A 72,089-nucleotide genomic window follows, 5' to 3' on the forward strand; every position below is an offset into this window, starting at 1 on the left:
CTCAGAAGATGTCTGAGTACTGAACTCACCCTCAGAATATATCTCCTCCTTACCTACCCCCCCTCCCTTGGAATATGTCTGTCTACCTACCCATTTCCCATAAGAAGATGACTGTCTACCTTATTCCCCTCAGAAGGTGTATGTCTACATGCCACACCTCGGAACATGTCTGCCTACCTAAAACCCTCGGAAGAGGTACATCTACCTCGCATCTTGGAAGATATTTATTTACACCCCTCTTGGAAGATATCTACCCCTGTGTTGGAGGATGACTACATCCCTCTCGGATGATGTCTACCCTCTCTCTGAAATGTCTGTCTACATACCCTCCTCTCAAAAGATATTTCTCCTCCCTCAGATGATGTAAGTCTATCAACCCTCAAATGGAAAATGTCTGTCCTCCTAATCCCCCTCGGAAGATGTCTGTATACCTACCCACCTGTCTGTCTACGTACCCCCACTCCCATGATGTCTGTCTACCTCCCCCTTAGGTATATGTCTGTATACCTACACCCGTTCGGAAGATGTCTGTATACCAAACACTCCTCCGAAGATGACTATCTACCTACCCTGCCTCAGAAGGTGTCAGTCTACCTAACCCCTCGTTGGAAGATGTCTGTCTACAAAACTTCACTGGGAAAATGTCTGCCTACCTACAAATCCCACAACAGAAGAGGTCTGTCTACCTACTTACACCCCTTGGAAGATGTCTCTCTACATCCCTCCAGTCATAAAGTATTGTCTACCAACCCATACTTCTGAATATGTCTGTCAGCCTACCCCAGAAGATGATTGTCTAATTACCCCCTCATCTGAAGGTGTCTGTCTACCTAGACCCCACGTGGAAAATGTATGTCTATGTACACCCCTCAGAAAATGTCTGTCTCCCTACACCCCCTCAGAAGATGTGTGTCTACCTACATGAACTTTTGTATGATATCTGTCTACGACGCCCGCACTTGGAAGATGTTTGTCTACCTACCGCACCCATTGGAATATGTCTGTCTATGTACCCACCAACCATCGGAAGATGTATGTCCACCTACACATCCCCCTCGGAAGATGTCTGTCTACCTACACTCATCAGAAGATGTTGTCTACTTTCCACCATCGGAAAATGTCTCTCTACCTACCCCTCTTGGCAAATGTCATTCTACGCCACCCCTCTGAAGAGGTCAGTTTACCTACAACCCCCCAGAAGAAGTCTGTCTAACTACCCCCCCTCTCGAAAAATGTCTATAGTCACCCTGCCTCGGACAATGTCTCTCTGCCTACGCCCCATCATGGAAGATGTCAGTCTACCCACCCACCCATCAGAAGAAGGCTGTCTAAACCATCCCCTCACATGATATGTCTGCCTACCAACCCCCTATTGGAAGATGTCTGGCTACCTACCCCACCCCACATCTGAAGATGTCTGTCTACCAACCCTCCACTTGGAAGATATCTGTCCTCCTACAACCCCTCAGAAGATGCCAGTCTACATAAACCCTCTCAGACATTATCTGCCTAAATACCCCTCCTCGGATGGTTTCTGTCTACCTACACCCACAACCCATCATAATATGAATGTTTACCTAAACCCCTCAGAATATGTATATTTATCTACCACACCTTGAATGATTTGTCTCTATCTTATCCCTATCTCGGAAGATGTCTGTCTCCCAACCCACCCCCTCTGAGGATGTCTGTATACCTACCCCCCTTCTCGAAAGTTGTCTGTGTACATTCACCACACATTTAAACATGTCTATCTATGTACCTCCTCTCGGAAGATATCTATCTATTGCCGCCATGGAAGAAAAGTATCTCCCCCCTCTCGGAAGATGTCAATCTACCACTCCTCTCAGAAGATATACACTCCCCATCTGAGAATGTCTACATCCTCTCTCGTAGGATGTCTGTCTACCAAACTGCATCCTTTAGAAGGAGCTTCCCACCCCTTGGAAGATGTCTGTCTTCCAACACCCCCCTCCACCCCTTGGAAGATGTCTTTCTACCGCACCCAGGCTCAGAAGGTGTCTCCATACCTAACACTCCTCGGAAGATGTCTTTCTACCTACCCCTCCCCCCCCCCCCAATCAGAAGATGACTGTCGACGTTATCCCCCTCACAGAATGTCTAGACCCCTCTCGGAGGATACTGCTTACCAAACTGCATCCTTTAGAAGATGTTTCCCACCCCTTGAAAAATATCTGTCTTCCAACACCCCCCCTTGGAAGTTGCCTGTCTACCGAATCCAGCCTCAGAAGATGTCTCCATACCTACCACCACTCGGAAGATGTCTGTCTACCCACCCACCCCGATCAGAAGATGACTGTCGACGTTATCCCCCTCAGAAGATGTCTGTCTACATACCCTCCCTCAGAAGATGTCTGCCTAGCTAAGACCAGTGGAAGATGTACAACTGCCTCCCATCTCGGAAGACATCTACTCCCCCTCTCGGAGGATGACTATCTCCCTCTCCGAGGATGACTACCTCCTCTCTGAAGATGTCCGTCTATGTACCCTCCCCTCAAAAGATGTCTCTCCCCCCTCAGATGATTTATGTCTACCAACCCCCACATGGAAAATGTCTGTCCTTCTAACCTCCTTGGATGATGTCTGTGTACCTACCCAACTGGAAGATGGCTGTCTACCTACCACCACTCGGGACATGTCTGTCTACCTTCCCCCTAGGTATATGTCTGTATACCTACACCCCTTCGGAAAATGTCTGTCTACCTACCCCATCACTTCAGAAGATGTAATTCTACTTACCACACATCGGAAAGTGTCAGTCTACCTGTGCCCCACCCTCAGAAACTATATGTCTACCTTGCCCCTTTGGAAGATGTCAGTTTACCAACCCCACTCAAAAGATGTCTGCTTACCTACTCTCCCATCGAAAGATGTCTTTCTACCTACCCCCTCTCGGAAGATTTTGTCTACCCCCTCTCTGAGATGTCATTCTACACCCACTTGGAAGATGCCTATCTAAACCCCTGGGAAGAAATCCCTCCCTCTAAAAATGCCTACCTAAACCCTTCCACATCGGAAGATGCCAATCTAGCCCCCTTCAGCTGATGCCTACCAACACCCACCTCATAAGATTATCTATCCATACCTTCCTCGGAAGAGGTGTATCTACCCCCTCAGAAGATGTGTATCTGCCCCCATCCTTGGAAAATGTCTATCTACCCCCCTCAGAAGCTGTCTCTCTACCCCCCCTTGGAAGACGTCTACCCCCCTTCAGAAGATTATCTACCCAGCCCAGGCGGAAAATATCTGTATCCCTCCACTAGGAAGGTGACTATCAACCAACACCTCAGAAGATGTCTATCTACCCCACCCACAGATATCTACACCCACTGGAAGATACCTATCCCCACCTCAGAAGATGTCTATCCCCCAGGCGGATGTCTATAACTCACCTCATGAAAGATGCCTGTCTATCAACCCCCTCCTCTCAGAATATGTCTGACTACCTACCCCACCCCTGTTAAGATTTCCATCTAGCCCCTCCTCTCAGAGAACATTTATCCTAGACTCAGAAGATTTCTACAGCCTCCCTTCATTTGGAATGTGTCTACTGCCCATTCTGAATATGTTTGTCTACCTCCAGATTCTAGGAAGATGTCTGTATGTCTGTCTACCTCACAAACTCGGGACAAGTCTATCTATCCCCGCTATGGAAGAAATCTATCTAACCCCCTCTCGGAATATGTCTATCTACCCTCCTTGCCAAAGACATCTACACCCCATCTTCGAGGAGCTCTATCCCCCCATCATGAAAGATGCCTGTTTATCTACCCGAACCCATCAGAAGATGTAAGTGTACATACCATCACTTCCCACAGAAGATGTCTGTCTACTTACTGACATTTCTTGGAAGATGTCTGTCTACCGACCCCCCCCCCCCCCCAACCTTTGAAGATGTCTGACAACTCACCTCCCCCCATGGAAGAATACTATCTCCCCCCTCCCAGAAGATGTCAATCTACTCTCCCCCTCGAAAATATCTCCCCCCCCCCTGGAAAATGTCTACCTCCCTCTCAAAGGATATCTGTTTACCTATTTGGCCCCAATCGAAAAATGTCTCCCCCCTTGGAAACTGTCGGTCTACCAATCCTCCCCCTTGAAGACGTCTGACTAAGGAACAACCACTCAGAAGATGACTGTCTAACTACCCCTCCTTGGAATTGTTTGTCTACCATTATCACCACAGAAAATGTCTCCCCCCCCTCTTGGAGGATGTCTGTCTACCTACCACCCTTCAGAAGATGTCTGACCATGTACCCTGCTTTGGAATATGTCTGTCTACCTACCCCTCGCGGAAGATGTGTGTCTTCCTACCTCCCCACAGAAGATGTAGGTAAACAGATATCTTTCAAGAGGGAGTAGGTACACAGACATCTTGCAAGGGAGTGGTATGTAGACAGAAATTACCAAGGGGTGGGGAATAATTAGACAGACTTCTTCCGAGGGGGGGGGTAGGTATACATACATTTACTGAGTGTTCGTAGGTAGACAATCTTCTGAGGGGGTAGGCACAAAGGCACCTTTCGAGGGGGTTGGTAGACAGACATCTCCCATTGGTGGATTGGTAGACAGCCATCTTCTGAGGGGCGTACGTAGACAGACATCATCTAGAGGGGTAAGTAGACCAACATCTTCCAAGGGGGGTAGGTAGACAGACATCTTCTGAGGGTGTAGGAAGACAGACATCCTCGGAGGATGGGGGCAGGGGGTAGGTAGATAGACATCATCTGTGGAGGTGTGGATAAACAGACATCTTCTGAGGGGTAGGTAGACAGACATTTACCGAGTTGTGTTGTAGGTAGACACATATCTCCCAAAGGGGGGGGGGGGGAGGGATAGGTAGACAGAGACTTTCCTGGTGGGTGGTTTGAGAATCTCCTGAAGGGGGGTTGGTAAACAGACTTCTTCTTAAGGGGGTAGGTACACAGACATCTACTGTTGGTGCGGGACAAATAGACATAATTCTTCTGAGGCTGGGGATGATAGACATCTTCCGAAGGAGGGCACGTAGACAGACATTTTCCAAGTTGGGCAGACTGACAGACATCTTCCGGGGAGTAGAAAGACATAGATGTTCCAAGGGTGGTAGGTAGACAGACATCTTCTGTGGGGGAGTAGATTGCCAGACATCATCTTAGTTTGGGTATGTAGACAGACATCTTCCAAGGGGAGGGAGTATATAGGAAGATACCTTCTGAGGGGGATGATAGACATCTTATGGGAGTAGGTAAACAGACATAGTTGATAGACATATACATTCAGAGGGGGTAGTTAGACAGACATCTTCTGAGTGGTGGAAAATAGACCACTTCCAAGGGGGAGGTAGACATCTTCCTAAGTGAGCGGGCAGGTTGCCTGACATCTTCCATGGGGTAGGTAGCCAATCATCTTCCAAAGATGGGTTGGGTAGGCAGATATATTCAATGGGGGGTAGGTAGACAGACATCTTCTGAGATGGTAGTAGATAGACATTTCTGAGTTGGGGTAGAAAGGCATTGTCCAAAGTGGGTAGATAGGAATCTTCCGTGTGTGGATGGGGTAGGTAGACAGACATTTTCTGAAAGGGGTGCATCTTCTGTACGGGGGTAGGTAGACAATCATCTTCTGAGGGGAAGATGGGTACAGAGACATTTTACTGGGGGTAGGTAGACAGACATCTTCAAGGGGGTAGGTAGACAGACAACTGGGGGGGGGGGTGTTGTTAGACAGACATATTCTGAGGGTTTTTTAAGTAGACAGACATCTTCTGAGCAGGGGTAGTAGACATACAGCTTCAGAGGATGAGGGATATGTAGACAGATATCTTCTAAGGTAGCTTAGGTAGAGAGACAATTAGTGAGGGGGTAGGTAGACAGACATTATCCGAGGCTGGGTTGTAGGTAGACAGAAACAATCTGAGGGGTGTAGTTAGACAAGTATTTTCTGAGGCTAGGGGTATGTAGACAGACATTGTCCATGGGGATAGTTAGACACACCTTCTGAGGTATGGGGAGTAGGAAGACTGACATTTCCTGAGGATGGTAGGTAGGGTGTCACTTTCGAAGGGGGGGGGGGGGTAGTGAGAGAGACTTCATAAGAGGTGGGGGATGTTGGTAGATAGACATGTTCTGAGGGAGGTAGGTAGATAGACATGTTCAGAGGGAGGGGTGGTAGAAAGCAATATTCCGAATGAGTGTAGGTAGACATACATATTCTGAGGGGTGGTTGGTAGGCAGACATCTTTTGAGGTGGGGTAGGTAGGCAGTCGTTTTCTGAATTTGGGTCCGTTGACAGACATCTTCCAAGAGAAGTGGGTATGAAGGCAGATATCTTCGTGGGGGGGGAGCTAGGTAGCCAGACGTCTTCCGAGGGTGTTGGGTATGTAGGCATACATCTTCAAGGGCAGTTGGTAGACCGATATTTTCCAATGGGGGTAGGTAGACACACATACTACGAGTGGTGGTAGGTAAACACATCTTCCATGGGGTAGGTAGACAAACATCTTCCGAGGTGGGGTTGGTAGACATTCATTATCTGGGGTGTAGGTAGACTAACATTTTCGAGAGGGGTAGGACAGATATCTTCTGAGGGTGGTGTATTGGACAGACATCTTCCGAGGGGGTGTAGATAGATAACTTATGTAGGTGGTGGACAGACAACTGCTGACTGGGAGGGGGGGGGTAGGTAGACATGTTCCAAGGGTACGGTAGATAGATATACTACTTCTGAGGGGGTGGTAGGTAGACAGACATCTTCTGAGAGGGGGCTGGTAGACAGATATTTTCCGTGAGGTGTTATAGGTAGACAGAAATCTTCCAAGGGGGGGTAGGTCGACTGACATTTTCTGAGGGGGCAGGTAGACAGACAACTTCTGGGGGGTAGATAGACATACATGTTCAGTTTGTGTGCATAAACAGAGACCTTCTGAGGTGGGTTAGGTTGGCAGCTATCTTATTAGTTTTGGCATGTAGAGGGAAGAGTATTGGTAGACAGGTATCTTCCGAGGGGGGTATGTAGACTGACATTGTCTAAGGGAGTTAGGTAGACATACACATTCCACAGGCAGATAGATAGACAGACATCTTCTGAGGGGGGTTAGGTAGCCATACATCTTCCGACAGGAGAGTTGGTGGACAGACACCTTCCAAGGATGGGGGGTAGGTAGACAGATATTTTCCAAGCGAGATTTAGGTAGACAGGCATTTTCCAAGGAGGGGTAGGTAGACAAACATCTTCCGAGGATGGTTGGGGTAGGAAGACAGACAGTGGGGGGTATGTAGACAGACATCTTATTAGAGGGTGTATGTAGACAGACAGTATCCAAGGGCAGGTTGTAGGTAGACAGATATCTTACAGGGGGTGGGGTAGGTAGGCACGTATTTTCCAAGGCTGAGAGTATGTAGATAGACATAGTCCCGGTGGGCAATTAGACCGATATCTCCTGAGGGAGGGTAGGTACACAGACATCTTCAGAGTGGGAGGACAGGTAGACAGACACCTTCTAAGAGTGGGATGATAGACATCTTTCCAACTGGGAAAGATAGACATTTTACGAGGGGGGGGGGAGTAGACATACATCCTCCATGAGGTGGTAGACACACATATTATGAGGGGGGGGTAGGTAGAAAGATTTCTTATAAGGTGGGGTAGGTTGGTAGACATCTTCTGAGGTTGAGTATGTAGGCACCAAGGGTAGAGGATATGAAGACATATATCTTCCGAGGGGGGGGGGGGGCAAGGTAGACAGAAATTCTCTAACAGAGGGATGATAGACTTCTTCCGAGGGGGGTAGGTATGCAGACATCGTATGAGGGGGTGTAGGAAGACATACATATACCAAGGCAGGGTAGGTAGACAAAAATCTTCTGAGGGGGGTTGGAAGATAGACCTCTTCTGAGGGGCGAATGGAATACATACATCTTCCGAGGGGGTAGGAAGACAAAGTCCTCCAAGGGGGGGGGGAGATGAACAGACATCCACCAAGGGGGTTAGATGGATGGTCATCTTCTGTTGTAGTGGAAGGGGGCAGGTAGGCTTCCATCTTCTGGGTGGTCAGTAGACAATCATCTTCTGAGTTGTGGTTCAGTAGGCAATCATGTTCAGAGGGGGGTAGGTAGACAGACATCTTCCGAGGTGGGATGATAGACATCTTCCAAAGGGGTGGAAAGTAGACAGGCATTTTACAAAGTGGGGTGCAGGTGGACTGACATCTCCCATGCATTAGGTGGAAAATCATATTCCGAGGTCGGGTTCGATATACAGACATATTCCGAGGGAGGTGGTAGGTAGACTGCCATCTTCCGAGTGGGGATAGGTAGACATACTTTTCCCGAGAGGGGGTTGGGTAGACAGGCATTTACCGAGGGGATGGGGGGTAGGTAGATAGACATCTTCTGAAGGGGGGTAGGTAGACAGACATCTCCCGAGGAGGGGTGGTAGACATACAACTTTCGAGGGGCGGTAGGTAGACAGACATTTTCTGTTGGAGGGGTTGATTGACAGGCATCTTTCAGAAGTGAGGGGGTGCAGGTAGACTGAAATCTTCCGGGGGTAGGTAGACAATCATCTTCTGAGGGGGTGTTGGGTAGACAGACATCCTCCGGGTTTTGGTAGACATAAATATTCCAAGGTGGGCAGGTAGACAGACATTTTCTGAGGGAGGGCCAGGTTGACAGACATCTTCAAATGGCGGGTTGGTAGACACACAACTTATGAGTGGGGGCGTAGGTAGAGAGACATGTCCGGAGGTGGGGTAGGTAGACATACATGTTCCGAGGGGAGTGGTGGCTAGTCATACATATTCCGAGTGTGTGTTTATGTGGGCAGACATCTTCCAAGAGGGGCTAGGTAGACAAACATCTTCCAAGGGGGGGGGGGGTAAGTAGACAGACATCTTCCATGTGGGGTATGTAGACAGATATATTCTGACAGGGTGAGGCAGGCATATACCGTGGTTCGGTAGATAGACAGGCATCTTCGAGGGGGTGCTAGGTAGACATACACCTTCCGAGGGTAGTGGTAGGAAGTCATACATCTTCCAAAGCGGTTTTTTCGGTTGTCAAATGTCTTCCAAGAGGGGGGTCTGCACACATACATCCTCCAGGGATGGGAGGAGGGTTTGACAGAGATCTTCGGAGGTGGGGTAGTCAGTTACACATCTTTTGAAGTGGGTGTAGGTAGGCAGACACCTTCTAAATGGCGGTACCTAGGAAGATATGCAGACATCTTCGGGGGGGGGGGAGGTAGGTAGACAGACAGTTTCTGATTGTGAGAATGGTGGTGGTGGTGGTTAGTGTTTAATGTCTCGTCAACAACGAGGTCATTAGAGACGGAGCGCAAGCTCGGGTTAGGGAAGGATTGGGAAAGAAATTGGCCGTGCCCTTTCAGAGGAACCATCCCGGCATTTGCCTGAAACGATTTAGGGTAATCACGAAAAACCTAAATCAGGATGGCCGGAGACGGGATTGAACCGTCGTCCTCCCGAATGCGAGTCCAGTGTGCTAACCACTGTACCACCTCTCTCGATGTGTGAGAATGGTAGACAGACAGATAGGGTGGGAGATCAGAGACAGTCATATTCTGAGGGTGGGGTATGTAGACAGCCATCTTCTGAGGGGGTAGATAAGAGTCTTCTGAAGGTGATGGAGAGATAGTCATCTTCCAAGTGCAGGTAGATAGGAATCTTCTGAGTTGGGGTAGCTTCCGAGCTAGGCGATAGATAGGCATCTTCACAGGGGGGGATGTTAGATTGGCATGTTATGGGGTGGGGGGGGGCGAGTAGACAAACATCACCCGATAGGTGGTATGTATAGAGACATCTTCCATGGAGTAGAAGGTAGGCAGACATCTTCTGAAGGGTGGGGTAGGTGGTGGTGGTGGTGGTTAGTGTTTAACGTCCCGTCGACAACGAGGTCATTAGAGACGGAGCACAAGCTCGGGTTAGGGAAGGATTGGGAAGGAAATCGGCCGTGCCCTTTCAAAGGAACCATCCCGGCATTTGCCTTAAACGATTTAGGGAAATCACGGAAAACCTAAATCAGGATGGCCGGAGACGGGATTGAACCGTCGTCCTCCCGAATGCGAGTCCAGTTTGCTAACCACTGCGCCACCTCGCTCGGTGGTGGGGTAGGGACACAGACATTATCAGAGCAGTAGTAGGTAGACAGACATTTTCCGAAGGGGGTGTATGTAGACAAATATTTTCTTAGATGGAGGGTAGCTGGGCAGACATCTTCCAAGGGGTGGGGAGGGGGTAGGTAGACAGGCCTCTTCCAAAGGTGTGTAGGTAGACAGACATCTTCCAAGAAGGGGTATGTAGGCAAACATCTTCTGAAGGGTGGGTTAGGGAGACAGGCATCATCCACGTGCGGAGTAGGTAGAGAGTGATCTTCTGAGGGGGGTGGGGGATGTAGATAGAAAGACATATTTTGAGAGGCTGGTAGGTAGGCAGACATGCTCCAAACGAGGGGGGGGGGGGGGGTTAAGTAGACAGGTATCTTCCGAGGGTGTGTAGGTAGACAGTCATCTTCTGAGGGGGGAGGGGGTGGGAAAACTGACGTTTTCCGGTTGGGGGGATAAGTAGAGAGTCATCTTCTGAGGGGGAAGTGGGTAAACACACATTTTCAGAAGGCGTGAGTAGGTAGGCAGACATATTACGAGGGGGGGGGGGGGGTGGCGGGTGTACGTAGACAGTCATCTTACGAGGGGGGAGGGGGGTAAAAAGACAGGCATGTTCCAAGGTCCTCTATCAACTGCAAGACACCAGAACCGGCCTACAGTTGAATTTTCGATACCTAAAACTTGAGTAGTACTACTTCTTACCAGCCGATTGCATCAAATGAGAAGCTCCTATTTTGTTGTTTGTGGTGCGACCGCATACCTCAGCACATGACGTAAGTTTCCAGATGTATATGTAAACAGTTCCGTGAGCAAAGCTGCCACTGCGACGATCTGGCATTACGATTAGGCGCGTGAGTGCGTGTGAAATCGCTCTGTAAGTTTTCATACATTTATAGGTTTCAGATACATATTTTAACGGTTTTTGTGATAATATTTACTATATAAGATACTTATTAATGGTTTCTTGATTCACCTCCGCCTTTCTTGGGTTGTGACCTGATATTTGCGAGTGTTTCGTATCGAGCAACTTAACTTCTTACCTGTGTTTACATTCCGCGCTGACCAGTTGCAGCTGTAGCGGCGAATCCAAAGCTAAGTACTAATTAGTTGTTTGTGTATAGTGGTTTATTTTGGAACTTTAGTAGTCTTCAATCGGTGTTCTTGTTGTTTCCTGGTGAAATAATTTCAGAAGAAATTGTCGCGAACTGTTTTCAGTTTCGTTACTGTGCCACTAGACGTTTGATAATCTTTCTGTTTTACCTTTTGATTTATTTGCTGTTGATAAATACTGTTAATAATAGTAGCTACTTCCCTTGTACAGCAAGATTATGATTATTGTAGTCAGTTTTTTAACAGATTCTTATTGTACTAAAGGAACTTAAATAAATGCGAAAGGTTTTCTTAGGTTTTTAATATATATTAACACGTTTCACATTTCCCCGTGCAACGTGACGTTCAGACCTCGTTTGATGCAAAAGCTTGAGGTCCTCGATCATGTCCAAGGCACCAAAGCCGGCTAATAAGTCAGTAGTCTATAACTAAAACTTGAATTGTACTGCTTCTTACTGGCCGAATACATCTTCTTAACACCTTCTTCTGTCTTCTACTGTGGTGCTTTTAGTGTCTCCGCAAACCGCAGCAGGCGACATAAGTTTGCAGACTATAGATTTAACCGTCTCAGAGCGTAAAGCGGCCGATGTGACGATCTTCCAATATGTCGATTCGACAGCAAATGAAGAAAACGGTCGGATTTGTCAGGTTTTTACTACAAATGGACACTTTTCACATCATCCCGTGCAACGTGGCGTCCAGACCGCGTTTCATGCAAAATCTTAAGGCCCTAGCTCATGTCCAAGGTACCAAAGCAGGCTAATAAGTCAATAAATGATAACTAAAATTTGAATTGTACAACTTATTACTGGTTCTTTCTCGCTGATTACACCAACAGAGAAGCTTCATCTGTGTTCTACTGTGATGCTTTGACTGTCTCCGCATAACGCAGCACGCGACATAAGCTTGCAGATCTGGCAATTAGTCGATTAAATAGAAAATGACGAAAACGGGAGGATTTCTCAGGTTTTTACTACATATGAACACTTTTCACATTCTCCCGCGCAACGTGGCAGACAGACCTCGTTTCATGAACAATCTCAAGGTCATAGCTCATGTACAAAAAACCAAAGCCGGTTAATAAGTCAATAATAGATAAGTAAAATGTGAATTGTAATGCTTCGTACTGGCCGATTACATCTTCTGAGAGTCTTCTTCTGTGTTCTACTATGGTTCTTTTAGTGTCTAAGCATAGCGAAGGACACGATATAGTTTTGCAGAAGATAAATATAACCATTGCAGAGAGAAAAGCGGCCAATATGACGATCTGGCATTAAGTCGATTCGATATCAAATGACGAAAACGGCCGAATTTGTCAGGTTTTCACTACATATGAACACATTTCACATTCCCCCGTGCAACACGGCTGCTCGACCTCCCTTCATGGCAAATCTTAAGGTCCTAGCTCATGTCAAAGGCACCAAAGGCTAAAAACACAATAATCGATATCTAAAACTTGTATTGTATTACTTCTTACTGGCTATTACATCAACTTAGAAGCTTCTTCAGTGTTCTACTATGGTGCATTTAGTGTCTCCGCGTACCGCAGCACGCGACATAGCTTTACAGACGATAAATGTAACCGTTTTAGAGAGAAGAGCGGCCAATGTGACGATTAGACTTTAACTCGAATCGATAACAAATGACGATAACGGACGGATTGCTCAGGTTTTTACTACATATGAACACTTTTCACATTCTCCCGTGCAATGCGGCTGCTAGGCCTCCTTTCATGCAAAATCTTGAGGTCCTAGCTCATGTCTAAGGCACCAAAGATGGGTAAAAAGTCAATAATCGATAGCTAAAACTTGAGTTGTACTGGTTCTTACTGGCTATTATATCATTTTAGAAGCTTCATCTGTGTTCTACTATGGTGCTTTTAGTATCTCCGCATACGCAGCACGCGCCATAGCTTTGCAGACGATAAATTTAACCGTATCAGAGAGAAGAGCGTCTAATCTGACGATCTGGCATAAGTCGATTCGATAGCAAATGACGAAAACGGGCGGGTTTCTCAGGTTTTCGCTACATATGAACACTTTTGCACATTCCCCCGAGCAACGCGGCTACTAGAGCTCCCTTCATGCAAAATCTGAAGGTCCTAGTTCATGCCCAACGCAACAAAGCCGTCTATAAAATCAATAATCGATAACTAAATTTGAATTGTACTGCTTCGTACTAGCTATCACATGAACTTAGAAGCTTCTTCTGTATTCTATTATGGTGCTTTTAGTGTCTCCGCATACCGCAGCACGCGACATATCTTTGCACACGATAAATGTAACGGTTTCAGAGAGAAAAGCGGGCTATATGACGATCTTGCATTAACCTGATTCGATAGCAAATGACGCAAACGGGCGGATTTCTCATTTTTTCACTACATATGAACACTTTTCACATTCCCCAGTGCAACACAGCTCCTAGACCTCCCTTCATGCAATATCTTAAGATCCTAGCTCATGTCAAAGGCACCAAAGCCGTGTAAAAGGTCAATAATCGATAACTAAAACAAAAATTGTAATGCTTAGTACAGGCTATCACATCATCTTGGAAAGCTTCTTCTGTGTCCTATTATGGCGCTTTTATTGTCTCCGCATACCTCAGCACGCGACATAGCTTTGCACACGATAATTGTAACCGTTTCATTGAGAAGAGCGGCCAATATGACGATCTGGCAAAAGTCGAATCGATAGCAAATGACGAAAACGAGCGGATTTCTCCGGTTTTCACTACATATGAACACTTTTCACATTCCCCCGAGGAACGCGGCTGCTAGAACTCCCTCATGCAAAATCTTAAGGTCCTAGCTCATGTCCTAGACACCAAAGCCGTCTAAAAAGTCATAGCAAAAACTTGAATTGTACTGCTTCGTACTGGTTATCACATTAACTTAGAAGCTTCATCTGTTTTATACTATGGTGCTTTTGGTGTCTGCGCATACCGCAGCACGCGACATAGCTTTGCACACGATAAATGTAACGGTTCCAGAGAGAACAGCGGGCAATATTATGGTCTGGCATCAAGTCGATTCGATAGCATATGACGAAAACGGGCGGAATTCTCATGTTTCCACTACATATGAACACTTTTCACATTCCCCCGTGCAACGCGGCTGCTAGACCTTACTTCATGCAAGGTCGTAAAGTCCTAGCTCATGTTCAAGGCACCAAAATCGTCTAAAAGTTAAATAATCGATAACTAAATCTTGAATAGTACTGCTTCGTACTGGCTATCACATCAACTTAGAAGCTTTTTCTGTTTTATATTATTGTGCTTCTAGTGTCTCTGCATACCGCAGCACGCGACATAGCTTTGCACACGATGAATGTAACCGTTTCAGAGACAAGTGTGGCCAGTATGACGATCTGGCATTAAGCTGATACGATAGCATATGACGAAAACGGGCGGATTTCTCAGGTTTTCACTACATATGAACACTTTTCAGATTCCCAGTGCAACGCGGTTGCTAGACCTCGCTTCATGCAAAATCTTAAGGTCCTTGATCATGTCTAGGGCACCGAAGCCGTCTAACAAGTTATTAATCGATAACTAAAACTTGAATTGTACTGCTACGTAATGACTTTCACAGCAACTTAGAAGCTTCATCTATGTTCTATTATGGAGCTTTTAGTGACTCCGCATACCGCAGCACGCGACATAGCTTTGCAAACCATAAATGTAACCGTTTCAGTGAGAAGAGCCGCCAATATGACGATCTGGCAAATGTCGATTCGATAGCAATGAGGAGAACGGGCGGATTTTCCAGGTTTCCACTGCATATGAACACTTCCCACATTCCCCTGTCAAACGCGGATGCTAGACCTCCCTCATGCAAAATCTTAAGGAACTACCTAATGTCCAAGCCACGAAAGCCGTGTAAAAAGTCAATGATCGATAGTTAAAACTTGAATTATACTGCTTCGTACTGGCTATCACATCAACTTAGAAGCTTCTTCTGTGATCCTTTATGGTGCTTTTAGTGTCTCCACATACCGCAGCACGCGACATATCTTTGCACACGATAAATGTAACGGTTTCTGAGAGAATAGCGGGCAATATGACGATCTGAAATTAAGTCGATTCGATAGCAAATGACGAAAACGCTCGGATATCTCAGGTTTTCTCTACATATGAACACTTTTCACATTCCCCCGTGCAACGCTTCTCTTAGACATCCCTTTATGCAATATCTTAAGGTCCTAGCTCATCTCAAAGGAACCAAAGCCATTTAAAAAGTCAATAATCGATAACTAAAACTTGAATTGTACTGCTTCGTACAGGTTATCACATCAACTTAGAAGCTTCTTCTGTGTTCTATTATGGTGATTTTAGTGTCTACGCATACCGCAGCATACGACATAACTTTGCACACGATAAATGTAACGGTTTCAGAGAGAAAAGCGGGCTATATGACGATCTGGCATTAAGCTGATTCGATAGCAAATGACGAAAACGGGCGGATTTCTCAGGTTTTCACTACATATGAACACTTTTCACATTCCCCAGTGCAACACAGCTCCTAGACCTCACTTCATGCAATACCTTAAGGTCCTAGCTCATGTCAAAGGCACCAAAGACGTGTAAAAAGTCATTAATCGATAACTAAAACAAAAATTGTAATGCATAGTACAGGCAATCACATCATCTTTGAAGCTACTTCTCTGACCTATTATGGTGCTTTTATTATCTCTGCATACCTCAGCACGCGACATAGCTTTGCACACGATAATTGTAACCGTTTCATTGAGAAGAGCGGCCAATATGACACTCTGGCAAAAGTCGAATCGATAGCAAATGAAGAAAACGGGCGGATTTCTCCGGTTTTCACTACATATGAACACTTTTCACATTCCCCCGTACAACGCGGCTGCTACACCTCCATTCATGCAAAATCTTAAGGTCCTAGCTCATGTCCAAGTCACCAAAGCCGTCTAAAAAATCAGTAATCGATAACTTAAACTAGAATTGTACTGCTTCCTTTAGGGTATCACACCAACTTAGAAGCTTCTTCTGTGTCCTATTATGGTGCTTTTAGTGTCTCCGCATACTGCAGCACGCGACATAGCTTTGCACACGATAAATGTAACCGTTTCGAAGAGAAGAGCGGCCAATATGGCGATCTGGCAAAAATCGATTCGATAGCAAATGACGTAATCGGCGGATTTATCAGGTTTTTACTACATATGAACACTTTGCACATTCCCATGTGCAACGCGGCTGCTAGAACTCCCTCATGCAAAATCTTAAGGTCCTAGCTCATGTCCAGGGCACCAAAGACGTCTAAAAAGTCAGTAATCGATAACTAAAACTTGAATTTTACTGCTCCTTACTGGCTATCACATCAACTTAGAAACTTCTTCTGTGTTCTATTATGGTGCTTTTAGTGTCTACGAATACCGCAGCACGCAACATAGCTTTGCACACGATAAATATAACGGTTCCAGAGAGAACAGCGGGCAATATTATGATCTGGCATCAAGTCGATTCGATAGCATATGACGAAAACGGGCGAATTTCTCAGGTTTTCAATACATATGAACACTTTTCACATTCCCCCGTGCAACGCGGCTGCTAGACCTCCCTTCATGAAAAATCTTAAGGTCCGAGCTCATGTCGAAGGCACCAAAGCCGTATAAAAAGTCAATAATCAATAACAAAAACTTGAATTGTACTGCTACGTACTGGCTATCGCATCAATTTAGAAGCTTCTTCTGTGTTCTATTATGGTGCTTTGAGGGTCTCCGCGTACCGCAGCACGCGATATAGCTTTGCACACGATAAATGTAACCGTTTCAGAGAGAAGAGCGGCCAATATGACGATCTGGCATTAATTCGATTCGATAGCAAAGGACGAAAACGGGCGGATTTCTCAGTTTTTCACTACATATGAACACTTCTCACATTAGCCCGTCAAACGCGGCTGCTAGACCTCCCTCATACAAAATCGTTCGGAACTACCTCATGTCCAAGCCACGAAAGCCGTCTAAAAAGTCAATAATCGATAGTTAAAACTTGATTTGGACTGCTACGTACTGTCTATCACATCAACTTAGAAGCTTCTTCTGTGATCCTTTATGGTGCTTTTAGTGTCTCCGCATACCGCAGCACGCGACAAAGCTTTGCACACGATACATGTCACCGTTTCAGAGAAAAGAGCGGCCAATATGACGATCTGGCAAAAGTCGATTCGATAGCAAATGACGAAAACGGGCGGATATCTCAGGTTTTCACTGTATATGAACAGGTTTCACATTCCCCCGTGCAACGCGGCTGCTAGACCTCCCTTCATGCAAAATCTTAAGGTCCTAGCTCATGTCCAAGGCACAAAAGCCGTCTAAAAAGTCAATAATCTAAAACTAAAACTTGAAATTTACTGCTTCGTACTATCTATCACATCAACTTAGAAGCTTTTTCTGTGTTCTACTATGGTGCTTTTAGTGTCTCCGCATACCGCAGCACGCGACATAGCTTTGTACACGATAAATGTAGCGGTTTCAGAGAGGATAGCGTGCAATATGACGATCTGAAATTAAGTTGATTCGATAGCAAATGATGAAAACGCTCGGATATCTCAGGATTTCTCTACATATGAACACATTTCACATTCCCCCGTGCAACGCGTCACTTAGACATACCTTTATGCAATATCTGCAGGTCCTAGGTCATCTCATAGGAACCAAAGCCGTCTAAAAAGAAAATAATCGATAGATAAAACTTGAATTGTACTGCTTCGTACTGGCTATCACATCAACTTAGAAGCTTCTTCTGTGTTCTATTATGGTGATTTTAGTGTCTCCGCATACCTTAGCACGCGATATAGCTTTGCACACGATAAATCTAACGGTTTCAGAGAGAAAAGCGGGCAATATGACGATCTGGCATTAAGCTGATACGATAGCAAATGACGAAAATGGGCGGATTTCTCAGGTTTTCACTACATATGTTCAATTTTCACATTCCCCCGTGCAACGCGGCTGCTAGACCTTACTTCACGCAAAGTCGTAAAGTCCTAGCTCAAGTTCAAGGCACCAAAATCGTCTAAAAATTCAATAATCCATAACTAAACCTTGAATAGTACTGCTTCGTACTGGCTATCACATCAACTTAGAAGCTTTTTCTGTTTTCTATTATGGTGCTTCTAGTGTCTCCGCATACCGCAGCACGCGACATAGCTTTGCACACGATAAATGTAACCGTTTCAGAGACAAGTGCGGCCAGTATGACGATCTGGCATTAAATCGATTCGATAGCAAATGACGAAAACGGGCTTATTTCTCAGGTTTTCACTACATATGAACACTTTTCACATTCCGCCGTGCAACGCGGCTGCTAGACCTCACTTCATGAAAAATCTTAAGGCCCGAGCTCATGTCGAAGGCACCAAAGCCGTATTAAAAGTCAATAATCGATAACAAAAACTTGAATAGTCCTGCTACGTACTGGCTGTCACATCAACTTAGAAGCTTCTTCTGTGTTCTATGATGGTGCTTTGAGGGTCCCCGCGTACCGCAGCACGCTACATAGCTTTGCACACGATAAATGTAACCGTTTCAGAGAGAAGACCAGTTATAAGACGAACTGGCAAAAGTCGATTCGATAGCAAATGACGAAATGGCGGATTTCTAAGGTTTTCACTACATATGAACACTTTTCACATTACCCCGTGCAACGCGGCTGCTAGACGTCCCTTCTTGGAAACTCTTAAGGTCCTAGCTCATGTCCAAGGCACCAAAGCCGTCTAAGAAGTCAATATCGATAACTAAAACTTGATTTGTACTGCTTCTTACTGGCTATCACTTCAACTTAGAAGCTTCTTCTGTGATCCATTATGGTGCTTTTAGTGTCTCCGCATAACGCAGCACGCGACATGGCTTTGCACACGAATAATGTAACCGTTTCAGAGAGAGGAGCGCGAAATATGACGATCTGGTATTAGGTCGATTCGATGGCAAATGACGAAAACGGGCGGATTCCTCAGGTTTTCACTACATATGAACACTTTTCACATTCCCCAGTGCATGACGGCTGCTAGACCTCCCTTCATGCAAAATCTTATGGTCCTACCTCGCGTCAGAGGCAACAAAGCCGTCTAAAAAGTCAATACTCAAAAATTAAAACTTGAATTGTACTGCCTCGTAGTGGCTATCACATCAACTTAGAAGCTTCTTCTGTGTTCTATTATGGAGGTTTTAGTGTCTCCGCATACCGCAGCACGCGACATAGCTTTGCACACGATAAATGTAACCGTTTCAGTGAGAAGAGCCGCCAATACGACGATCTTTCAAACGTCGATTCGATAGCAAATGAGGAGAACGGGCGGATTTCCCAGGTTTTCACTACATATGAACACTTCTCACATTCCCCCGTCAAACGCGGCCGCTAGACCTCCCTAATGCAAAATCTTAAGGACCTACCTCATGTCCAAGCCACGAAAGCCGTCTAAAAAGTCAATAATCGATAGTTAAAACTTGAATTGGACTGCTTCGAACTGGATATCACATCAACTTAGAAGCTTCTTCCTTGATCTATTATGGTGCTTTTAGTGACCCCGCATACCGCAGCACGTGACATAGCTTTGCAGACGATAAGTACAACCGTTTCAGAGAGAAGAGCGGCCAAGTGACGATCTGGCTTTAAGTCGATTCGATAACAAATGACGAAAACGGACGGATTTCTCAGGTTTTTACTACATATGAACACTTTTCACATTCTCCCGTGCAACGCGGCTGCTAGTCCTCCTTTCATGCAGAATCTTAAGGTCCTAGCTCATGTCCAGGGCACCAAAGCCAGCTAAGAAGTCAATAATCGATACCTAAAACTTGAATTGTACTACTTCTTACTGGCTATTACATCAACTTAGAAGCTTCATCTGTGTTCTACTATAGTGCTTTTAGTGTCTCTGCATACCGCAGCACGCGACATAGCTTTGAAGACGATAAGTACAACCGTTTCAGAGAGAAGAGCGGCCAATGTGACGATCTGGCTTTAGGTCGATTCGATAACAAATGACGAAAACGGACGGATTTCTCAGGTTTTTACTACAAATGAACACTTTTCACATTCTCCCGTGCAACGCGGCTGCTAGTCCTCCTTTCATGCAGAATCTTAAGGTCCTAGGTCATGTCCAAAGCACCAAAGCCAGCTAAAAAGTCAATAATCGATACCTAAAACTTGAGTTGTACTACTTCTTACTGGCTATTACATCAACTTAGAAGCTTCATCTGTGTTCTACTATGGTGCTTTTAGTGTCTCCGCATACCGCAGCACGCGACATAGCTTTGAAGACGATAAGAACAACCGTTTCAGAGAGAAGAGCGGCCAATGTGACGATCTGGCTTTAAGTCGATTCGATAACAAATGACGAAAACGGACGGATTTCTCAGGTTTTTACTACATATGAACACTTTTCACATTCTCCCATCCAACGCGGCTGCTAGTCCTCCCTTCATGCAGAATCTTAAGGTCCTAGCTCATGTACAAGGCACCAAAGCCAGCTAAAAAGTCAATAATCGATACCTAAAACTTGAATTGTACTACTTCTTACTGGCTATTACATCATCATAGAAGCTTCATCTGTGTTCTACTATGGTGTTTTTAGTGTCTCCACATACCGCAGCACGCGACATAGCTTTGCAGAGGATAAGTACAACCGTTTCAGAGAGAAGAGCGGCCAATGTGACGATCGGGCTTTAAGTCGATTCGATACCAAATGACGGAAACAGACGGATTTCTCAAGTTATTACTACATATGAACACATTTCACATTCTCCCGTGCAACGCGGCTGCTAGTCCTCCTTTCATGCAGAATCTTAAGGTAAAAGCTCATGTACAAGGCACCAAAGCCAGCTAAAAAGTAAATAATCAGTACCTAAAACTTGAATTGTACTACTTCTTACAGGCTATTACATCAACTTAGAAGCTTCATCTGTTTTCTACTATGGTGCTTTTAGTGTCTCCGCATACCGCAGCACGCGACATAGCTTTGAAGACGATAAGTATAACCGTTTCAGAGAGAAGAGCGGATAATGTGACGATCTGGCTTTAGGTCGATTCGATAACAAATGACGAAAACGGACGGATTTCTCAGGTTTTTACTACATATGAACACTTTTCACATTCTCCCGTGCAACTCGGCTGCTAGTCCTCCTTTCATGCAGAATCTTAAGGTCCTAGCTCATGTTCAAGGCACCAAAGCCAGCTAAAAAGTCAATAATCGATACCTAAAACTTGAATTGTACTACTTCTTACTGGCTATTACATCAACTTAGAAGCTTCATCTGTGTTCTACTATGGTGCTTTTAGTGTCTCCGCATACCGCATCACGCGACATAGCTTTGCAGGCGATAAGTACAACCGTTTCAGAGAGAAGAGCGGCCAATGTGACGATCTGGCTTTAAGTCGATTCGATAACAAATGACGAAAACAGACGGATTTCTCAGGTTTTTACTACATATGAACACTTTTCACATTCTCCCATCCAACGCGGCTGCTAGTCCTCCTTTCATGCAGAATCTTAAGGTCCTAGCTCATGTCCAAGGCACCAAAGCCAGCTAAAAAGTCAATAATCGATACCTAAAACTTTAATTGTACTACTTCTTACTGGCTATTACATCATCATAGAAGCTTCATCTGTGTTCTACTACGGTGCTTTTAGTGTCTCCGCATACCGCATCACGCGACATAGCTTTGCAGGCGATAAGTACAACCGTTTCAGAGAGAAGAGCGGCCAATGTGACGATCTGGCTTTAAGTCGATTCGATAACAAATGACGACAACGGACGGATTTCTCAGATTTTTACTACATATGAACACTTTTCACATTCTCCCATCCAACGCGGCTGCTAGTCCTCCTTTCATGCAGAATCTTAAGGTCCTAGCTCATGTCCAAGGCACCAAAGCCAGCTAAAAAGTCAATAATCGATACCTAAAACTTGAATTGTACTACTTCTTACTGGCTATTACATCAACTTAGAAGCTTCATCTGTGTTCTACTATGGGGCTTTTAGTGTCTCCGCATTCCGCAGCACGTGACATAGCTTTGCACACGATAAATGTAACCGTTTCATGGAGAAGAGGAGCCAATGTGACGATCTGACATTAAGAAAACGGGCGTATTTCTTAGGTTTTTACTACATATGAACAATTTTCACATTCTCCCGTGCAACGTTGCTGCTGGTCCTCCCTTCATGCATAATATTAAGGCCCTAGCTCATGTCCAAGGCACCAAAGCCGCCTTAAAAGTAAAAAATCGTTAACTAAAACTTGAATTGTACTGCTTCATATTGGCTATTACATCAACGTAGAAGCTTCTTCTGCGGTCTACTATGGTGCTTTTAGTGTCTCCGCATTCCGCAGCACGCGACATAGCTTTTCACACCTTAAATGTAACCGTTTTAGAGAGAATAGCGGCCAATGTGACCATCTGCCATTAAGTCGATTCGATAGCAAATGACGAAAACGGGCGGATTTCACAAGTTTTCACTACATATTAACACTTTTCACATTCTCCCAAGCAACGCGGCTGCTAGACCTCCCTTCATGAAAAATCGTAAGGTCCTAGCTCATGTCCAAGGCACCAAAGCCGGCTAAAAAGTCAAAAATCGTTCACTAAAACTTGAATTGTACTGATACTTATTGGCTATTACATCAACTTAGAAGCTTCTTCTGTGGTCTAGTATGGTGCTTTTAGCGTCTCCGCATTCCGTAGCACGCGACATAGCTTTGCACACGTTAAATGTAACCGTTTCAGAGATAAGAGCGGCCAACGTGGCCATCTGACATTAAGTCGATTCGATAGGAAATGACGAATACAGGCAGATTTATTAGGTTGTTACTACATATGAACACTTTTCACATTTTCCCGTGCAACGTGGCAGCTAGGTGTCCCTTCATGCAAAATCTTAAGGTCCTAGCTCATGTCCAAGGCACCAAAGCCAGCTCAAAAGTCAAAAATCGATAACTAAACTTGAATTGTACTGCTTCTTACTGGCATTTACATCAAATCAGAAACTTCATCTGTGTTCTTTTATGGGGATTTTAGTGTCTCCGCAACCGCAGCAGGCGACATAGCTTTGCACATGATTAATGTCACTGTTTCACAGGGAAGAGCGGCCAATGTGACGACCTGACATTAAGTCAATTCAATAGCAAATGACGAAAACGGACGAATTTCTCAGGTTTTTACTACATATGAACACTTTTCAGATTCTCCCGTGCAACGTGGCTGCTAGTCCTCCCTTCATGTAAAATCGTAAGGACCTAGCTCACGTCCAAGGCACCAAAGCCTGCTTAAAAGTCAAAAATCGATAAATAAAACTTGAATTGTACCGTTTCTTACTGGTTATTACATCAACTTAGGAGATCCTTGTGTGTTCTACTATGGTGCTTTCAGTGTCTCCGAATTCCGCATCACGCCACATAGTTTTGCACACGATAAATGTAACCGTATCAGAGAGAAGAGCGGCCAATGTGACCATCTGACATTAAGACGATTCGATAGCAAATGACGAAAACGGGTGGATTTCCTAGGTTTTTACTACATATGAACACTCTCCACATTCTCCCGTGCAACGTGGCTGCTAGTCCTCCCTTCATGCAAAATCTTAAGGTCCTAGCTAATGTCCAAGGCACCAAAGCTGGCTAAAAAGTCAAAAATCGTTAACTAAAACTTGAATTGTACTACTTCTTATTGGCTATTACATAAACTTAGAAGCTTCTTCTGTGTTCTACTATGGTTCTTGTAGTGTCTCCGCATTCCGCAGCACGCGACATAGCTTTGCAGTCGTTAAATTTAACCGTTTCAGAGAGAAGAGTGGCCAGTGTGACGATCTGACATTAAGTCGATTCGATAGCAAATGACGAAAACGAGCGGATTTCTTAGGTTTTTACTACATGCGATCTCTTTTCACATTGTCCAGTGCAACGTGGCTGTTAGTCCTCCCTTCATGCGAAATATTAAGATCCTACCTCATGTCCAAGGCACCAAAGCCGGCTAAAAATTCAAAAATCGATAACTAAATTTGAGTTCTACTGCTTCTTAATGTCTATTACATCAACTTAGAAGCTTTTTTGTGTTCTACTATGGTGCTTTTAGAGTCTTCGCATATCGCAGCACGCAACATAGCTTTGCACACGATATATGTAACCGTTTCGGAGAGAAGAGCGGCCAATGTGACGATCTGACATTAAGTCGAGTCGATTGCAAATGACGAAAACGGGCGGATTTCTTAGTTTCTTACTACATACGGACACGTTTCACATTCTCCCGTGCAACGTGGTTGCGAGTCCTCCCTTCATGCAAAATCTCAAGGTACTAGTACATGTCCAAGGCACCAAAGCCGGCTAAAAATTTAAAAATCGATCGCTAAAACTTAAATTGTACTGCTCCTTGCTGGCTATTACATCAACTTAGAAGCTTCTTCTGTGTTCTACTATGGGGATTTTGGTGTCTCCGCATTCCGCAGCACGCGACATAGCTTTGCACCCGATAAATGTAACCGTTTCGGAGAGAAGAGAGGCCAATGTGACGATCTGACATTAAGTCGAGTCGATAGCAAGTGACGAAAACGGACGAATTTCTCAGGTTTTTACTACATATGAACACTTTTCACATTCTCCCGTGCGAGATGGCTGCTAGTCCTACCTTCATGCAAAATCGTAAGGTCCTAGCTCATGTCCAAGGCACCAAATCCGGCTGTAAAGTCAACAATCGATAATTAAAACTTGTATTGTACTGCTTCTTACTGGTTATTACATCAACTTAGAAGCTCCTTCTGTATTCTACTATTGTGCTTTAATGTCTCCGAGTTTCGCAGCACGCAACAAAGCTTTGCGCACGATAAATGTAACCGTTTCAGAGAGAAGAGCGCACAATGTGACGATCTTATATAAAATCGAATCGATAGTAAACGACGAAAACGGGCGGATGTCTTAGGTTTTTACTACATATAAACACTTTACACATACTCCCGTGCAACGTGGCTGCTAGTCCTCCCATAATACAAATTCTTAATTTCCTAGCTCATGTCCAAGGCACCAAAGACGACTAAAAAGTCAATAATCGATAGCTGAAACAATTATTTTACGGCTTCTTACTGTCTATTACGTCCACTTAGAAGCTTGTTCTGTGTTCTACTATGGTGCTTGTAGTGTCTCCGCATTCCGCAGCACGCGACATAGCTTTGCACACGATAAATGTAACTGTTTCAGAGAGAAGAGCGACCAGTGTGACGATCTGACATTAAGTCGATTCGATAGCAAATGACGACAACGGGCGGATTCCGTAGGTTTTTACTACATATGAACACTTTTCACATTCTCCCGTGCAACGTGGCTGCTAGTCCTCCCTTCATGCAAAATCGTAAGGTCCTAGCTCATTTCCAAGGCACCAAAGCTGTCTAAAATGTCAAAAATCGATAACTAAACTTGAATTGTACTGCTTCTTACTCGCTGTTACATCAACTTAGAAGCTTCTTCTGTGTTCTGCTATGGTGCTTTTAGTGTCTCCGCATATCGCAGCACGCAACATAGCTTTGCACACGATAAATGTAACCGTTTCAGAGAAAAGAGCGGCCAATATGACGATCTGACATTAAGACAAATCGACAGCAAATGACGAAGACGGGGGGATTTCTTAAGTTTTTTCTACATATGAACACTTTTCACATTCTCACGTGCAACGTGGCTGCTAGTCCTCCTTTTATACAAATTCTTAAGGTCCTAGCTCATGCCCAAGGCACCAAAGCCGGCTAAAAAGTTAATAATCGATAGCTAAAACTACATTCCTGGAAATGGAAAAAAGAACACATTGACACCGGTGTGTCAGACCCACCATACGTGCTCCTGACATTGCGAGACGGCTGTACAAGCAATGATCACACGCACGGCACAGCGGACACACCAGGAATTGCGGTGTTGGCCGTCGAATGGCGCTAGCTGCGCAGCATTTGTGCACCGCCGCCGTCAGTGTCAGCCAGTTTGCCGTGGCATACGGAGCTCCATCGCAGTCTTTAACACTGGTAGCATGCCGCGACAGCGTGGACGTGAACCGTATGTGCAGTTGACGGACTTTGAGCGAGGGCGTATAGTGGGGATGAGGGAGGCCGGGTGGCCGTACCGCCAAATTGCTCAACACGTGGGGCGTGAGGTCTCCACAGTACATCGATGTTGTCGCCAGTGGTCGGCGGAAGGTGCACGTGCCCGTCGACCTGGGACCGGACCGCAGCGACGCACGGATGCACGCCAAGACCGTAGGATCCTACGCAGTGCCGTAGGGGACCGCACCGCCACTTCCCAGCAAATTAGGGACACTGTTGCTCCTGGGGTATCGGCGAGCACCATTCGCAACCGTCTCCATGAAGCTGGGCTACGGTCCCGCACACCGTTAGGCCGTCTTCCGCTCACGCCCCAACATCGTGCAGCCCGCCTCCAGTGGTGTCGCGACAGGCGTGAATAGAGGGACGAATGGAGACGTGTCGTCTTCAGCTATGAGAGTCGCTTCTGCCTTGGTGCCAATGATGGTCGTATACGTGTTTGGCGCCGTGCAGGTGAGCGCCACAATCAGGACTGCATATGACCGAGGCACACAGGGCCAACACCCGGCAACATGGTGTGGGGAGCGATCTCCTACACTGGCCGTACACCTCTGTGATCGTCGAGGGGACACTGAATAGTGCACGCTACATCCAAACCGTCATGGAACCCATCGTTCTACCACTCCTAGACCGGCAAGGGAACTAGCTGTTCCAACAGGACAATGCACGTCCGCATGAATCCCGTACCACCCTACGTGCTCTAGAAGGTGTAAGTCAACTACCCTGGCCAGCAAGATCTCCGGATCTGTCCCCCATTGAGCATTTTTGAGACTGGATGAAGCGTCGTCTCACGCGGTCTGCACGTCCAGCACGAACGCTGGTCCAACTGAGGCGCCAGGTGGAAATGGCATGGCAAGCCGTTCCAAAGGACTACATCCAGCATCTCTACGATCGTCTCCATGGGAGAATAGCAGCCTGCATTGCTGCGAAAGGTGGATATACAATGTACTAGTGCCGATATTGTGCATGATCTGTTGCCTGTGTCTATGTGCCTGTGGTTCTGTCAGTGTGATCATGTGATGTACCTGACCCCCAGTAATGTGTCAATAAAGTTTCCCCTTCCTGGGACAATGAATTCACGGTGTTCTTATTTCAATTTCCAGGAGTGTATTATTTTACCGCTTCTTACTGGCTATTACTTCAACTTAGAAGCTTCTTCTCTGTTCTACTATGGTGCTTGTAGTGTTTCCGCATATCGCAGCACGCGACATAGCTTTGCACACGATAAATGTAACCGTTTCAGAGAGAAGAGAATCCAATGTGACGATCTGACATTAAGTCGATTCGATAGCAACTGACGAAAACGGGCGGATTTCTTATGTTTTTACTACATTTGAACACATTTCACCTTCTCCCGAGCAACGAGGCTGCTAGTCCACCCTTCATACAAATTCTTAAGGTCCTACCTCATGTCGAAGGCACCAAAGCCGCCTAAAAATTCAAAAATCGATATCTAAATTTGAGTTCTACTGCGACTTACTGGCTATTACATCAACTTAGAAGCTTTACTGTGTTCTACTATGGTGCTTTTTGTGTCTCTGCATATTGCAGCTCGCAACATAGCTTTGCACACGATAAATGCAACCGTTTCAGAGACAAGAGCGGTCAATTTGACGATCTGATATAAAGTCGAATCGATAGCAAATGACGAAAACGGGCGGATTTCTTAGGTTTTTACTACATATGAACACTTTTCACATTCTCCCGTGCAACGTGGCGGCTAGTCCGCCCTTCATGCAAAATCTTAAAGTCGTAGCTCATGTCCAAGGCACCAAAGCCGGCTAAAAAGTCAAAAATCGATAGCTAAAACTTCAATGGTACTGCTTCTTACTGGTTATTACATCAACTTAGAAGCTACTTCTGTGTTCTACTATGGTGCTTTTAGTGTCTCCGCATATCGCAGCTCGCAACATAGCTTTGCACACGATAAATGTATCCGTTCCAGAGTGAAGAGCGGCCAGTGTGACGATCTGACATTAAGTCGATTCGATAGCAAATGACGAAAACGTGCGGATTTCTTAGGTTTTTACTACATATGAACACTTTTCACATTCTCCTGTGCCACGTGGCTGCTAGTGCTCCCTTCATGCAAAATCTTAAAGTCCTAGCTCAGTCCAGATCACCAAAGCCGGCTAAAAAGTCAAAAATCGATAACTGAACTTGAATTGCTATGCTGCTTACTGGCTATTACATCAACTTAAAAGTTTCTTCTGTGTTCTACTGTGGTGCTTTTAGTGTCCCCGCATATGGCATCACGCGACATAGCTTTGCACACGATAAATGTAGCCGTTTCAAAGAGAAGAGCGGCCAATGTGACGATCTGACATTAAGTCAATTCGATAGCAAATGTTGAGAACGGACGAATTTCTTAGGTTTTTACTACATATGAACACGTTTCACATTCTCCCGTGCAACGTGGCTGCTAGTCCTCCCTTCATGCAAAATCGTAAGGTCCTAGCTCATGTCCAAGGCACCAAAGCCGGCTAAAAAGTCATAGCAAAAACTTGAATTGTACTGCTTCGTACTGGTTATCACATTAACTTAGAAGCTTCATCTGTTTTATACTATGGTGCTTTTGGTGTCTGCGCATACCGCAGCACGCGACATAGCTTTGCACACGATAAATGTAACGGTTCCAGAGAGAACAGCGGGCAATATTATGGTCTGGCATCAAGTCGATTCGATAGCATATGACGAAAACGGGCGGAATTCTCATGTTTCCACTACATATGAACACTTTTCACATTCCCCCGTGCAACGCGGCTGCTAGACCTTACTTCATGCAAGGTCGTAAAGTCCTAGCTCATGTTCAAGGCACCAAAATCGTCTAAAAGTTAAATAATCGATAACTAAATCTTGAATAGTACTGCTTCGTACTGGCTATCACATCAACTTAGAAGCTTTTTCTGTTTTATATTATTGTGCTTCTAGTGTCTCTGCATACCGCAGCACGCGACATAGCTTTGCACACGATGAATGTAACCGTTTCAGAGACAAGTGCGGCCAGTATGACGATCTGGCATTAAGCTGATACGATAGCATATGACGAAAACGGGCGGATTTCTCAGGTTTTCACTACATATGAACACTTTTCAGATTCCCAGTGCAACGCGGTTGCTAGACCTCGCTTCATGCAAAATCTTAAGGTCCTTGATCATGTCTAGGGCACCGAAGCCGTCTAACAAGTTATTAATCGATAACTAAAACTTGAATTGTACTGCTACGTAATGACTTTCACAGCAACTTAGAAGCTTCATCTATGTTCTATTATGGAGCTTTTAGTGACTCCGCATACCGCAGCACGCGACATAGCTTTGCAAACCATAAATGTAACCGTTTCAGTGAGAAGAGCCGCCAATATGACGATCTGGCAAATGTCGATTCGATAGCAATGAGGAGAACGGGCGGATTTTCCAGGTTTCCACTGCATATGAACACTTCCCACATTCCCCTGTCAAACGCGGATGCTAGACCTCCCTCATGCAAAATCTTAAGGAACTACCTAATGTCCAAGCCACGAAAGCCGTGTAAAAAGTCAATGATCGATAGTTAAAACTTGAATTATACTGCTTCGTACTGGCTATCACATCAACTTAGAAGCTTCTTCTGTGATCCTTTATGGTGCTTTTAGTGTCTCCACATACCGCAGCACGCGACATATCTTTGCACACGATAAATGTAACGGTTTCTGAGAGAATAGCGGGCAATATGACGATCTGAAATTAAGTCGATTCGATAGCAAATGACGAAAACGCTCGGATATCTCAGGTTTTCTCTACATATGAACACTTTTCACATTCCCCCGTGCAACGCTTCTCTTAGACATCCCTTTATGCAATATCTTAAGGTCCTAGCTCATCTCAAAGGAACCAAAGCCATTTAAAAAGTCAATAATCGATAACTAAAACTTGAATTGTACTGCTTCGTACAGGTTATCACATCAACTTAGAAGCTTCTTCTGTGTTCTATTATGGTGATTTTAGTGTCTACGCATACCGCAGCATACGACATAACTTTGCACACGATAAATGTAACGGTTTCAGAGAGAAAAGCGGGCTATATGACGATCTGGCATTAAGCTGATTCGATAGCAAATGACGAAAACGGGCGGATTTCTCAGGTTTTCACTACATATGAACACTTTTCACATTCCCCAGTGCAACACAGCTCCTAGACCTCACTTCATGCAATACCTTAAGGTCCTAGCTCATGTCAAAGGCACCAAAGACGTGTAAAAAGTCATTAATCGATAACTAAAACAAAAATTGTAATGCATAGTACAGGCAATCACATCATCTTTGAAGCTACTTCTCTGACCTATTATGGTGCTTTTATTATCTCTGCATACCTCAGCACGCGACATAGCTTTGCACACGATAATTGTAACCGTTTCATTGAGAAGAGCGGCCAATATGACACTCTGGCAAAAGTCGAATCGATAGCAAATGAAGAAAACGGGCGGATTTCTCCGGTTTTCACTACATATGAACACTTTTCACATTCCCCCGTACAACGCGGCTGCTACACCTCCATTCATGCAAAATCTTAAGGTCCTAGCTCATGTCCAAGTCACCAAAGCCGTCTAAAAAATCAGTAATCGATAACTTAAACTAGAATTGTACTGCTTCCTTTAGGGTATCACACCAACTTAGAAGCTTCTTCTGTGTCCTATTATGGTGCTTTTAGTGTCTCCGCATACTGCAGCACGCGACATAGCTTTGCACACGATAAATGTAACCGTTTCGAAGAGAAGAGCGGCCAATATGGCGATCTGGCAAAAATCGATTCGATAGCAAATGACGTAATCGGCGGATTTATCAGGTTTTTACTACATATGAACACTTTGCACATTCCCATGTGCAACGCGGCTGCTAGAACTCCCTCATGCAAAATCTTAAGGTCCTAGCTCATGTCCAGGGCACCAAAGACGTCTAAAAAGTCAGTAATCGATAACTAAAACTTGAATTTTACTGCTCCTTACTGGCTATCACATCAACTTAGAAACTTCTTCTGTGTTCTATTATGGTGCTTTTAGTGTCTACGAATACCGCAGCACGCAACATAGCTTTGCACACGATAAATATAACGGTTCCAGAGAGAACAGCGGGCAATATTATGATCTGGCATCAAGTCGATTCGATAGCATATGACGAAAACGGGCGAATTTCTCAGGTTTTCAATACATATGAACACTTTTCACATTCCCCCGTGCAACGCGGCTGCTAGACCTCCCTTCATGAAAAATCTTAAGGTCCGAGCTCATGTCGAAGGCACCAAAGCCGTATAAAAAGTCAATAATCAATAACAAAAACTTGAATTGTACTGCTACGTACTGGCTATCGCATCAATTTAGAAGCTTCTTCTGTGTTCTATTATGGTGCTTTGAGGGTCTCCGCGTACCGCAGCACGCGATATAGCTTTGCACACGATAAATGTAACCGTTTCAGAGAGAAGAGCGGCCAATATGACGATCTGGCATTAATTCGATTCGATAGCAAAGGACGAAAACGGGCGGATTTCTCAGTTTTTCACTACATATGAACACTTCTCACATTAGCCCGTCAAACGCGGCTGCTAGACCTCCCTCATACAAAATCGTTCGGAACTACCTCATGTCCAAGCCACGAAAGCCGTCTAAAAAGTCAATAATCGATAGTTAAAACTTGATTTGGACTGCTACGTACTGTCTATCACATCAACTTAGAAGCTTCTTCTGTGATCCTTTATGGTGCTTTTAGTGTCTCCGCATACCGCAGCACGCGACAAAGCTTTGCACACGATACATGTCACCGTTTCAGAGAAAAGAGCGGCCAATATGACGATCTGGCAAAAGTCGATTCGATAGCAAATGACGAAAACGGGCGGATATCTCTGGTTTTCACTGTATATGAACAGGTTTCACATTCCCCCGTGCAACGCGGCTGCTAGACCTCCCTTCATGCAAAATCTTAAGGTCCTAGCTCATGTCCAAGGCACAAAAGCCGTCTAAAAAGTCAATAATCTAAAACTAAAACTTGAAATTTACTGCTTCGTACTATCTATCACATCAACTTAGAAGCTTTTTCTGTGTTCTACTATGGTGCTTTTAGTGTCTCCGCATACCGCAGCACGCGACATAGCTTTGTACACGATAAATGTAGCGGTTTCAGAGAGGATAGCGTGCAATATGACGATCTGAAATTAAGTTGATTCGATAGCAAATGATGAAAACGCTCGGATATCTCAGGATTTCTCTACATATGAACACATTTCACATTCCCCCGTGCAACGCGTCACTTAGACATACCTTTATGCAATATCTGCAGGTCCTAGGTCATCTCATAGGAACCAAAGCCGTCTAAAAAGAAAATAATCGATAGATAAAACTTGAATTGTACTGCTTCGTACTGGCTATCACATCAACTTAGAAGCTTCTTCTGTGTTCTATTATGGTGATTTTAGTGTCTCCGCATACCTTAGCACGCGATATAGCTTTGCACACGATAAATCTAACGGTTTCAGAGAGAAAAGCGGGCAATATGACGATCTGGCATTAAGCTGATACGATAGCAAATGACGAAAATGGGCGGATTTCTCAGGTTTTCACTACATATGTTCAATTTTCACATTCCCCCGTGCAACGCGGCTGCTAGACCTTACTTCACGCAAAGTCGTAAAGTCCTAGCTCAAGTTCAAGGCACCAAAATCGTCTAAAAATTCAATAATCCATAACTAAACCTTGAATAGTACTGCTTCGTACTGGCTATCACATCAACTTAGAAGCTTTTTCTGTTTTCTATTATGGTGCTTCTAGTGTCTCCGCATACCGCAGCACGCGACATAGCTTTGCACACGATAAATGTAACCGTTTCAGAGACAAGTGCGGCCAGTATGACGATCTGGCATTAAATCGATTCGATAGCAAATGACGAAAACGGGCTTATTTCTCAGGTTTTCACTACATATGAACACTTTTCACATTCCGCCGTGCAACGCGGCTGCTAGACCTCACTTCATGAAAAATCTTAAGGCCCGAGCTCATGTCGAAGGCACCAAAGCCGTATTAAAAAGTCAATAATCGATAACAAAAACTTGAATAGTCCTGCTACGTACTGGCTGTCACATCAACTTAGAAGCTTCTTCTGTGTTCTATGATGGTGCTTTGAGGGTCCCCGCGTACCGCAGCACGCTACATAGCTTTGCACACGATAAATGTAACCGTTTCAGAGAGAAGACCAGTTATAAGACGAACTGGCAAAAGTCGATTCGATAGCAAATGACGAAATGGCGGATTTCTAAGGTTTTCACTACATATGAACACTTTTCACATTACCCCGTGCAACGCGGCTGCTAGACGTCCCTTCTTGGAAACTCTTAAGGTCCTAGCTCATGTCCAAGGCACCAAAGCCGTCTAAGAAGTCAATATCGATAACTAAAACTTGATTTGTACTGCTTCTTACTGGCTATCACTTCAACTTAGAAGCTTCTTCTGTGATCCATTATGGTGCTTTTAGTGTCTCCGCATAACGCAGCACGCGACATGGCTTTGCACACGAATAATGTAACCGTTTCAGAGAGAGGAGCGCGAAATATGACGATCTGGTATTAGGTCGATTCGATGGCAAATGACGAAAACGGGCGGATTCCTCAGGTTTTCACTACATATGAACACTTTTCACATTCCCCAGTGCATGACGGCTGCTAGACCTCCCTTCATGCAAAATCTTATGGTCCTACCTCGCGTCAGAGGCAACAAAGCCGTCTAAAAAGTCAATACTCAAAAATTAAAACTTGAATTGTACTGCCTCGTAGTGGCTATCACATCAACTTAGAAGCTTCTTCTGTGTTCTATTATGGAGGTTTTAGTGTCTCCGCATACCGCAGCACGCGACATAGCTTTGCACACGATAAATGTAACCGTTTCAGTGAGAAGAGCCGCCAATACGACGATCTTTCAAACGTCGATTCGATAGCAAATGAGGAGAACGGGCGGATTTCCCAGGTTTTCACTACATATGAACACTTCTCACATTCCCCCGTCAAACGCGGCCGCTAGACCTCCCTAATGCAAAATCTTAAGGACCTACCTCATGTCCAAGCCACGAAAGCCGTCTAAAAAGTCAATAATCGATAGTTAAAACTTGAATTGGACTGCTTCGAACTGGATATCACATCAACTTAGAAGCTTCTTCCTTGATCTATTATGGTGCTTTTAGTGACCCCGCATACCGCAGCACGTGACATAGCTTTGCAGACGATAAGTACAACCGTTTCAGAGAGAAGAGCGGCCAAGTGACGATCTGGCTTTAAGTCGATTCGATAACAAATGACGAAAACGGACGGATTTCTCAGGTTTTTACTACATATGAACACTTTTCACATTCTCCCGTGCAACGCGGCTGCTAGTCCTCCTTTCATGCAGAATCTTAAGGTCCTAGCTCATGTCCAGGGCACCAAAGCCAGCTAAGAAGTCAATAATCGATACCTAAAACTTGAATTGTACTACTTCTTACTGGCTATTACATCAACTTAGAAGCTTCATCTGTGTTCTACTATAGTGCTTTTAGTGTCTCTGCATACCGCAGCACGCGACATAGCTTTGAAGACGATAAGTACAACCGTTTCAGAGAGAAGAGCGGCCAATGTGACGATCTGGCTTTAGGTCGATTCGATAACAAATGACGAAAACGGACGGATTTCTCAGGTTTTTACTACAAATGAACACTTTTCACATTCTCCCGTGCAACGCGGCTGCTAGTCCTCCTTTCATGCAGAATCTTAAGGTCCTAGGTCATGTCCAAAGCACCAAAGCCAGCTAAAAAGTCAATAATCGATACCTAAAACTTGAGTTGTACTACTTCTTACTGGCTATTACATCAACTTAGAAGCTTCATCTGTGTTCTACTATGGTGCTTTTAGTGTCTCCGCATACCGCAGCACGCGACATAGCTTTGAAGACGATAAGAACAACCGTTTCAGAGAGAAGAGCGGCCAATGTGACGATCTGGCTTTAAGTCGATTCGATAACAAATGACGAAAACGGACGGATTTCTCAGGTTTTTACTACATATGAACACTTTTCACATTCTCCCATCCAACGCGGCTGCTAGTCCTCCCTTCATGCAGAATCTTAAGGTCCTAGCTCATGTACAAGGCACCAAAGCCAGCTAAAAGGTCAATAATCGATACCTAAAACTTGAATTGTACTACTTCTTACTGGCTATTACATCATCATAGAAGCTTCATCTGTGTTCTACTATGGTGTTTTTAGTGTCTCCACATACCGCAGCACGCGACATAGCTTTGCAGAGGATAAGTACAACCGTTTCAGAGAGAAGAGCGGCCAATGTGACGATCGGGCTTTAAGTCGATTCGATACCAAATGACGGAAACAGACGGATTTCTCAAGTTATTACTACATATGAACACATTTCACATTCTCCCGTGCAACGCGGCTGCTAGTCCTCCTTTCATGCAGAATCTTAAGGTAAAAGCTCATGTACAAGGCACCAAAGCCAGCTAAAAAGTAAATAATCAGTACCTAAAACTTGAATTGTACTACTTCTTACAGGCTATTACATCAACTTAGAAGCTTCATCTGTTTTCTACTATGGTGCTTTTAGTGTCTCCGCATACCGCAGCACGCGACATAGCTTTGAAGACGATAAGTATAACCGTTTCAGAGAGAAGAGCGGATAATGTGACGATCTGGCTTTAGGTCGATTCGATAACAAATGACGAAAACGGACGGATTTCTCAGGTTTTTACTACATATGAACACTTTTCACATTCTCCCGTGCAACTCGGCTGCTAGTCCTCCTTTCATGCAGAATCTTAAGGTCCTAGCTCATGTTCAAGGCACCAAAGCCAGCTAAAAAGTCAATAATCGATACCTAAAACTTGAATTGTACTACTTCTTACTGGCTATTACATCAACTTAGAAGCTTCATCTGTGTTCTACTATGGTGCTTTTAGTGTCTCCGCATACCGCATCACGCGACATAGCTTTGCAGGCGATAAGTACAACCGTTTCAGAGAGAAGAGCGGCCAATGTGACGATCTGGCTTTAAGTCGATTCGATAACAAATGACGAAAACAGACGGATTTCTCAGGTTTTTACTACATATGAACACTTTTCACATTCTCCCATCCAACGCGGCTGCTAGTCCTCCTTTCATGCAGAATCTTAAGGTCCTAGCTCATGTCCAAGGCACCAAAGCCAGCTAAAAAGTCAATAATCGATACCTAAAACTTTAATTGTACTACTTCTTACTGGCTATTACATCATCATAGAAGCTTCATCTGTGTTCTACTACGGTGCTTTTAGTGTCTCCGCATACCGCATCACGCGACATAGCTTTGCAGGCGATAAGTACAACCGTTTCAGAGAGAAGAGCGGCCAATGTGACGATCTGGCTTTAAGTCGATTCGATAACAAATGACGACAACGGACGGATTTCTCAGATTTTTACTACATATGAACACTTTTCACATTCTCCCATCCAACGCGGCTGCTAGTCCTCCTTTCATGCAGAATCTTAAGGTCCTAGCTCATGTCCAAGGCACCAAAGCCAGCTAAAAAGTCAATAATCGATACCTAAAACTTGAATTGTACTACTTCTTACTGGCTATTACATCAACTTAGAAGCTTCATCTGTGTTCTACTATGGTGCTTTTAGTGTCTCTGCATACCGCAGCACGCGACATAGCTTTGAAGACGATAAGTACAACCGTTTCAGAGAGAAGAGCGGCCAATGTGACGATCTGGCTTTAGGTCGATTCGATAACAAATGACGAAAACGGACGGATTTCTCAGGTTTTTACTACAAATGAACACTTTTCACATTCTCCCGTGCAACGCGGCTGCTAGTCCTCCTTTCATGCAGAATCTTAAAGTCCTAGCTCATGTCCAAAGCACCAAAGCCAGCTAGAAAGTCAATAATCGATACCTAAAACTTGAGTTGTACTACTTCTTACTGGCTATTACATCAACTTAGAAGCTTCATCTGTGTTCTACTATGGTGCTTTTAGTGTCTCCGCATACCGCAGCACGCGACATAGCTTTGAAGACGATAAGAACAACCGTTTCAGAGAGAAGAGCGGCCAATGTGACGATCTGGCTTTAAGTCGATTCGATAACAAATGACGAAAACGGACGGATTTCTCAGGTTTTTACTACATATGAACACTTTTCACATTCTCCCATCCAACGCGGCTGCTAGTCCTCCCTTCATGCAGAATCTTAAGGTCCTAGCTCATGTCCAAGGCACCAAAGCCAGCTAAAAAGTCAATAATCGATACCTAAAACTTGAATTGTACTACTTCTTACTGGCTATTACATCATCATGGAAGCTTCATCTGTGTTCTACTATGGTGCTTTTCGTGTCTCCGCATACCGCAGCACGCGACATAGCTTTGCAGAGGATAAGTACAACCGTTTCAGAGAGAAGAGCGGCCAATGTGACGATCGGGCTTTAAGTCGATTCGATAACAAATGACGGAAACAGACGGATTTCTCAAGTTTTTACTACATATGAACACATTTCACATTCTCCCGTGCAACGCGGCTGCTAGTCCTCCTTTCATGCAGAATCTTAAGGTAATAGCTCATGTACAAGGCACCAAAGCCAGCTAAAAAGTAAATAATCAGTAAATAATCAGTAAAAAGTAAATAATCAGTACCTAAAACTTGAATTGTACTACTTCTTACAGGCTATTACATCAACTTAGAAGCTTCATCTGTTTTCTACTATGGTGCTTTTAGTGTCTCCGCATACCGCAGCACGCGACATAGCTTTGCAGACGATAAGTACAACCGTTTCAGAGAGAAGAGCGGCCAAGTGACGATCTGGCTTTAAGTCGATTCGATAACAAATGACGAAAACGGACGGATTTCTCAGGTTTTTACTACATATGAACACTTTTCACATTCTCCCGTGCAACTCAAGTGCTAGTCCTCCTTTCATGCAGAATCTTAAGGTCCTAGCTCATGTCCAAGGCACCAAATCCATCTAAGAAGTCAATAATCGATACCTAAAACTTGAATTGTACTACTTCTTACTGGCTATTACATTGACTTAGAAGCTTCACCTGTGTTCTACTATGGTGATTTTATAGTCTCCGCATACCGCAGCACGCGACGTAGCTTTGCAGACGATAAGTACAAACGTTTCAGAGAGAAGAGCGGCCAATGTGACGATCGGGCTTTAAGTCGATTCGATAACAAATGACGAAAACGGACGGATTTCTCAGGTTTCTACTACATATGAACACATTTCACATTCTCCCGTGCAACGCGGCTGCTAGTCCTCCTTTCATGAAGAATCTTAAGGTCCTAGCTCATGTCCAAGGCACCAAAGCCAGCTAAAAAGTCAATAATCGATACCTAAAACTTGAGTTGTACTACTTCTTACTGGCTTTTACATCAACTTAGAAGCTTCATCTGTGTTCTACTATGGTGCTTTTAGTGTCTCCGCATACCGCAGCACGCGACATAGCTTTGCAGACGATAAGTAGAACCGTTTCAGAGAGAAGAGCGGCCAATGTGACGATCTGGCTTTGAGTCGATTCGATAACAATTGACGAAAACGGACGGATTTCTCAGGTTTTTACTACATATGAACACTTTTCACATTCTCCCGTGCAACTCGGCTGCTAGTCCTCCTTTCATCCAGAATCTTAAAGTCCTAGCTCATGTCCAAGGCACCAAAGCCAGCTAAAAAGTCAATAATCGATACCTAAAATTGAATTGTACTACTTCTTACTGGCTATTACATCAACTTAGAAGCTTCATCTGTGTTCTACTATGGTGCTTTTAGTGTCTCCGCATACCGCAGCACGCGACATAGCTTTGAAGACGATAAGTACAACCGTTTCAGAGAGAAGAGCGGCCAATGTGACGATCTGGCTTTAAGTCGCTTCGATAACAAATGACGAAAACGGACGGATTTCTCAGGTTTTTACTACATATGAACACTTTTCACATTCTCCCATCCAACGCGGCTGCTAGTCCTCCTTTCATGCAGAATCTTAAGGTCCTAGCTCATGTCCAAGGCACCAAAGCCAGCTAAAAAGTCAATAATCAGTACCTAAAACTTGAATTGTACTACTTCTCACTGGCTATTACATCAACTTAGAAGCTTAATCTGTGTTCTACTATGGTGCTTTTAGTGTCTCCTCATACCGCAGCACGCCACATAGCTTTGCAGACGATAAGTACAGCCGTTTCAGAGAGAAGAGCGGCCAAGTGACGATCTGGCTTTAAGTCGATTCGATAACAAATGACGAAAACGGACGGATTTCTCAGGTTTTTACTACATATGAACACTTTTCACATTCTCCCGTGCAACTCGGCTGCTAGTCCTCCTTTCATGCAGAATCTTAAAGTCCTAGCTCATGTCCAAGGCACCAAAGCCAGCTAAAAAGTCAATAATCGATACCTAAAATTGAATTGTACTACTTCTTACTGGCTATTACATCAACTTAGAAGCTTCATCTGTGTTCTACTATGGTGCTTTTAGTGTCTCCGCATACCGCAGCACGCGACATAGCTTTGAAGACGATAAGTACAACCGTTTCAGAGAGAAGAGCGGCCAATGTGACGATCGGGCTTTAAGTCGATTCGATAACAAATGACGAAAACGGACGGATTTCTCAGGTTTCTACTACATATGAACACATTTCACATTCTCCCGTGCAACGCGGCTGCTAGTCCTCCTTTCATGAAGAATCTTAAGGTCCTAGCTCATGTCCAAGGCACCAAAGCCAGCTAAAAAGTCAATAATCGATACCTAAAACTTGAGTTGTACTACTTCTTACTGGCTATTACATCAACTTAGAAGCTTCATCTGTTTTATACTATGGTGCTTTTGGTGTCTGCGCATACCGCAGCACGCGACATAGCTTTGCAGACGGTAAGTACAACCGTTTCAGAGAGAAGAGCGGCCAATGTGACGATCTGGCTTTAAGTCGATTCGATAACAAATGACGAAAACGGACGGATTTCTCAGGTTTTTACTACATATGAACACTTTTCACATTCTCCCGTGCAACTCGGCTGCTAGTCCTCCTTTCATGCAGAATCTTAAGGTCCTAGCTCATGCCCAAGGCACCAAAGCCAGCTAAAAAGTAAATAATCAGTACCTAAAACTTGAATTGTACTACTTCTTACTGGGTTTTACATCAACTTAGAAGCTTCATCTGTGTTCTACTATGGTGCTTTTAGTGTCTCCGCATACCGCAGCACGCGACATAGCTTTGCAGACGATAAGTACAACCGTTTCAGAGAGAAGAGCGGCCAATGTGACGATCTGTATTTGAGTCGATTCGATAACAATTGACGAAAACGGACGGATTTCTCAGGTTTTTACTACATATGAACACTTTTCACATTCTCCCGTGCAACTCGGCTGCTAGTCCTCCTTTCATGCAGAATCTTAAGGTCCTAGCTCATGTCCAAGGCACCAAAGCCAGCTAAAAAGTCAATAATCGATACCTAAAATTGAATTGTACTACTTCTTACTGGCTATTACATCAACTTAGAAGCTTCATCTGTGTTCTACTATGGTGCTTTTAGTGTCTCCGCATACCGCAGCACGCGACATAGCTTTGAAGACGATAAGTACAACCGTTTCAGAGAGAAGAGCGGCCAATGTGACGATCTGGCTTTAAGTCGCTTCGATAACAAATGACGAAAACGGACGGATTTCTCAGGTTTTTACTACATATGAACACTTTTCACATTCTCCCATCCAACGCGGCTGCTAGTCCTCCTTTCATGCAGAATCTTAAGGTCCTAGCTCATGTCCAAGGCACCAAAGCCAGCTAAAAAGTCAATAATCGATACCTAAAACTTGAATTGTACTACTTCTCACTGGCTATTACATCAACTTAGAAGCTTAATCTGTGTTCTACTATGGTGCTTTTAGTGTCTCCTCATACCGCAGCACGCCACATAGCTTTGCAGACGATAAGTACAGCCGTTTCAGAGAGAAGAGCGGCCTAGTGACGATCTGGCTTTAAGTCGATTCGATAACAAATGACGAAAACGGACGGATTTCTCAGGTTTTTACTACATATGAACACTTTTCACATTCTCCCGTGCAACTCAAGTGCTAGTCCTCCTTTCATGCAGAATCTTAAGGTCCTAGCTCATGTCCAGGGCACCAAAGCCAGCTAAGAAGTCAATAATCGATACCTAAAACTTGAATTGTACTACATCTTACTGGCTATTACATCAACTTAGAAGCTTCATCTGTGTTCTACTATGGTGCTTTTAGTGTCTCTGCATACCGCAGCACGCGACATAGCTTTGAAGACGATAAGTACAACCGTTTCAGAGAGAAGAGCGGCCAATGTGACGATCTGGCTTTAGGTCGATTCGATAACAAATGACGAAAACGGACGGATTTCTCAGGTTTTTACTACAAATGAACACTTTTCACATTCTCCCGTGCAACGCGGCTGCTAGTCCTCCTTTCATGCAGAATCTTAAGGTCCTAGCTCATGTCCAAAGCACCAAAGCCAGCTAAAAAGTCAATAATCGATACCTAAAACTTGAGTTGTACTACTTCTTACTGGCTATTACATCAACTTAGAAGCTTCATCTGTGTTCTACTATGGTGCTTTTAGTGTCTCCGCATACCGCAGCACGCGACATAGCTTTGAAGACGATAAGAACAACCGTTTCAGAGAGAAGAGCGGCCAATGTGACGATCTGGCTTTAAGTCGATTCGATAACAAATGACGAAAACGGACGGATTTCTCAGGCTTTTACTACATATGAACACTTTTCACATTCTCCCATCCAACGCGGCTGCTAGTCCTCCCTTCATGCAGAATCTTAAGGTCCTAGCTCATGTCCAAGGCACCAAAGCCAGCTAAAAAGTCAATAATCGATAAATAAAACTTGAATTGTACTACATCTTACTGGCTATTACATCATCATAGAAGCTTCATCTGTGTTCTACTATGGTGCTTTTAGTGTCTCCGCATACCGCAGCACGCGACATAGCTTTGCAGAGGATAAGTACAACCGTTTCAGAGAGAAGAGCGGCCAATGTGACGATCGGGCTTTAAGTCGATTCGATAACAAATGACGGAAACAGACGGATGTCTCAAGTTTTTACTACATATGAACACATTTCACATTCTCCCGTGCAACGCGGCTGCTAGTCCTCCTTTCATGCAGAATCTTAAGGTAATAGCTCATGTCCAAGGCACCAAAGCCAGCTAAAAAGTAAATAATCAGTAAATAATCAGTAAAAAGTAAATAATCAGTACCTAAAACTTGAATTGTACTACTTCTTACAGGCTATTACATCAACTTAGAAGCTTCATCTGTTTTCTACTTTGGTGCTTTTAGTGTCTCCGCATACCGCAGCACGCGACATAGCTTTGCAGACGATAAGTACAACCGTTTCAGAGAGAAGAGCGGCCAAGTGACGATCTGGCTTTAAGTCGATTCGATAACAAATGACGAAAACGGACGGATTTCTCAGGTTTTTACTACATATGAACACTTTTCACATTCTCCCGTGCAACTCAAGTGCTAGTCCTCCTTTCATGCAGAATCTTAAGGTCCTAGCTCATGGCCAAGGCACCAAATCCATCTAAGAAGTCAATAATCGATACCTAAAACTTGAATTGTACTACTTCTTACTGGCTATTACATTGACTTAGAAGCTTCACCTGTGTTCTACTATGGTGATTTTATAGTCTCCGCATACCGCAGCACGCGACGTAGCTTTGCAGACGATAAGTACAAACGTTTCCGAGAGAAGAGCGGCCAATGTGACGATCGGGCTTTAAGTCGATTCGATAACAAATGACGAAAACGGACGGATTTCTCAGGTTTCTACTACATATGAACACATTTCACATTCTCCCGTGCAACGCGGCTGCTAGTCCTCCTTTCATGAAGAATCTTAAGGTCCTAGCTCATGTCCAAGGCACCAAAGCCAGCTAAAAAGTCAATAATCGATACCTAAAACTTGAGTTGTACTACTTCTTACTGGCTTTTACATCAACTTAGAAGCTTCATCTGTGTTCTACTATGGTGCTTTTAGTGTCTCCGCATACCGCAGCACGCGACATAGCTTTGCAGACGATAAGTAGAACCGTTTCAGAGAGAAGAGCGGCCAATGTGACGATCTGGCGTTGAGTCGATTCGATAACAATTGACGAAAACGGACGGATTTCTCAGGTTTTTACTACATATGAACACTTTTCACATTCTCCCGTGCAACTCGGCTGCTAGTCCTCCTTTCATGCAGAATCTTAAAGTCCTAGCTCATGTCCAAGGCACCAAAGCCAGCTAAAAAGTCAATAATCGATACCTAAAATTGAATTGTACTACTTCTTACTGGCTATTACATCAACTTAGAAGCTTCATCTGTGTTCTACTATGGTGCTTTTAGTGTCTCCGCATACCGCAGCACGCGACATAGCTTTGAAGACGATAAGTACAACCGTTTCAGAGAGAAGAGCGGCCAATGTGACGATCTGGCTTTAAGTCGCTTCGATAACAAATGACGAAAACGGACGGATTTCTCAGGTTTTTACTACATATGAACACTTTTCACATTCTCCCATCCAACGCGGCTGCTAGTCCTCCTTTCATGCAGAATCTTAAGGTCCTAGCTCATGTCCAAGGCACCAAAGCCAGCTAAAAAGTCAATAATCAGTACCTAAAACTTGAATTGTACTACTTCTCACTGGCTATTACATCAACTTAGAAGCTTAATCTGTGTTCTACTATGGTGCTTTTAGTGTCTCCTCATACCGCAGCACGCCACATAGCTTTGCAGACGATAAGTACAGCCGTTTCAGAGAGAAGAGCGGCCAAGTGACGATCTGGCTTTAAGTCGATTCGATAACAAATGACGAAAACGGACGGATTTCTCAGGTTTTTACTACATATGAACACTTTTCACATTCTCCCGTGCAACTCGGCTGCTAGTCCTCCTTTCATGCAGAATCTTAAAGTCCTAGCTCATGTCCAAGGCACCAAAGCCAGCTAAAAAGTCAATAATCGATACCTAAAATTGAATTGTACTACTTCTTACTGGCTATTACATCAACTTAGAAGCTTCATCTGTGTTCTACTATGGTGCTTTTAGTGTCTCCGCATACCGCAGCACGCGACATAGCTTTGAAGACGATAAGTACAACCGTTTCAGAGAGAAGAGCGGCCAATGTGACGATCTGGCTTTAAGTCGCTTCGATAACAAATGACGAAAACGGACGGATTTCTCAGGTTTTTACTACATATGAACACTTTTCACATTCTCCCGTGCAACTCGGCTGCTAGTCCTCCTTTCATGCAGAATCTTAAGGTCCTAGCTCATGTCCAGGGCACCAAAGCCAGCTAAAAAGTCAATAATCAGTACCTAAAACTTGAATTGTACTACTTCTCACTGGCTATTACATCAACTTAGAAGCTTAATCTGTGTTCTACTATGGTGCTTTTAGTGTCTCCTCATACCGCAGCAAGCCACATAGCTTTGCAGACGATAAGTACAGCCGTTTCAGAGAGAAGAGCGGCCAAGTGACGATCTGGCTTTAAGTCGATTCGATAACAAATGACGAAAACGGACGGATTTCTCAGGTTTTTACTACATATGAACACTTTTCACATTCTCCCGTGCAACTCAAGTGCTAGTCCTCCTTTCATGCAGAATCTTAAGGTCCTAGCTCATGTCCAGGGCACCAAAGCCAGCTAAGAAGTCAATAATCGATACCTAAAACTTGAATTGTACTACTTCTTACTGGCTATTACATCAACTTAGAAGCTTCATCTGTGTTCTACTATGGTGCTTTTAGTGTCTCTGCATACCGCAGCACGCGACATAGCTTTGAAGACCATAAGTACAACCGTTTCAGAGAGAAGAACGGCCAATGTGACGATCTGGATTTAAGTCGATTCGATAACAAATGACGAAAACGGACGGATTTCTCAGGTTTTTACTACAAATGAACACTTTTCACATTCTCCCGTGCAACGCGGCTGCTAGTCCTCCTTTAATGCAGAATCTTAAGGTCCTAGCTCATGTCCAAGGCACCAAAGCCAGCTAAAAAGTCAATAATCGATACCTAAAACTTGAGTTGTACTACTTCTTACTGGCTATTACATCAACTTAGAAGCTTCATCTGTGTTCTACTATGGTGTTTTTCGTGTCTCCGCATACCGCAGCACGCGACATAGCTTTGAAGACGATAAGAACAACCGTTTCAGAGAGAAGAGCGGCCAATGTGACGATCTGGCTTTAAGTCGATTCGATAACAAATGACGAAAACGGACGGATTTCTCAGGTTTTTACTACATATGAACAATTTTCACATTCTCCCATCCAACGCGGCTGCTAGTCCTCCCTTCAAGCAGAATCTTAAGGTCCTAGCTCATGTCCAAGGCACCAAAGCCAGCTAAAAAGTCAATAATCGATACCTAAAACTTGAATTGTACTACTTCTTACTGGCTATTACATCATCATAGAAGCTTCATCTGTGTTCTACTATGGTGCTTTTAGTGTCTCCGCATACCGCAGCACGCGACATAGCTTTGCAGAGGATAAGTACAACCGTTTCAGAGAGAAGAGCGGCCAATGTGACGATCGGGCTTTAAGTCGATTCGATAACAAATGACGGAAACAGACGGATTTCTCAAGTTTTTACTACATATGAACACATTTCACATTCTCCCGTGCAACGCGGCTGCTAGTCCTCCTTTCATGCAGATTCTTAAGGTAATAGCTCATGTACAAGGCACCAAAGCCAGCTAAAAAGTAAATAATCAGTACCTAAAAATTGAATTGTACTACTTCTTACAGGCTATTACATCAACTTAGAAGCTTCATCTGTTTTCTACTATGGTGCTTTTAGTGTCTCCGCATACCGCAGCACGCGACATAGCTTTGCAGACGATAAGTACAACCGTTTCAGAGAGAAGAGCGGCCAAGTGACGATCTGGCTTTAAGTCGATTCGATAGCAAATGACGAAAACGGACGGATTTCTCAGGTTTTTACTACATATGAACACTTTTGACATTCTCCCGTGCAACTCAAGTGCTAGTCCTCCTTTCATGCAGAATCTTAAGGTCCTAGCTCATGTCCAGGGCACCAAAGCCAGCTAAGAAGTCAATAATCGATACCTAAAACTTGAATTGTACTACTTCTTACTGGCTATTACATCAACTTAGAAGCTTCATATGTAATCTACTATGGTGCTTTTAGTGTCTCCACATACCGCATCACGCGACATAGCTTTGAAGACGATAAGTACAACCGTTTCAGAGAGAAGAGCGGATAATGTGACGATCTGGCTTTAGGTCGATTCGATAACAAATGACGAAAACGGACGGATTTCTCAGGTTTTTACTACATATGAACACTTTTCACATTCTCCCGTGCAACTCGGCTGCTAGTCCTCCTTTCATGCAGAATCTTAAGGTCCTAGCTCATGTCCAAGGCACCAAAGCCAGCTAAAAAGTCAATAATCGATACCTAAAACTTTAATTGTACTACTTCTTACTGGCTATTACATCAACTTAGAAGCTTCATCTGTGTTCTACTATGGTGCTTTTAGTGTCTCCGCATACCGCAGCACGCGACATAGCTTTGAAGACGATAAGTACAACCGTTTCAGAGAGAAGAGCGGCCAATGTGACGATCTGGCTTTAAGTCGCTTCGATAACAAATGACGATAACGGACGGATTTCTCAGGTTTTTACTACATATGAACACTTTTCACATTCTCCCGTGCAACTCAAGTGCTAGTCCTCCTTTCATGCAGAATCTTAAGGTCCTAGCTCATGTCCAGGGCACCAAAGCCAGCTAAGACGTCAATAATCGATACCTAAAACTTGAATTGTACTACTTCTTACTGGCTATTACATCAACTTAGAAGCTTCATCTGTGTTCTACTATGGTGCTTTTAGTGTCTCTGCATACCGCAGCACGCGACATAGCTTTGAAGACGATAAGTACAACCGTTTCAGAGAGAAGAGCGGCCAATGTGACGATCTGGATTTAAGTCGATTCGATAACAAATGACGAAAACGGACGGATTTCTCAGGTTTTTACTACAAATGAACACTTTTCACATTCTCCCGTGCAACGCGGCTGCTAGTCGTCCTTTCATGCAGAATCTTAAGGTCCTAGCTCATGTCCAAAGCACCAAAACCAGCTAAAAAGTCAATAATCGATACCTAAAACTTGAGTTGTACTACTTCTTACTGGCTATTACATCAACTTAGAAGCTTCATCTGTGTTCTACTATGGTGCTTTTAGTGTCTCCGCATACCGCAGCACGCGACATAGCTTTGAAGACGATAAGAACAACCGTTTCAGAGAGAAGAGCGGCCAATGTGACGATCTGGCTGTAAGTCGATTCGATAACAAATGACGAAAACGGACGGATTTCTCAGGTTTTTACTACATATGAACACTTTTCACATTCTCCCATCCAACGCGGCTGCTAGTCCTCCCTTCATGCAGAATCTTTAGGTCCTAGCTCATGTCCAAGGCACCAAAGCCAGCTAAAAAGTCAATAATCGATACCTAAAACTTGAATTGTACTACTTCTTACTGGCTATTACATCATCATAGAAGCTTCATCTGTGTTCTACTATGGTGCTTTTAGTCTCTCCGCATACCGCAGCACGCGACATAGCTTTGCAGAGGATAAGTACAACCGTTTCAGAGAGAAGAGCGGCCAATGTGACGATCGGGCTTTAAGTCGATTCGATAACAAATGACGGAAACAGACGGATTTCTCAAGTTTTTACTACATATGAACACATTTCACATTCTCCCGTGCAACGCGGCTGCTAGTCCTCCTTTCATGCAGAATCTTAAGGTAATAGCTCATGTACAAGGCACCAAAGCCAGCTAAAAAGTAAATAATCAGTACCTAAAACTTGAATTGTACTACTTCTTACAGGCTATTACATCAACTTAGAAGCTTCATCTGTTTTCTACTATGGTGCTTTTAGTGTCTCCGCATACCGCAGCACGCGACATAGCTTTGCAGACGATAAGTACAACCGTTTCAGAGAGAAGAGCGGCCAAGTGACGATCTGGCTTTAAGTCGATTCGATAACAAATGACGAAAACGGACGGATTTCTCAGGTTTTTACTACATATGAACACTTTTGACATTCTCCCGTGCAACTCAAGTGCTAGTCCTCCTTTCATGCAGAATCTTAAGGTCCTAGCTCATGTCCAGGGCACCAAAGCCAGCTAAAAAATCAATAATCGATACCTAAAACTTGAATTGTACTACTTCTTACTGGTTATTACATCAACTTAGAAGCTTCATCTGTGTTCTACTATGGTGCTTTTAGTGTCTCCGCAAACCGCAGCACGCGACATAGCTTTGAAGACGATAAGTACAACCGTTTCAGAGAGAAGAGCGGATAATGTGACGATCTGGCTTTAGGTCGATTCGATAACAAATGACGAAAACGGACGGATTTCTCAGGTTTTTACTACATATGAACACTTTTCACATTCTCCCGTGCAACTCGGCTGCTAGTCCTCCTTTCATGCAGAATCTTAAGGTCCTAGCTCATGTTCAAGGCACCAAAGCCAGCTAAAAAGTCAATAATCGATACCTAAAACTTGAATTGTACTACTTCTTACTGGCTATTACATCAACTTAGAAGCTTGATCTGTGTTCTACTATGGTGCTTTTAGTGTCTCCGCATACCGCATCACGCGACATAGCTTTGCAGGCGATAAGTACAACCGTTTCAGAGAGAAGAGCGGCCAATGTGACGATCTGGCTTTAAGTCGATTCGATAACAAATGACGAAAACAGACGGATTTCTCAGGTTTTTACTACATATGAACACTTTTCACATTCTCCCATCCAACGCGGCTGCTAGTCCTCCTTTCATGCAGAATCTTAAGGTCCTAGCTCATGTCCAAGGCACCAAAGCCAGCTAAAAAGTCAATAATCGATACCTAAAACTTTAATTGTACTACTTCTTACTGGCTATTACATCATCATAGAAGCTTCATCTGTGTTCTACTACGGTGCTTTTAGTGTCTCCGCATACCGCATCACGCGACATAGCTTTGCAGGCGATAAGTACAACCGTTTCAGAGAGAAGAGCGGCCAATGTGACGATCTGGCTTTAAGTCGATTCGATAACAAATGACGACAACGGACGGATTTCTCAGATTTTTACTACATATGAACACTTTTCACATTCTCCCATCCAACGCGGCTGCTAGTCCTCCTTTCATGCAGAATCTTAAGGTCCTAGCTCATGTCCAAGGCACCAAAGCCAGCTAAAAAGTCAATAATCAGTACCTAAAACTTGAATTGTACTACTTCTTACTGGCTATTACATCAACTTAGAAGCTTAATCTGTGTTCTACTATGGTGCTTTTAGTGTCTCCGCATACCGCAGCACGCCACATAGCTTTGCAGACGGTAAGTACAGCCGTTTCAGAGAGAAGAGCGGCCAAGTGAAGATCTAGCTTTAAGGCGATTCGATAACAAATGACGAAAACGGACGGATTTCTCAGGTTTTTACTACATATGAACACATTTCATATTGTCCCGTGCAACTCGGCTGCTAGTCCTCCTTTCATGCAGAATCTTAAGGTCCAAGCTCATGTCCAAGGCACCAAATCCATCTAAGAAGTCAATAATCGATACCTAAAACTTGAATTGTACTACTTCTTATTGGCTATTACATCGACTAAGAAGCTTCACCTGTGTTCTACTATGGTGATTTTATTGTCTCCGCATACCGCAGCACGCGACGTAGCTTTGCAGACGATAAGTACAAATGTTTCAGAGAGAAGAGCGGCCAATGTGACGATCTGGCTTTAAGTCGATTCGATAACAAATGACGAAAACGGACGGATTTCTCAGGTTTCTAATACATATGAACACATTTCACATTCTCCCGTGCAACGCGGCTGCTAGTCCTCCTTTCATGAAGAATCTTAAGGTCCTAGCTCATGTCCAAGGCACCAAAGCCAGCTAAAAAGTCAATAATCGATACCTAAAACTTGAGTTGTACTACTTCTTACTGGCCATTACATCAACTTAGAAGCTTCATCTGTTTTATACTATGGTGCTTTTGGTGTCTGCGCATACCGCAGCACGCGACATAGCTTTGCAGACGATAAGTACAACCGTTTCAGAGAGAAGAGCGGCCAATGTGACGATCTGGCTTTAAGTCGATTCGATAACAAATGAGGAAAACGGACGGATTTCTCAGGTTTTTACTACATATGAAGACTTTTCACATTCTCCCGTGCAACTCGGCTGCTAGTCCTCCTTTCATGCAGAATCTTAAGGTCCTAGCTCATGCCCAAGGCACCAAAGCCAGCTAAAAAGTAAATAATCAGTACCTAAAACTTGAATTGTACTACTTCTTACTGGCTTTTACATCAACTTAGAAGCTTCATCTGTGTTCTACTATGGTGCTTTTAGTGTCTCCGCATACCGCAGCACGCGACATAGCTTTGAAGACAATAAGTACAACCGTTTCAGAGAGAAGAGCGGCCAATGTGACGATCTGGCTTTAAGTCGCTTCGATAACAAATGACGAAAACGGACGGATTTCTCAGGTTTTTACTACATATGAACACTTTTCACATTCTCCCATCCAACGCGGCTGCTAGTCCTCCTTTCATGCAGAATCTTAAGGTCCTAGCTCATGTCCAAGTCACCAAAGCCAGCTAAAAAGTCAATAATCAGTACCTAAAACTTGAATTGTACTACTTCTCACTGGCTATTACACCAACTTAGAAGCTTAATCTGTGTTCTACTATGGTGCTTTTAGTGTCTCCTCACACCGCAGCACGCCACATAGCTTTGCAGACAATAAGTACAGCCGTTTCAGAGAGAAGAGCGGCCAAGTGACGATCTAGCTTTAAGGCGATTCGATAACAAATGACGAAAACAGACGGATTTCTCAGGTTTTTACTACATATGAACACTTTTCACATACTCCCATCCAACGCGGCTGCTAGTCCTCCTTTCATGCAGAATCTTAAGGTCCTAGCTCATGTACAAGGCACCAAAGCCAGCTAAAAAGTCAATAATCGATACCTAAAACTTTAATTGTACTACTTCTTACTGGCTATTACATCATCATAGAAGCTTCATCTGTGTTCTACTACGGTGCTTTTAGTGTCTCCGCATACCGCATCACGCGACATAGCTTTGCAGGCGATAAGTACAACCGTTTCAGAGAGAAGAGCGGCCAATGTGACGATCTGGCTTTAAGTCGATTCGATAACAAATGACGACAACGGACGGATTTCTCAGATTTTTACTACACATGAACACTTTTCACATTCTCCCATCCAACGCGGCTGCTAGTCCTCCTTTCATGCAGAATCTTAAGGTAATAGCTCATGTACAAGGCACCAAAGCCAGCTAAAAAGTAAATAATCAGTACCTAAAACTTGAATTGTACTACTTCTTACAGGCTATTACATCAACTTAGAAGCTTCATCTGTTTTCTACTATGGTGCTTTTAGTGTCTCCGCATACCGCAGCACGCGACATAGCTTTGCAGACGATAAGTACAACCGTTTCAGAGAGAAGAGCGGCCAAGTGACGATCTGGCTTTAAGTCGATTCGATAACAAATGACGAAAACGGACGGATTTCTCAGGTTTTTACTACATATGAACACTTTTGACATTCTCCCGTGCAACTCAAGTGCTAGTCCTCCTTTCATGCAGAATCTTAAGGTCCTAGCTCATGTCCAGGGCACCAAAGCCAGCTAAAAAATCAATAATCGATACCTAAAACTTGAATTGTACTACTTCTTACTGGCTATTACATCAACTTAGAAGCTTCATCTGTGTTCTACTATGGTGCTTTTAGTGTCTCCGCAAACCGCAGCACGCGACATAGCTTTGAAGACGATAAGAACAACCGTTTCAGAGAGAAGAGCGGCCAATGTGACGATCTGGCTGTAAGTCGATTCGATAACAAATGACGAAAACGGACGGATTTCTCAGGTTTTTACTACATATGAACACTTTTCACATTCTCCCATCCAACGCGGCTGCTAGTCCTCCCTTCATGCAGAATCTTTAGGTCCTAGCTCATGTCCAAGGCACCAAAGCCAGCTAAAAAGTCAATAATCGATACCTAAAACTTGAATTGTACTACTTCTTACTGGCTATTACATCATCATAGAAGCTTCATCTGTGTTCTACTATGGTGCTTTTAGTCTCTCCGCATACCGCAGCACGCGACATAGCTTTGCAGAGGATAAGTACAACCGTTTCAGAGAGAAGAGCGGCCAATGTGACGATCGGGCTTTAAGTCGATTCGATAACAAATGACGGAAACAGACGGATTTCTCAAGTTTTTACTACATATGAACACATTTCACATTCTCCCGTGCAACGCGGCTGCTAGTCCTCCTTTCATGCAGAATCTTAAGGTAATAGCTCATGTACAAGGCACCAAAGCCAGCTAAAAAGTAAATAATCAGTACCTAAAACTTGAATTGTACTACTTCTTACAGGCTATTACATCAACTTAGAAGCTTCATCTGTTTTCTACTATGGTGCTTTTAGTGTCTCCGCATACCGCAGCACGCGACATAGCTTTGCAGACGATAAGTACAACCGTTTCAGAGAGAAGAGCGGCCAAGTGACGATCTGGCTTTAAGTCGATTCGATAACAAATGACGAAAACGGACGGATATCTCAGGTTTTTACTACATATGAACACTTTTGACATTCTCCCGTGCAACTCAAGTGCTAGTCCTCCTTTCATGCAGAATCTTAAGGTCCTAGCTCATGTCCAGGGCACCAAAGCCAGCTAAAAAATCAATAATCGATACCTAAAACTTGAATTGTACTACTTCTTACTGGTTATTACATCAACTTAGAAGCTTCATCTGTGTTCTACTATGGTGCTTTTAGTGTCTCCGCAAACCGCAGCACGCGACATAGCTTTGAAGACGATAAGTACAACCGTTTCAGAGAGAAGAGCGGATAATGTGACGATCTGGCTTTAGGTCGATTCGATAACAAATGACGAAAACGGACGGATTTCTCAGGTTTTTACTACATATGAACACTTTTCACATTCTCCCGTGCAACTCGGCTGCTAGTCCTCCTTTCATGCAGAATCTTAAGGTCCTAGCTCATGTTCAAGGCACCAAAGCCAGCTAAAAAGTCAATAATCGATACCTAAAACTTGAATTGTACTACTTCTTACTGGCTATTACATCAACTTAGAAGCTTGATCTGTGTTCTACTATGGTGCTTTTAGTGTCTCCGCATACCGCATCACGCGACATAGCTTTGCAGGCGATAAGTACAACCGTTTCAGAGAGAAGAGCGGCCAATGTGACGATCTGGCTTTAAGTCGATTCGATAACAAATGACGAAAACAGACGGATTTCTCAGGTTTTTACTACATATGAACACTTTTCACATTCTCCCATCCAACGCGGCTGCTAGTCCTCCTTTCATGCAGAATCTTAAGGTCCTAGCTCATGTCCAAGGCACCAAAGCCAGCTAAAAAGTCAATAATCGATACCTAAAACTTTAATTGTACTACTTCTTACTGGCTATTACATCATCATAGAAGCTTCATCTGTGTTCTACTACGGTGCTTTTAGTGTCTCCGCATACCGCATCACGCGACATAGCTTTGCAGGCGATAAGTACAACCGTTTCAGAGAGAAGAGCGGCCAATGTGACGATCTGGCTTTAAGTCGATTCGATAACAAATGACGACAACGGACGGATTTCTCAGATTTTTACTACATATGAACACTTTTCACATTCTCCCATCCAACGCGGCTGCTAGTCCTCCTTTCATGCAGAATCTTAAGGTCCTAGCTCATGTCCAAGGCACCAAAGCCAGCTAAAAAGTCAATAATCAGTACCTAAAACTTGAATTGTACTACTTCTTACTGGCTATTACATCAACTTAGAAGCTTAATCTGTGTTCTACTATGGTGCTTTTAGTGTCTCCGCATACCGCAGCACGCCACATAGCTTTGCAGACGGTAAGTACAGCCGTTTCAGAGAGAAGAGCGGCCAAGTGAAGATCTAGCTTTAAGGCGATTCGATAACAAATGACGAAAACGGACGGATTTCTCAGGTTTTTACTACATATGAACACATTTCATATTGTCCCGTGCAACTCGGCTGCTAGTCCTCCTTTCATGCAGAATCTTAAGGTCCAAGCTCATGTCCAAGGCACCAAATCCATCTAAGAAGTCAATAATCGATACCTAAAACTTGAATTGTACTACTTCTTATTGGCTATTACATCGACTAAGAAGCTTCACCTGTGTTCTACTATGGTGATTTTATTGTCTCCGCATACCGCAGCACGCGACGTAGCTTTGCAGACGATAAGTACAAATGTTTCAGAGAGAAGAGCGGCCAATGTGACGATCTGGCTTTAAGTCGATTCGATAACAAATGACGAAAACGGACGGATTTCTCAGGTTTCTAATACATATGAACACATTTCACATTCTCCCGTGCAACGCGGCTGCTAGTCCTCCTTTCATGAAGAATCTTAAGGTCCTAGCTCATGTCCAAGGCACCAAAGCCAGCTAAAAAGTCAATAATCGATACCTAAAACTTGAGTTGTACTACTTCTTACTGGCCATTACATCAACTTAGAAGCTTCATCTGTTTTATACTATGGTGCTTTTGGTGTCTGCGCATACCGCAGCACGCGACATAGCTTTGCAGACGATAAGTACAACCGTTTCAGAGAGAAGAGCGGCCAATGTGACGATCTGGCTTTAAGTCGATTCGATAACAAATGAGGAAAACGGACGGATTTCTCAGGTTTTTACTACATATGAAGACTTTTCACATTCTCCCGTGCAACTCGGCTGCTAGTCCTCCTTTCATGCAGAATCTTAAGGTCCTAGCTCATGCCCAAGGCACCAAAGCCAGCTAAAAAGTAAATAATCAGTACCTAAAACTTGAATTGTACTACTTCTTACTGGCTTTTACATCAACTTAGAAGCTTCATCTGTGTTCTACTATGGTGCTTTTAGTGTCTCCGCATACCGCAGCACGCGACATAGCTTTGAAGACAATAAGTACAACCGTTTCAGAGAGAAGAGCGGCCAATGTGACGATCTGGCTTTAAGTCGCTTCGATAACAAATGACGAAAACGGACGGATTTCTCAGGTTTTTACTACATATGAACACTTTTCACATTCTCCCATCCAACGCGGCTGCTAGTCCTCCTTTCATGCAGAATCTTAAGGTCCTAGCTCATGTCCAAGTCACCAAAGCCAGCTAAAAAGTCAATAATCAGTACCTAAAACTTGAATTGTACTACTTCTCACTGGCTATTACACCAACTTAGAAGCTTAATCTGTGTTCTACTATGGTGCTTTTAGTGTCTCCTCACACCGCAGCACGCCACATAGCTTTGCAGACAATAAGTACAGCCGTTTCAGAGAGAAGAGCGGCCAAGTGACGATCTAGCTTTAAGGCGATTCGATAACAAATGACGAAAACAGACGGATTTCTCAGGTTTTTACTACATATGAACACTTTTCACATACTCCCATCCAACGCGGCTGCTAGTCCTCCTTTCATGCAGAATCTTAAGGTCCTAGCTCATGTACAAGGCACCAAAGCCAGCTAAAAAGTCAATAATCGATACCTAAAACTTTAATTGTACTACTTCTTACTGGCTATTACATCATCATAGAAGCTTCATCTGTGTTCTACTACGGTGCTTTTAGTGTCTCCGCATACCGCATCACGCGACATAGCTTTGCAGGCGATAAGTACAACCGTTTCAGAGAGAAGAGCGGCCAATGTGACGATCTGGCTTTAAGTCGATTCGATAACAAATGACGACAACGGACGGATTTCTCAGATTTTTACTACACATGAACACTTTTCACATTCTCCCATCCAACGCGGCTGCTAGTCCTCCTTTCATGCAGAATCTTAAGGTAATAGCTCATGTACAAGGCACCAAAGCCAGCTAAAAAGTAAATAATCAGTACCTAAAACTTGAATTGTACTACTTCTTACAGGCTATTACATCAACTTAGAAGCTTCATCTGTTTTCTACTATGGTGCTTTTAGTGTCTCCGCATACCGCAGCACGCGACATAGCTTTGCAGACGATAAGTACAACCGTTTCAGAGAGAAGAGCGGCCAAGTGACGATCTGGCTTTAAGTCGATTCGATAACAAATGACGAAAACGGACGGATTTCTCAGGTTTTTACTACATATGAACACTTTTGACATTCTCCCGTGCAACTCAAGTGCTAGTCCTCCTTTCATGCAGAATCTTAAGGTCCTAGCTCATGTCCAGGGCACCAAAGCCAGCTAAAAAATCAATAATCGATACCTAAAACTTGAATTGTACTACTTCTTACTGGCTATTACATCAACTTAGAAGCTTCATCTGTGTTCTACTATGGTGCTTTTAGTGTCTCCGCAAACCGCAGCACGCGACATAGCTTTGAAGACGATAAGTACAACCGTTTCAGAGAGAAGAGCGGATAATGTGACGATCTGGCTTTAGGTCGATTCGATAACAAATGACGAAAACGGACGGATTTCTCAGGTTTTTACTACATATGAACACTTTTCACATTCTCCCGTGCAACTCGGCTGCTAGTCCTCCTTTCATGCAGAATCTTAAGGTCCTAGCTCATGTTCAAGGCACCAAAGCCAGCTAAAAAGTCAATAATCGATACCTAAAACTTGAATTGTACTACTTCTTACTGGCTATTACATCAACTTAGAAGCTTCATCTGTGTTCTACTATGGTGCTTTTAGTGTCTCCGCATACCGCATCACGCGACATAGCTTTGCAGGCGATAAGTACAACCGTTTCAGAGAGAAAAGCGGCCAATGTGACGATCTGGCTTTAAGTCGATTCGATAACAAATGACGAAAACAGACGGATTTCTCAGGTTTTTACTACATATGAACACTTTTCACATTCTCCCGTGCAACTCGGCTGCTAGTCCTCCTTTCATGCAGAATCTTAAGGTCCTAGCTCATGTCCAAGGCACCAAAGCCAGTTAAAAAGTCAATAATCGATACCTAAAACTTTAATTGTACTACTTCTTACTGGCTATTACATCATCATAGAAGCTTCATCTGTGTTCTACTACGGTGCTTTTAGTGTCTCCGCATACCGCATCACGCGACATAGCTTTGCAGGCGATAAGTACAACCGTTTCAGAGAGAAGAGCGGCCAATGTGACGATCTGGCTTTAAGTCGATTCGATAACAAATGACGACAACGGACGGATTTCTCAGATTTTTACTACATATGAACACTTTTCACATTCTCCCATCCAACGCTGCTGCTAGTCCTCCTTTCATGCAGAATCTTAAGGTCCTAGCCCATGTCCAAGGCACCAAAGCCAGCTAAAAAGTCAATAATCAGTACCTAAAACTTGAATTGTACTACTTCTTACTGGCTATTACATCAACTTAGAAGCTTAATCTGTGTTCTACTATGGTGCTTTTAGTGTCTCCGCATACCGCAGCACGCCACATAGCTTTGCAGACGATAAGTACAGCCGTTTCAGAGAGAAGAGCGGCCAATGTGACGATCTGGCTTTAAGTCGATTCGATAACAAATGACGAAAACGGACGGATTTCTCAGGTTTCTAATACATATGAACACATTTCACATTCTCCCGTGCAACGCGGCTGCTAGTCCTCCTTTCATGAAGAATCTTAAGGTCCTAGCTCATGTCCAAGGCACCAAAGCCAGCTAAAAAGTCAATAATCGATACCTAAAACTTGAGTTGTACTACTTCTTACTGGCCATTACATCAACTTAGAAGCTTCATCTGTTTTATACTATGGTGCTTTTGGTGTCTGCGCATACCGCAGCACGCGACATAGCTTTGCAGACGATAAGTACAAGCGTTTCAGAGAGAAGAGCGGCCAATGTGACGATCTGGCTTTAAGTCGATTCGATAACAAATGAGGAAAACGGACGGATTTCTCAGGTTTTTACTACATATGAACACTTTTCACATTCTCCCGTGCAACTCGGCTGCTAGTCCTCCTTTCATGCAGAATCTTAAGGTCCTAGCTCATGCCCAAGGCACCAAAGCCAGCTAAAAAGTAAATAATCAGTACCTAAAACTTGAATTGTACTACTTCTTACTGGCTTTTACATCAACTTAGAAGCTTCATCTGTGTTCTACTATGGTGCTTTTAGTGTCTCCGCATACCGCAGCACGCGACATAGCTTTGAAGACAATAAGTGCAACCGTTTCAGAGAGAAGAGCGGCCAATGTGACGATCTGGCTTTAAGTCGCTTCGATAACAAATGACGAAAACGGACGGATTTCTCAGGTTTCTACTACATATGAACACTTTTCACATTCTCCCGCGCAACTCGGCTGCTAGTCCTCCTTTCATGCAGAATCTTAAGGTCCTAGCTCATGTCCAAGTCACCAAAGCCAGCTAAAAAGTCAATAATCAGTACCTAAAACTTGAATTGTACTACTTCTCACTGGCTATTACATCAACTTAGAAGCTTAATCTGTGTTCTACTATGGTGCTTTTAGTGTCTCCTCATACCGCAGCACGCCACATAGCTTTGCAGACAATAAGTACAGCCGTTTCAGAGAGAAGAGCGGCCAAGTGACGATCTAGCTTTAAGGCGATTCGATAACAAATGACGAAAACGGACGGATTTCTCAGGTTTTTTCTACATATGAACACTTTCATATTGTCCCATGCAACTCGGCTGCTAGTCCTCCTTTCATGCAGAATCTTAAGGTCCTAGCTCATGTCCAAGGCACCAAATCCATCTAAGAAGTCAATAATCGATACCTAAAACTTGAATTGTACTACTTCTTACTGGCTATTACATCGACTTAGAAGCTTCATCTGTGTTCTACTATGGTGATTTTATTGTCTCCGCATACCGCAGCACGCGACGTAGCTTTGCAGACAATAAGTACAAATGTTTCAGAGAGAAGAGCGGCCAATGTGACGATCGGGCTTTAAGTCGATTCGATAACAAATGACGAAAACGGACGGATTTCTCAGGTTTCTACTACATATGAACACATTTCACATTCTCCCGTGCAACGCGGCTGCTAGTCCTCCTTTCATGCAGAATCTTAAGGTCCTAGCTCATGTCCAAGGCACCAAAGCCAGCTAAAAAGTCAATAATCGATACCTAAAACTTGAGTTGTACTACTGCTTACTGGCTATTACATCAACTTAGAAGCTTCATCTGTTTTGTACTATGGCGCTTTTAGCGTCTGCGCATAGCGCAGCACGCGACATAGCTTTACAGACGATAAGTACAACCGTTTCACAGAGAAGAGCGGCCAATGTGACGATCTGGCTTTAAGTCGATTCGATAACAAATGACGAAAACGGACGGATTTCTCAGGTTTTTACTACATATGAACACTTTTCACATTCTCCCGTGCAACTCGGCTGCTAGTCCACCTTTCATGCAGAATCTTAAGGTCCTAGCTCATGCCCAAGGCACCAAAGCCAGCTAAAAAGTAAATAATCAGTACCTATAACTTGAATTGTACTACTTCTTACTGGCTATTACATCAACTTAGAAGCTTCATTTGTGTTCTACTATGGTGCTTTTAGTGTCTCCTCATACCGCAGCACGCCACATAGCTTTGCAGACAATAAGTACAGCCGTTTCAGAGAGAAGAGCGGCCAAGTGACGATATAGCTTTAAGGCGATTCGATAACAAATGACGAAAACGGACGGATTTCTCAGGTTTTTTCTACATATGAACACTTTTCATATTGTCCCATGCAACTCGGCTGCTAGTCCTCCTTTCATGCAGAATCTTAAGGTCCTAGCTCATGTCCAAGGCACCAAATCCATCTAAGAAGTCAATAATCGATACCTAAAACTTGAATTGTACTACTTCTTACTGGCTATTACATCGACTTAGTAGCTTCATCTGTGTTCTACTATGGTGATTTTATTGTCTCCGCATACCGCAGCACGCGACGTAGCTTTGCAGACGATAAGTACAAATGTTTCAGAGAGAAGAGCGGCCAATGTGACGATCGGGCTTTAAGTCGATTCGATAACAAATGACGAAAACGGACGGATTTCTCAGGTTTCTACTACATATGAACACATTTCACATTCTCCCGTGCAACGCGGCTGCTAGTCCTCCTTTCATGCAGAATCTTAAGGTCCTAGCTCATGTCCAAGGCACCAAAGCCAGCTAAAAAGTCAATAATCGATACCTAAAACTTGAGTTGTACTACTTCTTACTGGCTATTACATCAACTTAGAAGCTTCATCTGTTTTGTACTATGGTGCTTTTAGAGTCTGCGCATAGCGCAGCACGCGACATAGCTTTGCAGACGATAAGTACAACCGTTTCAGAGAGAAGAGCGGCCAATGTGACGATCTGGCTTTAAGTCGATTCGATAACAAATGACGAAAACGGACGGATTTCTCAGGTTTTTACTACATATGAACACTTTTCACATTCTCCCGTGCAACTCGGCTGCTAGTCCTCCTTTCATGCAGAATCTTAAGGTCCTAGCTCATGTCCAAGGCACCAAAGCCAGCTAAAAAGTCAATAATCAGTACCTAAAACTTGAATTGTACTACTTCTTACTGGCTATTACATCAACTTAGAAGCTTAATCTGTGTTCTACTATGGTGCTTTTAGTGTCTCCGCATACCGCAGCACGCCACATAGCTTTGCAGACGATAAGTACAGCCGTTTCAGAGAGAAGAGCGGCCAAGTGAAGATCTAGCTTTAAGGCGATTCGATAACAAATGACGAAAACGGACGGATTTCTCAGGTTTTTACTACATATGAACACATTTCATATTGTCCCGTGCAACTCGGCAGCTATTCCTCCTTTCATGCAGAATCTTAAGGTCCTAGCTCATGTCCAAGGCACCAAATCCATCTAAGAAGTCAATAATCGATACCTAAAACTTGAATTGTACTACTTCTTATTGTCTATTACATCGACTAAGAAGCTTCACCTGTGTTCTACTATGGTGATTTTATTGTCTCCGCATACCGCAGCACGCGACGTAGCTTTGCAGACGATAAGTACAAATGTTTCAGAGAGAAGAGCGGCCAATGTGACGATCTGGCTTTAAGTCGATTCGATAACAAATGACGAAAACGGACGGATTTCTCAGGTTTCTAATACATATGAACACATTTCACATTCTCCCGTGCAACGCGGCTGCTAGTCCTCCTTTCATGAAGAATCTTAAGGTCCTAGCTCATGTCCAAGGCACCAAAGCCAGCTAAAAAGTCAATAATCGATACCTAAAACTTGAGTTGTACTACTTCTTACTGGCCATTACATCAACTTAGAAGCTTCATCTGTTTTATACTATGGTGCTTTTGGTGTCTGCGCATACCGCAGCACGCGACATAGCTTTGCAGACGATAAGTACAACCGTTTCAGAGAGAAGAGCGGCCAATGTGACGATCTGGCTTTAAGTCGAGTCGATAACAAATGAGGAAAACGGACGGATTTCTCAGGTTTTTACTACATATGAACACTTTTCACATTCTCCCGTGCAACTCGGCTGCTAGTCCTCCTTTCATGCAGAATCTTAAGGTCCTAGCTCATGCCCAAGGCACCAAAGCCAGCTAAAAAGTAAATAATCAGTACCTAAAACTTGAATTGTACTACTTCTTACTGGCTTTTACATCAACTTAGGAGCTTCATCTGTGTTCTACTATGGTGCTTTTAGTGTCTCCGCATACCGCAGCACGCGACATAGCTTTGCAGACGATAAGTAGAACCGTTTCAGAGAGAAGAGCGGCCAATGCGACGATCTGGCTTTGAGTGGATTCGATAACAATTGACGAAAACGGACGGATTTCTCAGGTTTTTACTACATATGAACACTTTTCACATTCTCCCGTGCAACTCGGCTGCTAGTCCTCCTTTCATGCAGAATCTTAAGGTCCTAGCTCATGTCCAAGGCACCAAAGCCAGCTAAAAAGTCAATAATCGATACCTAAAATTGAATTGTACTACTTCTTACTGGCTATTACATCAACTTAGAAGCTTCATCTGTGTTCTACTATGGTGCTTTTAGTGTCTCCGCATCCCGCAGCACGCGACATAGCTTTGAAGACGATAAGTACAACCGTTTCAGAGAGAAGAGCGGCCAATGTGACGATCTGGCTTTAAGTCGCTTCGATAACAAATGACGAAATCGGACGGATTTCTCAGGTTTTTACTACATATGAACACTTTTAACATTCTCCCATCCAACGTGGCTGCTGGTCCTCCTTTCATGCAGAATCTTAAGGTCCTAGCTCAAGTCCAAGTCACCAAAGCCAGCTAAAAAGTCAATAATCAGTACCTAAAACTTGAATTGTACTACTTCTCACTGGCTATTACATCAACTTAGAAGCTTAATCTGTGTTCTACTATGGTGCTTTTAGTGTCTCCTCATACCGCAGCACGCCACATAGCTTTGCAGACAATAAGTACAGCCGTTTCAGAGAGAAGAGCGGCCAAGTGACGATCTAGCTTTAAGGCGATTCGATAACAAATGACGAAAACGGACGGATTTCTCAGGTTTTTTCTACATATGAACACTTTTCATATTGTCCCATGCAACTCGGCTGCTAGTCCTCCTTTCATGCAGAATCTTAAGGTCCTAGCTCATGTCCAAGTCACCAAATCCATCTAAGAAGTCAATAATCGATACCTAAAACTTGAATTGTACTACTTCTTACTGGCTATTACATCGACTTAGAAGCTTCATCTGTGTTCTACTATGGTGATTTTATTGTCTCCGCATACCGCAGCACGTGACGTAGCTTTGCAGACGATAAGTACAAATGTTTCAGAGAGAAGAGCGGCCAATGTGACGATCGGGCTTTAAGTCGATTCGATAACAAATGACGAAAACGGACGGATTTCTCAGGTTTCTACTACATATGAACACATTTCTCATTCTCCCGTGCAACGCGGCTGCTAGTCCTCCTTTCATGCAGAATCTTAAGGTCCTAGCTCATGTCCAAGGCACCAAAGCCAGCTAAAAAGTCAATAATCGATACCTAAAACTTGAGTTGTACTACTTCTTACTGGCTATTACATCAACTTAGAAGCTTCATCTGTTTTGTACTATGGTGCTTTTAGTGTCTGCGCATAGCGCAGCACGCGACATAGCTTTGCAGACGATAAGTACAACCGTTTCAGAGAGAAGAGCGGCCAATGTGACGATCTGGCTTTAAGTCGAGTCGATAACAAATGAGGAAAACGGACGGATTTCTCAGGTTTTTACTACATATGAACACTTTTCACATTCTCCCGTGCAACTCGGCTGCTAGTCCTCCTTTCATGCAGAATCTTAAGGTCCTAGCTCATGCCCAAGGCACCAAAGCCAGCTAAAAAGTAAATAATCAGTACCTAAAACTTGAATTGTACTACTTCTTACTGGCTTTTACATCAACTTAGAAGCTTCATCTGTGTTCTACTATGGTGCTTTTAGTGTCTCCGCATACCGCAGCACGCGACATAGCTTTGCAGACGATAAGTAGAACCGTTTCAGAGAGAAGAGCGGCCAATGCGACGATCTGGCTTTGAGTGGATTCGATAACAATTGACGAAAACGGACGGATTTCTCAGGTTTTTACTACATATGAACACTTTTCACATTCTCCCGTGCAACTCGGCTGCTAGTCCTCCTTTCATGCAGAATCTTAAGGTCCTAGCTCATGTCCAAGGCACCAAAGCCAGCTAAAAAGTCATTAATCGATACCTAAAATTGAATTGTACTACTTCTTACTGGCTATTACATCAACTTAGAAGCTTCATCTGTGTTCTACTATGGTGCTTTTAGTGTCTCCGCATCCCGCAGCACGCGACATAGCTTTGAAGACGATAAGTACAACCGTTTCAGAGAGAAGAGCGGCCAATGTGACGATCTGGCTTTAAGTCGCTTCGATAACAAATGACGAAAACGGACGGATTTCTCAGGTTTTTACTACATATGAACACTTTTCACATTCTCCCGTGCAACTCGGCTGCTAGTCCTCCTTTCATGCAGAATCTTAAGGTCCTAGCTCATGTCCAAGGCACCAAAGCCAGCTAAAAAGTCAATAATCAGTACCTAAAACTTGAATTGTACTACTTCTTACTGGCTATTACATCAACTTAGAAGCTTAATCTGTGTTCTACTATGGTGCTTTTAGTGTCTCCGCATACCGCAGCACGCCACATAGCTTTGCAGACGATAAGTACAGCCGTTTCAGAGAGAAGAGCGGCCAAGTGAAGATCTAGCTTTAAGGCGATTCGATAACAAATGACGAAAACGGACGGATTTCTCTTGTTTTTACTACATATGAACACATTTCATATTGTCCCGTGCAACTCGGCAGCTATTCCTCCTTTCATGCAGAATCTTAAGGTCCTAGCTCATGTCCAAGGCACCAAATCCATCTAAGAAGTCAATAATCGATACCTAAAACTTGAATTGTACTACTTCTTATTGGCTATTACATCGACTAAGAAGCTTCACCTGTGTTCTACTATGGTGATTTTATTGTCTCCGCATACCGCAGCACGCGACGTAGCTTTGCAGACGATAAGTACAAATGTTTCAGAGAGAAGAGCGGCCAATGTGACGATCTGGCTTTAAGTCGATTCGATAACAAATGACGAAAACGGACGGATTTCTCAGGTTTCTAATACATATGAACACATTTCACATTCTCCCGTGCAACGCGGCTGCTAGTCCTCCTTTCATGAAGAATCTTAAGGTCCTAGCTCATGTCCAAGGCACCAAAGCCAGCTAAAAAGTCAATAATCGATACCTAAAACTTGAGTTGTACTACTTCTTACTGGCCATTACATCAACTTAGAAGCTTCATCTGTTTTATACTATGGTGCTTTTGGTGTCTGCGCATACCGCAGCACGCGACATAGCTTTGCAGACGATAAGTACAACCGTTTCAGAGAGAAGAGCGGCCAATGTGACGACCTGGCTTTAAGTCGAGTCGATAACAAATGAGGAAAACGGACGGATTTCTCAGGTTTTTACTACATATGAACACTTTTCACATTCTCCCGTGCAACTCGGCTACTAGTCCTCCTTTCATGCAGAATCTTAAGGTCCTAGCTCATGCCCAAGGCACCAAAGCCAGCTAAAAAGTAAATAATCAGTACCTAAAACTTGAATTGTACTACTTCTTACTGGCTTTTACATCAACTTAGAAGCCTGATCTGTGTTCTACTATGGTGCTTTTAGTGTCTCCGCATACCGCAGCACGCGACATAGCTTTGCAGACGATAAGTAGAACCGTTTCAGAGAGAAGAGCGGCCAATGCGACGATCTGGCTTTGAGTGGATTCGATAACAATTGACGAAAACGGACGGATTTCTCAGGTTTTTACTACATATGAACACTTTTCACATTCTCCCGTGCAACTCGGCTGCTAGTCCTCCTTTCATGCAGAATCTTAAGGTCCTAGCTCATGTCAAAGGCACCAAAGCCAGCTAAAAAGTCAATAATCGATACCTAAAATTGAATTGTACTACTTCTTACTGGCTATTACATCAACTTAGAAGCTTCATCTGTGTTCTACTATGGTGCTTTTAGTGTCTCCGCATCCCGCAGCACGCGACATAGCTTTGAAGACGATAAGTACAACCGTTTCAGAGAGAAGAGCGGCCAATGTGACGATCTGGCTTTAAGTCGCTTCGATAACAAATGACGAAAACGGACGGATTTCTCAGGTTTTTACTACATATGAACACTTTTCACATTCTCCCATCCAACGCGGCTGCTAGTCCTCCTTTCATGCAGAATCTTAAGGTCCTAGCTCATGTCCAAGTCACCAAAGCCAGCTAAAAAGTCAATAATCAGTACCTAAAACTTGAATTGTACTACTTCTCACTGGCTATTACATCAACTTAGAAGCTTAATCTGTGTTCTACTATGGTGCTTTTAGTGTCTCCTCATACCGCAGCACGCCACATAGCTTTGCAGACAATAAGTACAGCCGTTTCAGAGAGAAGAGCGGCCAAGTGACGATCTAGCTTTAAGGCGATTCGATAAGAAATGACGAAAACGGACGGATTTCTCAGGTTTTTTCTACATATGAACACTTTTCATATTGTCCCATGCAACTCGGCTGCTAGTCCTCCTTTCATGCAGAATCTTAAGGTCCTAGCTCATGTCCAAGGCACCAAATCCATCTAAGAAGTCAATAATCGATACCTAAAACTTGAATTGTACTACTTCTTACTGGCTATTACATCGACTTAGAAGCTTCATCTGTGTTCTACTATGGTGATTTTATTGTCTCCGCATACCGCAGCACGCGACGTAGCTTTGCAGACGATAAGTACAAATGTTTCAGAGAGAAGAGCGGCCAATGTGACGATCGGGCTTTAAGTCGATTCGATAACAAATGACGAAAACGGACGGATTTCTCAGGTTTCTACTACATATGAACACATTTCACATTCTCCCGTGCAACGCGGCTGCTAGTCCTCCTTTCATGCAGAATCTTAAGGTCCTAGCTCATGTCCAAGGCACCAAAGCCAGCTAAAAAGTCAATAATCGATACCTAAAACTTGAGTTGTACTACTTCTTACTGGCTATTACATCAACTTAGAAGCTTCATCTGTTTTGTACTATGGTGCTTTTAGTGTCTGCGCATAGCGCAGCACGCGACATAGCTTTGCAGACGATAAGTACAACCGTTTCAGAGAGAAGAGCGGCCAATGTGACGATCTGGCTTTAAGTCAATTCGATAACAAATGACGAAAACGGACGGATTTCTCAGGTTTTTACTACATATGAACACTTTTCACATTCTCCCGTGCAACTCGGCTGCTAGTCCTCCTTTCATGCAGAATCTTAAGGTCCTAGCTCATGCCCAAGGCACCAAAGCCAGCTAAAAAGTAAATAATCAGTACCTATAACTTGAATTGTACTACTTTTTACTGGCTATTACATCAACTTAGAAGCTTCATTTGTGTTCTACTATGGTGCTTTTAGTGTCTACGCATACCGCAGCACACGACATAGCTTTGCAGACGATAAGTGGAACCGTTTCAGAGAGAAGAGCGGCCAATGTGACGATCTGGCTTTAAGTCGATTCGATAACAATTGACGAAAACGGACGTTCTCAGGTTTTTACTACATATGAACACTTTTCACATTCTCCTGTGCAACTCGGCTGCTAGTCCTCCTTTCATGCAGAATCTTAAGGTCCTAGCTCATGTCCAAGGCACCAAAGCCAGCTAAAAAGTCAATAATCGATACCTAAAACTTGAATTGTACTACTTCTTACTGGCTATTACATCATCATAGAAGCTTCATCTGTGTTCTACTATGGTGCTTTTAGTGTCTCCGCATTCCGCAGCACGCGACATAGCTTTGCAGAGGATAAGTACAACCGTTTCAGAGAGAAAAGCGGCCAATGTGACGATCGGGCTTTAAGTCGATTCGATAACAAATGACGGAAACAGACGGATTTCTCAAGTTTTTACTACATATGAACACATTTCACATTCTCCCGTGCAACGCGGCTGCTAGTCCTCCTTTCATGCAGAATCTTAAGGTAATAGCTCATGTACAAGGCACCAAAGCCAGCTAAAAAGTAAATAATCAGTACCTAAAACTTTAATTGTACTACTTCTTACTGGCTATTACATCAACTTAGAAGCTTCATCTGTGTTCTACTATGGTGCTTTTAGTGTCGCCGCATTCCGCAGCACGCGACATAGCTTTGCAGACGATAAGTACAACCGTTTCAGAGAGAAGAGCGGCCAAGTGACGATCTGGCTTTAAGTCGATTCGATAACAAATGACGAAAACGGACGGATTTCTCAGGTTTTTACTACATATGAACACTTTTCACATTCTCCCGTGCAACTCGGCTGCTAGTCCTCCTTTCATGCAGAATCTTAAGGTCCTAGCTCATGTCCAAGGCACCAAAGCCAGCTAAAAAGTCAATAATCGATACCGAAAACTTGAATTGTACTACTTCTTACTGGCTATTACATCAACTTAGAAGCTTCATCTGTGTTCTACTATGGTGCTTTTAGTGTCTCCGCATACCGCAGCACGCGACATAGCTTTGAAGACGATAAGAACAACCGTTTCAGAGAGAAGAGCGGCCAATGTGACGATCTGGCTTTAAGTCGATTCGATAACAAATGACGAAAACAGACGGATTTCTCAGGTTTTTACTACATATGAACACTTTTCACATTCTCCCATCCAACGCGGCTGCTAGTCCTCCCTTCATGCAGAATCTTAAGGTCCTAGCTCATGTCCAGGGCACCAAAGCCAGCTAAGAAGTCAATAATCGATACCTACAACTTGAATTGTACTACTTCTTACTGGCTATTACATCAACTTAGAAGCTTCATCTGTGTTCTACTATGGTGCTTTTAGTGTCTCCGCATACCGCAGCACGTGACATAGCTTTGAAGACGATAAGTACAACCGTTTCAGAGAGAAGAGCGGCCAATGTGACGATCTGGCTTTAGGTCGATTCGATAACAAATGACGAAAACGGACGGATTTCTCAGGTTTTTACTACATATGAACACTTTTCACATTCTCCCGTGCAACTCGGCTGCTAGTCCTCCTTTTATGCAGAATCTTAAGGTCCTAGCTCATGTTCAATGCACCAAAGCCAGCTAAAAAGTCAATAATCGATACCTAAAACTTGAATTGTACTACTTCTTACTGGCTATTACATCATCTTTGAAGCTTCATCTGTGTTCTACTATGGTGCTTTTAGTGTCTCCGCATACCACAGCACGCGACAAAGCTTTCCAGACGATAAGTACAACCGTTTCAGAGAGAAGAGCGGCCAATGTGACGATCTGCCTTTAAGTCGATTCGATAACAAATGACGAAAACGGACGGATTTCTCAGGTTTTTACTACATATGAACACTTTTCACATTCTCCTATCCAACGCGGCTGCTAGTCCTCCTTTCACGCAGAATCTTAAGGTCCTAGCTCATGTCCAAGGCACCAAAGCCAGCTAAAAAGTCAATAATCGATACCTAAAACTTGAATTGTACTACTTCTTACTGGCTATTACATCGACTTAGAAGCTTCATCTGTGTTCTACTATGGTGATTTTATTGTCTCCGCATACCGCAGCACGCGACGTAGCTTTGCAGACGATAAGTACAAATGTTTCAGAGAGAAGAGCGGCCAATGTGACGATCGGGCTTTAAGTCGATTCGATAACAAATGACGAAAACGGACGGATTTCTCAGGTTTCTACTACATATGAACACATTTCACATTCTCCCGTGCAACGCGGCTGCTAGTCCTCCTTTCATGCAGAATCTTAAGGTCCTAGCTCATGTCCAAGGCACCAAAGCCAGCTAAAAAGTCAATAATCGATACCTAAAACTTGAGTTGTACTACTTCTTACTGGCTATTACATCAACTTAGAAGCTTCATCTGTTTTGTACTATGGTGCTTTTAGTGTCTGCGCATAGCGCAGCACGCGACATAGCTTTGCAGACGATAAGTACAACCGTTTCAGAGAGAAGAGCGGCCAATGTGACGATCTGGCTTTAAGTCGATTCGATAACAAATGACGAAAACGGACGGATTTCTCAGGTTTTTACTACATATGAACACTTTTCACATTCTCCCGTGCAACTCGGCTGCTAGTCCTCCTTTCATGCAGAATCTTAAGGTCCTAGCTCATGTCCAGGGCACCAAAGCCAGCTAAGAAGTCAATAATCGATACCTAAAACTTGAATTGTACTACTTCTTACTGGCTATTACAGCAACTTAGAAGCTTCATCTGTGTTCTACTATGGTGCTTTTAGTGTCTCCGCATACCGCAGCACGTGACATAGCTTTGAAGACGATAAGTACAACCGTTTCAGAGAGAAGAGCGGCCAATGTGACGATCTGGCTTTAGGTCGATTCGATAACAAATGACGAAAACGGACGGATTTCTCAGGTTTTTACTACATATGAACACTTTTCACATTCTCCCGTGCAACTCGGCTGCTAGTCCTCCTTTCATGCAGAATCTTAAGGTCCTAGCTCATGTTCAAGGCACCAAAGCCAGCTAAAAAGTCAATAATCGATACCTAAAACTTGAATTGTACTACTTCTTACTGGCTATTACATCATCATAGAAGCTTCATCTGTGTTCTACTATGGTGTTTTTAGTGTCTCCGCATACCGCAGCACGCGACATAGCTTTGCAGACGATAAGTACAACCGTTTCAGAGAGAAGAGCGGCCAATGTGACGATCTGGCTTTAAGTAGATTCGATAACAAATGAAGAAAACGGACGTATTTCTCAGGATTTTACTACATATGAACACATTTCACATTCTCCCGTACAACGCGGCTGCTAGTCCTCCTTTCATGCTGAATCTTAAGGTCCTAGCTCATGTCCAAGGCACCAAAGCCAGCTAAAAAGTCAATAATCGATTCCTAAAACTTGAATTGTACTACTTCTTACTGGCTATTACATCAACTTAGAAGCTTCATCTGTGTTCTACTATGGTGCTTTTAGTGTCTCCGCATAACGCAGCACGCGACATAGCTTTGAAGACGATAAGTACAACCGTTTCAGAGAGAAGAGCGGCCAATGTGACGATCTGGCCTGAAGTCGATTCGATAACAAATAACGAAAACGGACGGATTTCTCAGGTTTCTACTACATATGAGCACATTTCACATTCTCCCGTGCAACGCAGCTGCTAGTCCTCCTTTAATGCAGAATCTTAAGGTCCTAGCTCATGTCCAAGGCACCAAAGCCAGCCAAAAATTCGATAATCGATACATTAAACTTGAATTGTACTACTTCTTACTGGCTATTACATCATCATAGAAGCTTCATATGTGTTCTACTATGGTGCTTTTAGTGTCTCCGCATACCGCAGCACGCGACATAGCTTTGCAGACGATAAGTACAACCGTTTCAGAGAGAAGAGCGGCCAATGTGACGATCTGGCTTTAAGTCGATTCGATAACAAATGACGAAAACGGACGTATTTCTCAGGTTTTTACTACATATGAACACATTTCACATTCTCCCGTACAACGCGGCTGCTAGTCCTCCTTTCATGCAGAATCTTAAGGTCCTAGCTCATGTCCAAGGCACCAAAGCCAGCTAAAAAGTCAATAATCAGTACCTAAAACTTGAATTGTACTACTTCTTACTGGCTATTACATCGACTTAGAAGTTTAATCTGTGTTCTACTATGGTGCTTTTAGTGTCTCCTCATACCGCAGCACGCCACATAGCTTTGCAGACGATAAGTACAGCCGTTTCAGAGAGAAGAGCGGCCAAGTGGCGATCTGGCTTTAAGGCGATTCGATAACAAATGACGAAAACGGACGGATTTCTCAGGTTTTTACTACATATGAACACTTTTCATATTGTCCTGTGCAACTCGGCTGCTAGTCCTCCTTTCATGCAGAATCTTAAGGTCCTAGCTCATGTCCAAGGCACCAAATCCATCAAAGAAGTCAATAATCGATACCTAAAACTTGAATTGTACTACTTCTTACTGGCTATTACATCGACTTAGAAGCTTCATCTGTGTTCTACTATGGTGAGTTTATTGTCTCCGCATACCGCAGCACGCGACATAGCTTTGCAGACGATAAGTACAACCGTTTCAGAGAGAAGAGCGGCCAATGTGACGATCTGCCTTTAAGTCGATTCGATAACAAATGACGAAAACGGACGGATTTCTCAGAATTTTACTACATATGAACACATTTCACATTCTCCCGTACAACGCGGCCGCTAGTCCTCCTTTCATGCAGAATCTTAAGGTCCTAGCTCATGTCCAAGGCAC

This window comes from Schistocerca gregaria, unplaced genomic scaffold, assembly GCF_023897955.1.
Source record: "Schistocerca gregaria isolate iqSchGreg1 unplaced genomic scaffold, iqSchGreg1.2 ptg000327l, whole genome shotgun sequence".
NCBI classification, from domain to species: Eukaryota; Metazoa; Arthropoda; class Insecta; order Orthoptera; family Acrididae; genus Schistocerca; species Schistocerca gregaria.